The following is a 68,187-nucleotide window of genomic DNA, read 5'->3' as shown; positions in this document are numbered from 1 at the left end:
GTGATGTCAATAAGGACCACAGTGGTGATGTCCATGACGGTGGTGGTGGTGGTGGAGTTGATGTCAAAACTGGTGCAGCAGTGGTGGCAGAGGTGGCAACATAAGTCTGGGTGATGATGGTGGGGGTGTTGGTGATAATGGTGGTTGTTAGCAATATCGTTGGTATCAGTGGCAGGGGGTAGATGGTGGCAGAAAGTGTGATTAATTGATGACAGTGGAGGTGGCTGTAGGGATGATTTGATGCTGGGAGTGGTAGAGACGAAGATGTCAGGGGTGGTGATGGTAGTGCTGGCTTTCATTCAGTCAACAAAAACGGTCTACAATGGCCATTTCTGTATTGATACTGGTGATGGGGCTGGTGGTAATGGCAGTCATGGTGGAGATGAAAACAGGGACAAATTCATTCTGGAAAGACTAGTGTCTACATACTTCCAGTGAGCAAGACCTAAATATAATGTTTTAAAAGAGCGATAGTGGTCATGAACATAGAGATAAAGTAAATGAAGCACCCCGGCTCTATCCAAGCTTTCTAAGACTTGGTCCAGCGCCTCAGGTGAAAGCTTGGACTGGCTATATCCATTCTATGATCTCATCCCACCTCTCCTCCTCTCACTTTTGTTCTAAGCCTCTTTCCTGGAGGTTATTCATTTTCCCTTCTCCAGCAAACCTGAGTGACCCTAAGCCCACTCTTTGTTCCTGGAACCAGGAAAATGGTTCTCTGTCCAGCTAAGGCTTCACAGAGGTGGCATGTGTAAACTCAAGTTCTCTGGGCCCCAGAGTCTATATTTTTGACTCAGAGAGGGATAAAGGAAATGGGTGGAGGCCAGCAGAGCCCAGTCCTGTGCTGAAGCCCAGACCTTTGTCTGGGGGTAAGGGCTCTACCTACTGCAGGGCGAAGGACAGAGCTGGTGGGTGGGGCCTCCACTACCCGGGACTCAACTGCACTGATGTGACTGGGCTTAAAGATGTAACTCTGGCTTCTCAAGGGGGCATAGGAGGAAGAAAGAGAATGAACAGGAATTTAAGGAAAGAAAAAGAGAAGGGCTATAGAACATTGGGGCAGGCAGTGAAATAGGAGGGAATGTAAGGTTTCTTTTTCAACTAGCGATCACCTTAGTGACCATCAACAGACACAATAGTGTTGGCAGAGTATGGCAAAGTGACAAATGGTACTTGTGCGCTGAGTCTTAAGGGTGATGCTTCTCACAAATGTGTTTCCCAGGCCACTGTCCCGTCCCAGCCACAATACACATGTGTGCACAGACACACATGCACACACACACACACTCTACACACCCACACTGCAGCTCCGGGGTATCCCTGGTGGTTTTCTTGTTCAACCTGATTGAGATATAACCAAGTTGGAAATGTCTTTTTTGTCCACCTTTCAGAAGAAGGATGTTCAGGTCCATTTAAACTAAGGGAACTCTCTACTCCTCCTCCCTACTGCACTTGTCACCTCCCCTCCATGCACACACGTACACACTGCAATCCATCACCGAGTTCCACTAGTTTTACACCTACTTAGACCAGGTGCTCAGTTCTGTCCCTGCTGGGGAGGGAATATGGCTTGACCATGCCCACTGACCCTCCTCCCTCTGGGTGGATTCGGGCCAGGATCTGCAGGAACAAAGCTCATGAACTGCGGGACCTGAGCTGCATCCTGGTAGGTGGCAGGGGCTGCCCCAGCCCTGGTGCTCCTGCTACTGTCACCACCAACCCCAATGAGAAGCCTCAGGCCCCAGAAGGTGAAGCTAAAGTCCCCACCCCAAAGGGCAAGGGAACAAGTCTTCCCTAATCCCACTTTCCCACTAACTGCTTAGGTGCCTGGAACCCAAGGGAGAGGGGCCTGTGGCTGTAAAGAATGGCTGGAGTTCCAGGAGGTCAGGAAGGAGAGCACAATAATCACAACAGTACTTACTGAGCAATTGCTGTGTCCCAAGCCCAGCTCAGGTGGTAACGAATCTGCCTGCAATGCAGGAGACCTGGGTTTGATCCCTGGGTCAGGAAGATCCCCTGGAGAAGGGAATGGCTATCCACTCCAGGATTCTGGCCTGGAGAATTCCATGGACAGAGAAGCGTGGTGGGCTGCAGTCCTTGGGGTCACAAAGAGTCAGACTCCACTGAGCGACTGACACTTTCACTTTTCTTTCAAGCCCCATGCTACATCACAGGCTTCCTCTCCCATAATCCTCAAATTCAGAAGACAGATGCCAGCACCACACTTTTTTTTTTTTTTACTGGTGAGAAGCCCAAGGCACTGGACTGCACAGCCAGTGATGGCAAAGTCAGAATGTGAGCGCTGACAGCAAACCCCGTAGCCCATACTGCTAGCCTCGGCCCCGAGTTCACATCTTCACCTGCCCATAGTCTCCCTCGAGGTCTGCCATCTCGCCGGAGGCACACATCTGCCTGGTGTTCTGTCTGGTCCTCTATGCGCAGACCTCCATCTCACAGGCCCCTGGCAACTGAGGACCCACAGGGGGGCCGGGATGTTCCAGTGCTGGACTACCTGGGAGGATGTGCAGAGGCCCCATTCTACCTCCCTCGTCCTGCCCTGCGCAGCACAGGCCTGGTAGGAGCCCAGCAAGTTTGGGGAAGACTAACTGACAGCCATGTCTACTACAACTTGGTTTGAAATAATGCTCAGGCTGCTCTGGACATTCCTTCTCTAGAATGGGTCTGGGGGCGGGGAGTGGGGAAGTGGGGTGGGAGAGGAGAGGAGGCTGGGCTGGGGCTCTGCACAGGTCTGAGGGTAAGGAGCCAAGAGGGGCTACCAGGTCTCTCTGCCTGGTGGAGAAACTGCGACAACCAAGCCTGGGTGGCTGGGATGAGCTGGATGCATGAGTCTGGGAGAGGAGTGGGGAGGAGAGCTGCACAGAAGAAGCCCCCCACTCCATCTGGCCCCTGGAGACCCCTCTCTGGACCAGCCACAGGCAGAGTGATGAGACTGAGGGAGCTGAGACTGGGCAAGGCCAAGGTGGAGACAGGAGTTTCCAGCCGCTGCCAAGGGCTATCTTGCCACATGAGGGCCATCAGCCACGTGGTTGGGTCGGGGGGGGGGGGAGCGGGGGGGCGGCGCGGATTTATTTCTGAGGCTTCCAACAGAAGCACTAGCATCCAAATGGTCCTGCCAGACCCTGCGGCTAAGTAAGCCTATAGTGAGAGAAAGATTAGCAGCAACTGGAAATGAGGGAGGTGGGTCTTGGGAGGCTGTGGGGGGCAGGGGGCAGGGTGGGAGGATAGAGCCAGAGGCAGTAGCTTTTAATCTTGGCTGCACATTAAAGTTACCAGGGAGCTTTTATTAATAACCCGTACCCAGGGCCCACTGATGAAATCAGAATCTCAGGGGGCAGTGCCAGGGCACTAGTATTTTTAAAAAGCTCCTCAGTTAACTCCAGTATGCAGTCAGGAGAACCCCTGCACTCAGAAGACAGTGGATGGAGTGAGCTTAGAGGCTTAATGCCTTCCACACAGGATGGGGGACGGACATTCCCAAGGTCACGCAGTGAAGGGATCATAGCTGGGGAGGACAGGAGTGGCTGCATAGGCCACTATTCTGAACTAAGAACCAGAGCTGTCTCTGCAGCCAAACCCCCCACCATCGGTTCCACCCTGGATACACCAAAGGTTCCAGCTGCCCTCTGCCCACGGGCTCTTAACTGGACTGTCCCAACTCCCCCACTCTCAGAACCCTGCCTCTGAATGACTCTAGAATTAGGCATTTCAAGTTCTTTTCTGAACCAGCACATTAAAGAACAGGGAATATATAAGTGCCCGCATCTCAAAGGCCTGAGCCTCACCTGCAGCGATATGCAAATGGCACCTAAACACCCACAGTGCTGTGCTTAGAAGCTAGGAGCAAATAGAATGCAAATATATGCAATCATTATGCAAACAAGGGCAGTCCCAGATTAATGGCCTTGATCCCTCATCTAAACAGCAGCTGTCTCTTTAGGTACAGGCATGGCTGACACGGAGGGCTGAGCTGTCTCCTGTCAGAGGCATCCTGAGGAAGGGTCAAGACGAAGGATTGTTCTGACACCCACTTGCTGGCGGTCTTCTCTGAGAAATCTGGGAGCCAGTGTCTGTCAGGCAGGAGGCTGTTCCCTGCCAGGGTTCCTTACCCAGGTCCCTGGTGCAATGCCGGTCATTCTCTCTGGGGGAAAGAGTAGTGTTGACAGGGGTGGTGGAGGTGGTGGAGGTGATGGGAGAGATGATGGTGGAAGTGGCAGGGCTGGGGATGGCTGAGCAGATGACACGGGGCGGGGAGGGCGAAGCTCCCAGAACGGTGACGATGACAGAGGTGAAGATGGTGGCCGTGGCGCTGGTGACAGTGAATGCCACGGAGGTGACAGCGAATGCGACGGAGGTGGCGGGGAGTGCGACGGAGGTGATGGTGAGCGTGACGGAGGTGATGGTGAGCGTGACGGAGGTGATGGTGAGCGTGACGGAGGTGGCGACAACGGCGGTAGTGACGGTAACTACGGGGCTGATATAGGATGGGATGCTATGGGTGACACGGGGATGCTAGAGGTAATGCTGACGACGGGTGTGGTAGGAAGGATGGCGACAGGGAGGGGAGACTGATGGAAGTCAGGAGGAGGACAGTGCGATGCTGCTGGCAATGGCAGCTGATGGCCGTGCGTGCAGAGGCCAGGGGGTACAGGTAAGAGCCAGGGGGAGAGGTGGGCGTGGTGAAGGTCACTGTCACGAGCAGCGTGAGGTGAGAGCAATGCCGAAGAGGCACGGAAGTGGCGAGGCGGAAATGGGGAAGATGAGTTCTCAAAACTCTTAAGTTCAGTAGAGGAGGATGTCAGCCTGTCAGAACAAAGGCAGGAGGAAGGAGGGATGGAATCTTTAGAAGACACACAAGGTCTGCTGTGATGGGGAGAGAAGGGGCCAGGCTGCCAAGCACAGACCCAGAAAAAAACTCAGCGACAACTCCTGACCTCTCTCCTCAGCAAAGACACAGCTTCGTGACTCAGGCCCGCTCACTGACAGTAGCAGGCCTGAGGGCTGCAAGCAACCAGTGAGGTGACCCACAGCTGGGCCTCGGTTTCTCCCTCTGTGAAATGGGAGGAAGTGTGAAAACCAATGAATGGGTGAGTTTTTCTCTCTTCCACAAGGACCCTGTGGCTGACCACAAAGTGTGTGCAGCAGAATGAAGCTGCCTTGGTGAGGGGAAGGGAAGCAGTGGGGACTTAGCACACGCAGCTGGGGCTTGGGAGGTTGACAAGTTCTTCTCAGGAGAACTCAGAAACGGCCCAGTGTTACTCCTACCCCAGGGCCCATGCCCCTCCACTTCTCCATCACCCTCCCCTCATTTAGGCCACCACAATGACAGTCACCAGAGCTGTCTGCCCTATTTCCCTCTTGGGAGGCCACACCCTAAACAGGCTGCAGGATAAACTGGTTTAGTCCGTGAACTCTGAAGTCAGACTCCAGGTAACTATTGTGTGGCCCTCTGGACAACACACATAACTTCTTTGCATCTCTGTTTTCTCACCTATAAATTAGCAATAAAAAGACCTACTTTACAGACTGTAACACAAATGACTATAAGTGTGTTTAGTCCAGTAAATGTCAACTCAAAGAACTGGCAGCTATTGGGCAGATACTGCAGGCTTCAGGTTCACCATGACCATTTATGCCCAGCAGTGGCCACAGACTGGAAAAGGTCAATCCTCAGCCCAATTCCCAAGATGGGCAGTACCAAAGAATGTTTAAACCACTGGACAATTGCACTCATCTCCCATGCTAGTAAGGTCATGCTCAAAATCCTGCATGCTGGGCTGCAGCATTACATAAACCGAGAACTTCCAGATGTCCAAGCTGGGTTTAGAAAAGGCAGAGGAACTGAGGTCAAATTGCCAACATTCGCTGGATCATAGGAAAAATGAGAGAATGCCCGAAAAACATCTACCTCTGTTTCACTGACTATGCTAAAGCCTCTGACTGTGTGGATCACAAACTGTGGAAAATTCTTAAAGATATGGGAATACTAGACCACCTTACCTGCCTCCTGAGAAACCTGGATGTGGGTCAAGCAGCAACAGTTAGAACCTTGTATGGAACAACTGACTGGTTCAGGACTGATAAAAGAATACAACTAGGCTGTTTATTGTCACCCTGTTTATTTAACTTATATGCCAAGCACATCATGAGCAATGTCGAGCTGGAAGAGTTACAAGCTAGAATCAACATTACCAGGAGAAATATCAACCTCAGATATGCAGATGATACCACTCTAACGGCAGAAAGCAAAGAGGAACTAAAGAACCTCTTAATGGGGATGGAGGAGGAGAGTGAAAAAACTGGCTTAAAGCTATTAAAAAAAAAAACAAAACACGATCATGGCATCCAGCCTCATTACTTCACAGCACATAGAAGGGGAAAAGGGGGAAGCATATCCTCTTCTTGAGCTCTGAAACCACTGAAGATGGCGACTGCCGCCATGAAATTAGATGATTGCTTCTTGGCAGGAAAGCTATGACAAACTTAGGCAGTGTGTTAAAAAGCAAAGACACCACTTTGCTGATAAAGGTCCATTTAGTCAAGGCTATGGTTTTTCCAGTAGTCACGTATGGTTGTAAGAGGTAGATTATAAAGAAGGCACAGCGCCAAAGAACGGATGATTTTGAACTGTGGTGCTAGAGAAGACTTAAGAGTCCCTTGGTCAGCAAGGAGATCAAACCAGTCACTCTTAAAGGAAATCAACTCTGAATACTCACTGGAAGAACTGATGCTGAAGCTGAAGCTCCAATACTTTCGCCACGTGATTTGAAAAGCTGACTCACTGGAAAAGACCCTGATACTGGGGAAGACTGAGGGCAGGAGGAGAAGGGGCCGACATAGGATGAGATAGTTGGATGGCATTACAATGGACCTGAACTTGGGCCAACTCCAGGAGATGGTGGGGGACAGGGAGGCCTGGCATGCTGCAGTCCATGGGGTCGAGAAGAGTCAGACATGACTTGGTGACTGAACAACAACAATGATCCTTTATTCTTCAACCCAAGAAGCAGTGCCACAGGAGGAAAGGCCTTTTCAAAACTGTCTTCCTACAGCTGCAAGGTATAGGCTCTAGAACCAGCCACCACCTCCTTGCTGTGGAACCTGCACCTGCAGGTTAGTCCTGCAGAGGGTGCACCTCCTCCACAAACCAGGACTCCACTGGAAGGCCAGGCTGCCCCAGGGAGAAGGCACCTTGCCTGCCCATAGAGTCACTCTGCAATCCCTGTGCTCTGGCTGGGGTGGAGGGATGGCAGGGGAAGGATCCTAGCCTTCTGGGCCAGAGACACTCTGGGAGACTGGAAGAGGGTGGGCGAAGGAATCTGGTGTTGGTGCTGGTTCTCAGAGGTCCTGAGCCTTTCACTCTGGCTGCAGATTTGCTGGGAACTGGCAACTAGCTTAGGACAGAAGAGCCATCAGGGTCCCCCTGAAAGCATCTCTTGACAGCTCCAGAGCCCTGTGGGTGGATGCAGTGAGCACCATGGCCTCCTTCACACCCCAGTTCTTGGCTGGGAATCCCCTCCTCCCCACCCCTAGTCCCCCCACACACTGTGGTTCAGAGTGATTTGCTGTGAGTGGTGGTCATTTACGCAGGGTGGCCTGAAGGGAGCAGGGTCTGGATGAGTCACCTCTCAGAATGGTAAAAAGAGCCGCCTGGAAAGGATCCGTTTGCTTCCTCCCCAGACTCACAGGTCTTCGTCTGCACACACCATGCACTCAGACACCCAGGATGCTGCCATTCCCATCAGCAGAGGCTCGGCTCTGAGATGCACCCAGAGCAGGAAGCAGCTGCACCCAGCCATGTCCTCCTGTCCCAGAGCAGCACTGGGGCCAGCACCTGGCACCTGTGATGGTCTGGGCTCCATGTGTTGCCTCTGTTTCCTCTAACCTGTACCTAAACATCACCTGTTTCACAGTGTGAACAGCCATCCAAGGCCCTCTCCTATGTTTTCTACATCCAGCCCAGCAGTGTCCAACAGAAATCCAATGTGACACACAAGTGTATTTTCTAATATTTTAACAGCCACATTAAAAATGTAAAAAAAAAAGTGAAAAGATGTATCTAACCCAATATATCCATAATATTATTATGGACTAGTATAGTACACTCTCAGCACATCTTAACTGGGATGAGCCATATTTCAAGTGCTCAGTAGCCACACGTGGCCCGTGAGTGGAGCATATGGGGGCAGCATGTTTAGTCACTGGCCCCTGTCACCTTCTGGGCTCTAGAAGTGTGCCATCTGGCTTACAGGCTGGGGTGTCCTGGGGATCCTACAACAGCAGGGGCCTAGGGGCCCCAGGAACTGCAAGTTCTCCACCTTTGATCCTCCCATACAGGGGATCCTGGGCACCTCTGGGGAACCTGGAGCGCACTCACCACTAGAAGGGCCTGAAAGGTTGCAGTTGTGAGCCGTGTGCTACGTTGGGATTCATGACCTCCAGAGGAGAGGATTTCGATCCGGGGCCAGAGATGAGGCTTGACTATTCGGAGCTTTTTACGTAGCAAAGTTTTACTAAAGTATGATAGAGATAGAGAAAGCTTCTGACATAGACATCAAAAGAGGGCAAAAAGAATGCCCGCTTGCTAGTTTTTAGCAAGGCTGTTTTCTGTCTGTTTCTGTCCGTTAGTGAGCTACTAATCAGATAAGAGAGACACCTCAAGGCTGAGGGAATTTCACCAGGCCCCTATCCCACAGCATGCACTTTCGAAATAGAATGCCACAAGGTGTGTCATCCCTGGCCATAATACAATTGACATGAATACTGGTTTGTTGAGCCCAAGGTTTGAGGAAAGAAAAAAAGTTAGCCTTAGGTGGAACGATTTTAAGAAAGGCAGACTCCAAAGCAAATACATAGTTTCATTAACATAGCTTAAGAAAAACATTTCCATAAGAAAAACTGCATTGTTTAGCTCAAAGTTTGAGAACAGTTAAGTTCTGGAGGAACCATGTGTCAACAGAGAAGGGAAAAAAGTCTGCCACTTGTAGTTTATTTCCTCCTGTTTCTCCCTACCAAGGCTGTTAGCACCCTCAGGCCCCTGAGTCCCGCTGGGGAGCCCCATGACACAGGAAGCTGCTGTCTGGTGCAGGCCCCACAGAGCACCTGCTTCAAATCCAGTCCTCAAGACACTTGTGGCACCGAGCTGCTTTACCTGGCCTACAGCACCCCCTGAAGTCAGTGGTCCTCTGCCCAGAATGAGGGACCTCTGTGTCACCCACAGGAGAAGTCGCTATTTACAGGGTGAAAAGGAGTGAGTGAGGATACAGATTCAGGAGGCAAAGGTCTGAAGGTGAGATCTGGGGACAGGAGGTGGTAGGTCAAAGGGAAATTAAAATTAGGACAGTGTGTGAGTGTGTGTGTGTGATCATGTGCACTGAGAGAAAGCAGCTGCTGGCCTTGGAGAGATTGCATGTGTGTGTGTATGTGTGATCATGTGCACTGAATGCTGGACAAGTTTCTGAGCCAAGGAAGGAAGGAATGTAGTGAAGTCTGGGTTTGAGGCATGTTAATCTGGAGCCCATACGGAAAGGACTGGGAAGGGAGAGATGAATAAGGAAGTAACTTCTCTGGAGCAAGTAAAAGCATAGACTGTGACTGACTGTGGTTGCTCTAGGGAGTTCAGCCTGGAATGGGGCCCTCCGTGCAGGGGTCTGCAGAGAGCAGTGAGCCGAAGGCTTTGAGAATCCCTCTGCATGTCTCTGGGAGGCTGGGCAGTTCCCAGGGAGGGATCCCAGTGGCTTCTGGAACTGCACCTGTAAACCCCCTGCATCTGGGGTTTACTTCTCACTCCCCCTGGAAAATCCCATGGATGGAGGAGCCTGGTAGGCTGCAGTCCATGGGGTCGCTAAGAGTCGGACACGACTGAGCGATTTCACTTTCACTTTCCACTTTCATGCATTGCAGAAGGAAATGGCAACCCACTCCAGTGTTCTTGCCTGGAGAATCCCAGGGATGGGGGAGCCTGGTGGGCTGCCGTCTATAGGGTCGCAGAGAGTCGGACATGACTGAAGTGACTTAGCAGCAGCAGCAGCCCCTTCTCCATCTGGATTCTAGGGTCTGAGGGCTGAGCTGCAAGCCCTGGGCTAGCTCCTGCAAAGCCAACACATTTCCAGCCCACAGCGAACCTCTGTGTAGCCTTTGTAAGAGTTTTAAAAGGCTGTCCCCTCTGGGCAGATGCATCCTCTTGGCAGATGGTGCCTTTGAGCCAAGCAAGAGGTGCCCAGCGTGGGCTGGATTTCAACCCCCCACTTCTTCCTTGGCAAAGCCCCAGCACCTACACCATATGATCATTCACAGCAGTCCTGCATAATTCCTGGCATTAAGAGAAACTACAAAGGTGACAAGTCAATCTTGAAAACCGCAAGCAGCCAGAGATGAGATCTTCTCCCACCCCACCCCCGCTCCTTCCTCCTCCTCTTCTGGATCAGGGGCTGAGAACTACCAGGGGCCTGGATGAGGGGGAGCATGGGGTGGGGGCAAGCTGGCTGGGCCCAGGGAGTCAGAGAAGCAGGGTCACAGGCCCAGGCACAAGGTCTACTATGTCTTGTCTCCTTGGGAGTCAGACGAAAACAACCCTCGGAGGGAGTCACAACAGAGGCTAGAATTCGTTTTCAAAAAAACTGAGGCCAAAAGAGGTTAAGCGACCTGCTCCAGATGACACAGCTAATAAGAAAGTGGTGGATGGGGACGTTAGGTAGGTAGAACAGGGAAAAGGAGTCCAGAATGGCGGTGGCTAAAAGACAGGAAGGGAAAAGCCCACGAAAATAGAACAAAGGAAGGTCCGAGGACCGGAGAGAGGACCTCAGGTAAAACAAACAACACTCCTGGCTGGCCCAGTTTACATAGGGCAGGCCCAGGGAGAGAACAACATATAAAAAGAGGAGGAGCCAAAGCTAGCTCTCTCTCTCCTTCTCCTGCGCGTTGGGGCGCTCTTCTCTTCACGTCTTTGGATCGACGTGCCCTCACGCCTTGAGGATGGATTTTCCTGCTATCTTCTAAGTAAAATAGAGCTGTAACACTGAGCTGTAACACTGATTTGTCTAAGAGTTATAACATGGTCCGTTCGAGACCTGAGAGCTATAATACGGTCCGTCCAAGACCCAAGAGCTGTGACATGCCGAGGGGGCTTTAATGTCCGTCACTCCAAATCTTTGTTGTGACGAGACAAAGAACCGAGGAGCATTCACTCGTCTGACAGTGAAAGGCAAAGTCACGGGGCAGTGAAGGTACCAGGCAAACCTAGGGTACACCCTGACCCTGATCTTGACCATTCATTTCACCTTTCTGAATATCAGTTTGAAAGTGAAAGTCAAGCCGCTCAGTCGTGTCTGACTCTTTGCGACCCCATGGACTGTAGCCTATCAGGCTCCTCCATCCTTGGGATTTTCCAGGCAGGAGTGCTGGAGTGGATTGCCATTGCCTTCTCCAGGGGATCTTCCTGACCCAGGAATCGAACCTGGGTCTTCCGCATTGCAGGCAGACACTTTACCATCTGAGCCACCCGGGAAGCCCCAATATCAGTTTGCTCATCCATAAAATGGGGATAACAGCTAATGCTCCTCCTAGAATTAAAGTCAACAGTACATGTAAAGTACTTAGTGACAGTTCTAGAAACTGGGACCAAAAGCCTCCATTTCTTGCTCAGAGAGAGGTGTGGACACACCATGGAGCTCCCCAATAGATGCGGAAGCTCAGGATATTAGGAAGTTGTCCAAGTACCAGGCCTGGTGACCCTAGGAAGAAGGCTCAGAGAGGTGTGCCTTGCACAGCTGTAGGAGCCCTGCAGGATCAGGGTAAGCGTGGTCTGCTAGGGGCTCACAGTCCCTCCCCAGGAGCTGCCCTCATCCAAGGCCACATCCCCTGCCCAGGGCAGTGCCATCTAAGAACTGTTCAGTGAGGATCATGGACCGGCTCTCTGGCCTCTTCCAGGGCTGCTCTGCAGGGCCTTGAGTCCAGAAAAAATAAGCTCTTCTTGGACACAGAGTATGGAAAAAGCTGTTAATGGCACACTGATCAACTAGTGTACCCAGAAAAAACAAGATCAACCAGTGTAGATTTGATTCAGAGATGCAGAGAAAGTCTTTGCTCCGGATATCAGATGCTGGGGTTTGATAAGAGGAGGGAAAATGTTACAACATCTAGAGTAGAATTAGCTCAGATATAAGAGGATTTCCCCATGCCATGGAAAAGAACAACCCAGGACCTACCCAGGACAAACCCTAACAATCAGAGTGCAAAGCAGCCAGTTACCCTGGGTTCTACCAAAAAGGCAGGGACAGAAGTCAGGAGGCTAGGGACTTCCCTAGTGGTCCAGTGGTTAAGACTCTGTACTTCTACCTCAAGGGGCACCGGTTTGATCCCTGGTCAGGGAACTAAGATAGTGCAGGCTGCGAGGCAAAGCCACAAAATAAATAAAAAATTTTTAAAAGAACTGCTTGTTTCTGACTGCTTAAAAAACTGCTTGTTTCTATGTGCCAAGATCCGGCACTGTGTACATAGTAAGGGTGGGGGAAATGTGTCTTAGTATGGGGGTTCTAAGGCAGGATTTGTTTTTCCTGGGAAGACCCTAGACTTCTCCTCTTCTCACGTGACTGAACATCTCATCTCAGTCCACCAGGCCAGACAGAGATGGAGAAGCTAATGGATCTCTGGCCAGATTACCAGGTTCGCAGCTGAAGCTATTATTTACTAAGTATATGTCTTTTATTAAATGATGGACAGCTTCTGTCCTTATTCAACCTTTTCAGTGCTTTCAGTTTATTTGGAAGTTTCTGTAGTTTGGGGCATTTGTTTCTGTTATATGGCTTTAGGGCTATTCAAAACCATGGCTCCCCAGAAGAGGAGTTGCCTGCATCCCTTTGGGTTCATTTTTCTCATCAATACCTGTGCCATTAGCAAGGGTAGAGAGGACGATAAGATCTTTGCTAGTTTTCATAATGGTTTTCCTGATGAAAATCTTCTCTGATTTTCATCTCACACATGAGCTTATCTTTGCTGGGGCTACTGGCTCTGAAAAGCACACCACAACCAAATAAATGTTTCCATCACCAACTCCACCTCTGGGCTGTGGAACAATCACATCAACCTGTTCTTTGGGCCTTTATCCTCAAAGGGTGTATCTGTCAGGTGTGTCTGTTCAACAGCACAGTTGCATAGAATAATTTAGGAAAAGTTTAATGGAGGATCTATTTGCAAAGGGAGCAGAGTAAAGCAATAGTAGGTGGTAATGCACCCCAGAGTTGGCAAGAGTGAGAAGCCACCACGGCCCTTGGGCATGAGGGGACTTGGGGGAGGAGTGGTTCCTGGACTTCAGAAAGACAGTTGAAGCTCCACCTCCACCAGCTCCAGCTGTGGCCCCAGCACAGCAGCTGTGGCCCCAGCACAGCAGCCGTGGGCTGTGGTAGAAGAAGGATTCACAACTGGTGGTCTGGCACAAAGGGGCTAAGGGGACAATTCCACCATCTCACTCTGCCCTTGCCCCCAATTCCTGTCAGTGCCCCCACTTGCCAATCCAAATTGAAAACCAACGGCCAAGGAGGACTTTAGAAGCAGGGCAAAAATGGGTCCCAGAGCAAGGAGAAGGGTGGATCTGAAGAGGTGAGTGGAGAATAGAGCTTTTTCCTGTCTGTGCCCAGTTCCTAAGAGAAGCTTCCACTGAGTCCTTTGGCCTGTTCTGTCTCTCATGTCTTTGGTTGACAGTCCTAAAGCCACATCCCTTCCAGGAATCACATCATAAATAAATTTAGTTCAGTTCAGTCACTCAGTCGTGTCCGACTCTTTGCGACCTCATGAATCGCAGCACGCCAGGCCTCCCTGTCCATCACCAACTCCCAGAGTTCACTCAGACTCACATCCATTGAGTCCATGATGCCATCCAGCCATCTAATCCTCGGTCGTCCCCTTCTCCTCCTGCCCCCAATCCCTCCCAGCATCAGAGTCTTTTCCAATGAGGCAACTCTTCGCATGAGGTGGCCAAAGTACTGGAGTTTCAGCTTTAGCAACATTCCTTCCAAAGAAATCCCAGGGCTGATTTCCTTTAGAATGGACTGGTTGGATCTCCTTGCAGTCCAAGGGACTCTCAAGAGTCTTCTCCAACACCACAGTTCAAAAGCATCAATTCTTCGGCGCTCAGCCTTCTTCACAGCCCAACTCACATCCATACATGACCACTGGAAAAACCGTAGCCTTGACTAGACGGACCTTAGTCGACAAAGTAATGTCTCTGCTTTTCAATATGCTATCTAGGTTGATCATAACTTTCCTTCCAAGAAGTAAGCATCTTTTAATTTCATGGCTGCAGTCACCATCTGCAGTGATTTTGGAGCCCAGAAAAATAAAGTCTGACACTGTTTCCACTGTTTCCCCATCTATTTCCCTACTGATGCCAAAAGCACCACCATCACAGCCCCAGTCACGACAACCAAAAATGTCTCCAAGACATTGCCAAATGGCCCCTGGGGGGAACTGCTGCCATTTGGGGAGGGAGACAGAACACCCAGGTAAACTGAATCTCAGCTCCAACAACAAAAATAGTGTGTGTCCGAAAAATTTCCTAGGCAATAAATTTTTTCATTACTTATCTAATATTCAGATTTAACTAGGGGTCCTGTATTTTACCTGAAACTCACCGCCAATTGAGAACTACTGTCTTAAAGGGAAAATGATTTGATAAATCAGATTATAAGAAAGACTTCCACTCATCAAAAGAGACCTTTAAGAGAGTAAACAGGCAAGCTACCCCACGGAGGAAGATCTATACACCACATATGTCAACAAAGGCTCATGTGCAGAATTTATAGATAATGCCCATCAATTAATAAGAAAAAATCAAACAACCCTAAAGAGACACTGACAAGAGACTTGAACAGGACATTCACAAAATCAGATAGCCAAAGGCCAAGGAGCACATGAAAGGCACCCAATCTTATCAGTAATCAGGAAAATACAAATTAAAACTACAATGCACTATCACTACACAGTCCCTAGAATGGCTTAGAAAAATTGATAATACAAGTCTAGGCAAGGAGAGCCACAGGAATTCTTCTAGTGATGAAGGGAGTGTAAACTGAGTCAACCACTTTGACAGCCTCAGTCGGGAAACTGAAAACTTGCATATCCCCTCACCTAACAGTTTCACTCCTAGGAATGTGCCCTAAAGAAACATCTGCATCATAAAGCATAAACAAGCATGCTCAAAACAACGGCGTATTTGAAAGCAGCCCAAAAGTCCACCAACAGTAGGAGGAAAAAATACAACTGTGGAATGGTAATATCACATGGGATACTACCAATAAAAATTAACCACTGGCATGTACAGTAACCTGGACGAATCTCACAAACATAAGGTTGAGGGGAGGAAAAGAGGGAGATTTAAAAGAAGACCTATTGTCAGTCCATCTCTATCAAACTCAGAAACTAACAAAACTAATCTATGGTATTAAAAGTCAAAATGGACACCTACCTTTGGTGAAGATCAACGAGGCAGGATTCAAGACAGTGGCGGAGGTTGGAGAATAGGGGAGCTTCTGCGGGGGGTGGGGGTGGGGGGTGAGAAGGAGGGTTGGGGGTGGGGGGCGGGGGGAGGAGGGGGAGGTTGGTGTGGATGTGCTCCTCCTGACTGGGGTGGTGGTTACATGGATGTGTTCACACTGAGTTATGTCAGTGTTAGACTGTAATTAAAGGTTTAGGAGGGTTTTTTGTTAAGTCGGTTTTGAGTCCAACTTTTTTGGTTGCCTTATTTCTAGTTACCATCTAATTCTTACTAATCAGTGACTTCTCTTTTTCCCCAGCCAGCCAATTTCACCGTATTTTTTAAAGGGATATTTTTTACCTATAGCAGCCTTTTTGACTAAGCTGGTTAATCACCAAGGAAAATTTAAGTGCCTGGAAGAAGTAACCCAGAAATTTATTTCTTAATTTGTAGGGTTCTTATGGGTTGTTGCCTTTTGATATTGTATCTTTCAACTTTTCACTAACTAATCTTCCTATTGTATCTCAGTTACCTCCCTTCTCCCACAAGGATGTGGACTTAACTGAGTGTAAACACCATTACCTGGTATGGTTTATATTGCAGTCTATTTCTAAAACCTAAAACCTTGTGTAAAAACATCACTTCTAATTTCCACCCTAAAAAGGCATTTTCCATCCTTTGTTTCCTCAAATAGTCCAGTCTGTATTAAATTAACAGCTTCTCTAATCTCACTTTGCACTCTCCGGTCTGGTTAGGGGGCCCACAATAGAGAGTGGTCCGCTTTTCATTTCCCTCTCCCATCCATCCTGAATCATAAAAGTATACTTTGCCTCTCACTACCTCACCTACTCATTCCAGAGTTCCTAAAAGGGACGCCAAATAGTTCTAGCAGGCCAATGAATACATAAAGTTTTATTCATCTGGCAATGATTTGTCTTCTAAAGTAACTTCTAAGACTATATTGTGTCACACAATCAGCAGACATTACAAGCAAGTGTGATTTTGAGAATTACATAAGAATGTCATTTTCTCCCATAGACATTTGGTAAGTTTTCACTTCAAGATCATCTACGCCTTCCTCACTCACAGGGCCACTACACTCTTATATGCCTGTCCATGTCCTTTACTCTGGAATTTTGTCCCGGTAAATCAGATAAGCCCTCTTACGCTGTTCATTTGCCACAGAGGGTTTCAAACCTCTTAATTCGTGACCCACCCCGCAGCCCGGGTGGGGAGGCGGGGCGGCGGGGCGTTTCCTCAGGATTTGAGCTCTTGCTGCGGCTCGAGGCTCAGGACTTGCTCCGCACTTCACATGTTCCTGGGCGGCCGGGCACCTCTGGCACGGACACCAATGAAAGGCCGCCTGCGGAGGGAGGCGTGAATGCTGTATCTCCTTTAAATACAGAAAGTGGGCTGCCTGCCGGGGTGTGCGGACTAGAGTGGCGGAGGGAGAGGACGAGGCCGTGGTGCCCAGCGAGAGCTTGGCGCGCGACCAAGCACACAGCGAGCGGACAGGCTGGGCTCAGGCGCGCGCTCAGCTGCCGGGAGCTGAACTCGCGGAACACCTGCCGGGCAGCGCGCAGGCGCGGCTCTAGCCGCAGGGGCGGGGCTGCCAGGCCGCAGCGGGTGGGTTTTCTCTCGGGTTTGGGATGCCCAGAATTAAGGACCATCGCCCCGAAGATCGGAGAAGGCAATGGCACCCCACTCCAGTACTCTTGCCTGGAAAATCCTATGGGCGGAGGAGCCTGGTGGGCTGCAGTCCATGGGGTCGCTAAGAATCGGACACGACTGAGCGACTTCCCTTTCACTTTTCACTTTCATGCATTGGAGAAGGAAATGGCAACCCACTCCACTGTTCTTGCCTTGGAGAATCCCAGGGACGGGACGGGGGAGCCTGGTGGGCTGCTGTCTATGGGGTCACACAGAGTCGGACACGACTGAAGCGACTTAGCAGCAGCAGCAGCAGCAGCAGCCCCGAAGATTATTTATTTAGGACCATGGCGGGCAGTAGGACCCAGGAAGGAACTGTGGTGCTGGAGAAGACGCCTCAGAGTCCACTGGCCAGCAAGGAGATCAAACCAGTCAATCTTAAGGGAAATCAACCCTGAATACTCCTCTTGGAAGGACTGATGCTGAAGCTGAAACTTAAGTATTTTGGTCATCTTATACGAACAGCTGACTCACTGGAAAAGTCCCTGATGCTGCCAAAGATTGAGGGCAGAAGACGAAGGGGGCATCAGAGGATGAGATGGCTGGATGGCATCACCAATGCAATGGACACGAATTTGGGCAAACTCTGGGAGATGGTGAGGGACAGAGAGGCCTGGTGTGCTGAAATCCATGGGGTCACAAAGAGTCAGACACGACTGGGGGACTGAACAACAACAATGGTGGTCAAGCTTTGTTTTAAGTGCTTTACTCAATAATAATAATTAAATAGAATGGATTTCCACTTTCTTTTGCTTATGTGGTGCCAAGCACTTATAGACTGAATAATGCTGAAAGTACTATTCTTATTATATACATAATGTTTATGGGTGAATGATGTGTGCTAGGCACTCTGATGTAACAGTTCAGTTCAGTTCAGTTCAGTTCAGTCACTCAGTAGTGTCCCACTCTGTGACCCCATGGACTGCAGCACGCCAGGCTTCCTTGTCCATCACCAATTCCCAGAGCTTACTCAAACTCATGTCCATCGAGCTGGTGATGCCATCCAACCATTTCATCCTCTGTCGGCCCTTTCTCCTGCCTTCAATCTTTCCCAGCATCAGGGTCTTTTCAAATGAGTCAGTTCTTCGTATCAGGTGGCCAAAATACTAGAGTTTCAGCTTCAGCATCAGCCCTTCCAATGAACACCCAGGACTGATTTCCTTTAGGATGGACTGGTTGGCTCTCCTTGCAGTCCAAGGGACTCTTTAAGAGTCTTCTCCAACACCACAGTTCAAAAGCATCAATTCTTCAGCGCTCAGCTTTCCTTATAGTCCAACTCTCACATCCTGGAAAAACCATAGCTTTGACTAGACGGACCTTTGTCGGCAAAGTAATATCTCTGCTTTTTAATATGCTGTCTAGGTTGGTCATAACTTTCCTTCCAAGGAGCAAGCATCTTTTAATTTCATGGTTGCAGTCATCTTCTGCAGTGATTTTGGAGTCGCCCAAAATAAAGTCTGTCACTGTTTCCATTGTTTCCCCATCTATTTGCCATGAAGTGATGGGACCGGATGCCATGATCTTAGTTTTCTGAATGTTAAGCTTTAAGCCAACTTTTTCACTCTCCTCTTTCACTTTCATCAAGCGGTTCTTTAGTTCTTCTTTGCTTTCTGCCATAAGGGTGGTGTCATCTGCATATCTGAGGTTATTGATATTTCTCCTGGCAATTGTGATTTCAGCCTGTGCTTCATCAGCAAATTTTAGTAAATTACCAAAGAAATAAAAAGATTCACGATCCAGCAATGAACTAGGAGGACCATATCTCTCACCTGGCTTGGCTTTTCCTGCCTTTGTCTATTTGCTGTACTATCAGTCAGGGAGAAACAAAACCAGGAAAAGTCTCCTGATGGCTGTTTCACAGCCCAGAGCCAGAACCCTGGAAACAATCTGCAGTCTGTAGCCTGTGGAGCCCTGTACCAAGGTCATAGATGTGGAGATCTATACCAAGGTCATTTCCAGAACTGACCAAGCCCATTAGCATGAGTTGCCCCTAATCTTAACCAGCCAGCTCCCTGACTCCATAGTAGATAAAAATATCCACCCTATAACACCCTAACCAATGACCTAATGCCACCAATGCAGCAGGAATTTTCTGTTTTGAGGCTATAAAAATTTGCTATTAACCCTTAAAAGGTTCAGTTCTCCCTTGACCCGGCGCGCTCTTCAAATGTCCTCTCTCACTCTAATAAACTCTATTCGTTTCTCATTCTTCCTCGTGTCTGGAAATTCTTTTCCAACCTGCGCTCAGATCACAACATAGCCCTTCCTTTGAATGGCTAGGAAGTGGAATTTCTGGGCTACTGAGACCTCTGGTGGTACAACAAGAGCTACTCATGCTAAACATTTCCCTTCAGCCTGACCAAAGGTCAATCCCTCACACACACACACACACACACACACACACACACACACACACTCCAGGACTCAAACACACAAGAGCATCTGGAAAGAAAAAGACATATCTCAAGGGCACTTGGTCTTCATGGTAGATCCAGAGCAAGAGCAGAAAGACATGGGGCTGATGCCAGAGATGAGAAAGTATCAACTCCAGAGTAAGGCCCCACTGGGAATGGATGTCTGGATAGTGGTCTGGCTGGAGAGGGTGGCATCTAGAAATCTTCATGGAGGGAAGAGAAGAGGAGGTATGGCCCTGGGAGAAGAGTTGGCATCTGCACAGAGGATAAGGCTCAGAGGACACTGTTTCTACCACCACAAACTCTGGGGTCTGAGACTGTGTTAAAAAGGGAGACCAGAGGGGTTCTATGGTCCTTTATCTGTTGGGTCTCCACGTAAGGATTTTGGTTGATTGGTTCTATCATATTTTAATCAGAAACTATGTGAAATGATGGTGTGAACAGCATTTAGCAAGTCACATCCCAGAGCCTGAGAGAGGTTGCCCAAACAAAATGAAGAGGGCATTCACATAGTTAGAGCTTGCACAGGGGAAGGTGCAGAGTCACCAGCAAACATCCCATCCGGTCCTGCCTCAGCCCCTGCTAAAGGAAGGATACCTCCCTGAGTCCTGGCTTCCTGTCCTGCCCCACAGTGATGGCCTGACCACCCAGAGGGACTGTGCTCAGTTCCTTTTGCTGTTTCAGGAAGCAACTGTGAGGGAAACAGTTCCATTTCAATGAATGAAGTTCTTATGATTACAACAGACTCAGGAGGGACCCTTGTCTTCCTGAAGGGCACCAGCTGCACTTGCCCTTCCACCCAGATGTGCAGATGGGAATTTCTCATGTCTTGTTATCTGGCTCACATTTGAACGTTTTAACTGCCAATGTGTCAGACAGACTGTGAGATCTGCGAACCGTTTAATCTAACTATATCAGTTGTCAAAGCAGAGGCTGAAGAGGAAGGAGAAGCTGACCCACCAATCCCCAGAACCCCAAACAAAAACATCTTTAAGGCATTAAAAGCCTGCTCTCCATCAGCCTCCCAGGGAAGGAGTGGTGGCTGGGATCAGAATGCTGTCCCACTCTGTATGTATATCCCCTCTTACAAGGGGCACAAAGCTCTAGAAGAGATTCCCACCTCACCTCCATGAGGCTACTGATGGACCTCCATCCTCCTGAATCTGTGGTCTAAAGGTACCTGATTTAGCAAACACTCCTCCGCTTCTCCCCACAGCTCCTCAACCTTGCCTCTTCCCAGGCTGGCAACCAAGCCTTTGGGTTACAAAGATAGTCTGGCAACCCACAAGGTAGCCTCAGTCCCAAAACACACTTTGTTTTTAGTCTCTGGAGATTTATTTTCTAGCTAACTCAACAACGCATTAAAGTGAAGATGAGTTCAAGTCTATCCAGAACATTCAGGAACTCTGTAACAGGAATTTATGCCACACAGTGTTCCTCCCACATATTTTTAAAAACTCATTCAGCTTTTCAGTGTGTGGAACAGTTTGGAGAGGAAAAAAAACATGCAAAAACAGAGATCTATTAAAGAAACTATTGCAGAAAATAGATTAAAGAGGATAATATTAATAACTTGAAGGTGAGTAATGGTGGCACAGATAGAAACAGATGGATCTAGAAGATATTTAGTGAGTAAAGTCAACAGATCTCTTCAAGAAAATTAGAGATACCAAGGGAACATTTTATGCAAAGATGGGCTCGATAAAGGACAGAAACGGTATGGACCTAACAGAAGCAGAAGTATTAAGAAGAGGTGGCAAGAATACACAGAAGAACTGTACAAAAAAGATCTTCACAACCCAGATAATCACGATGGTGTGATCACTCATCTAGAGCCAGACATCCTGGAATGTGAAGTCACGTGGGCCTTAGAAAGCATCACTACGAACAAAGCTAGTGGAGGTGATGGAATTCCAGTTGAGCTATTTCAAATCCTGAAAGATGATGCTGTGAAAGTGCTGCACTCAATATGCCAGCAAATTTGGAAAAGTCAGCAGTGGCCACAGGACTGGAAAAGGTCAGTTTTCATTCCAATCCCTAAGAAAGGCAATGCCAAAGAATGCTCAAACTACCACACAAATGCATTCATCTCACATGCTGGTAAAGTAACGCTCCAAGCCAGGCTTCAGCAATACCTGAACCATGAACTTCCAGATGTTCAAGCTGGTTTTACAAAAGGCAAAGGAACCAGAGATCCAATTGCCAACATCCGATGGATCATCAAAAAACCAAGAGAGTTCCAGAAAAACATCTATTTCTGCTTTACTGACTATGCCAAAGCCTTTGACTGTGTGGATCACAACAAACTGTGGAAAATTCTTCAAGAAATGGGAATACCAGACCACCTGACCTGCTTCTTGAGAAATCTGTATGCAGGTCAGGAAGCAACAGTTAGAACTGAACATGGAACAACAGACTGGTTCCAAATAGTAAAAGGAGTAAGTCAAGGCTGTATATTGTCACCCTCCTTATTTAACTTAAGGTTAACTTAAAGGTCCATCTAGTCAAGGCTATGGTTTTACCAGTAGTCACGTATGGATGTGAGTTGGACTATAAAGACAGCTGAGAGCAGAAGAATTGACGCTTTTGAATTGTGGTGTTGGAGAAGACTTGAGAGTCCCTTGGACTGCAAGGAGATCCAACCAGTCCATCCTAAAGGAGATCAGTTCTGGGTGTTCATTGGAAGGACTGATGTTGAAGCTGAAACTCCGATACTTTGGCCACCTGATGTGAAGAGCTGACTCACTAGAAAAGACCCCGATGCTGGGAAAGATTGTGGGCAGGAGGAGAAGGGGACGACAGAGGATGAGATGGTTGGATGGCATCACCAACTCAATGGACATGGGTTTAGGTGGACTCCGGGAGTTGGTGGTGGACAGGGAGGCCTGGTGTGCTGCGGTTCATGGGGTCACAAAGAGTCGGACACAACTGAGCGACTGAATTGAATTGAGGGACTGAACTGAACTGAACTGAAAGTCAACAGAGTTTTAGATATCCAAGAAGAGATATCTAATGGGAAGTTTTTATACAATTCAGTAGCTCTCAGGCTCTCCTATGGATCGCAGGTGATTTGGGAAGTCTTATTTTTAAAAATTGGCAACTGAGTTCCCCGAGATACACATCTGGGAGAAAGTGCAAAATGGGAAGAGATGAAGATCCTAGGACCCAGCTTCGAGGAATATCAACATTTTAAGACCTGGAGGTAGAGCAAGCAACAGAGACTGAATAAAGATAAGCAGAAGACCCAAACGAGAGTGAGACTTTTGCTGAGGCTGAGAAACAAGCATTTCTAAAGGGAGGGACGAGTCAACAAGTGTCCAGCGATGCAGAGGTCAAGAAAAACGAAAACTAGGCATTAGTTTTGGTGACACACTGGAAATTGGTGATCTTGGCGAGAGAGGCTGCGAAGCAGAAGTAGAAAACGGACCCCACTCTTTAAAGAAGTCTGATTATAAAGACATTAGCAGAGGAAGAACAGTGCTGGAGAAGTATTATTTTAAGTAGAAGAGAACTTGAGGACGTTTAAATGCCGACAGCAAGGAGCTGGAACAGGCAGAAGAAAAGGTAAAATAATACAGGCTGGGTAGAAAGAAATCCATTGTACCGCTGGACAGATTCTCTTGGACTACTGATCCATCTAACTGAATAGACATCCAGAATTCGGCGATTTGAGTAGCTTCGGGCTTTAGGTCAAAGGTTTTTCTACGCTAAAATCTTCCCTCCTCCGCCTCCTCTCCTCTTTGCCTCGTCCCCTCAGTCTACTCCCCGGCCCCTCCTCCTTGCCTGGTCCCAGCCACGCCTTGCAATGGAAAATACCGCCTTCTCTACGAATTCTTCCGGGTCGCCAGGCAGGGCCACGCCCAGCCTCAATCCGGCCCGCCCCACAGCTGGAGCGCGCTTCCCGGAATAAACGCATGCGCAAAAGGTTATAGCGGCGTCCTAGAAAAGGCACGCTCTAAACCTTGCGCAGGCGCGTTAGGTCGTGGTCGCGATGCGAGTTCTTGTGGGTGAGGGAGGGCCGGAAAGGGGTGGGGGCGAGAGGGAGCAGGTTTATAAAAAGAAGATACAGCCAGAAATTGAGGGCTTAGGAGACCGTTTCTGAGAAAGGGTACCGTCTCGTGCACAGGCTACCTGGCCTTTGCCTCCAAGCCCTAGGGACCGAATCTCCCTAAACCCTGTGTTTCCCCCTGCACGCATTGCGGGGAGGGGGCAAAAAGGAGGGGAAAGGCTGAAGTCAGATGGGAGGGCACCAGAGAAGGGGGCCCGAGGCGAGGACGGAAGGCCGCCCTAGCGGATAAACACCTTGTATTTTCTGATCAGGTGGCGGGACGGGCTTCATTGGGACAGCCCTAACCCAGCTGCTGAAGGCCAGGGGCCACGAAGTGACGTTGATCTCCCGAAAGCCAGGGCCAGATCGGATCACGTGGGTATGGCCATATTCTGGAGGCTTGGAAAGAAGGGTTAGTTGGGTAGCGCGGAGCGAGGCCTCGAGGCCGCTGTGTGCTTTCTCCCACAGGATGATCTCACGACGTCGGGGTTGCCCCGCTGCGATGCTGCAGTCAACCTGGCGGGAGAGAACATCCTCAATCCTCTCCGCAGGTCAGCCGGGCCCTGAAGCCAACATTCTTCAGGGCAGAGGGCCGATTCTGATGGGAACCTGTGAGCTGTGGAGATTGGGGCTGGCAGATGGACAACTCAACCCATATTCCGAACTTCTCGTTCCCTCACCCTCTCCACACTCACTTGCCCTTCCTCCCAGTCAGTGGACCTTACTCCCCATTCAGGATGCCCCCAAGTACCTGTGCCCTTTCCCTCTACAGGAGAGGTGGACCGTTTCTCTAAGCCGCAGTGAGGGCTTTACTAGGCGTGGATATAGATGGGCTCCAGGGAAAGAGGGAAGGAAGGGTATGTGCATGTATTTAGTGGTATTTTAGTCCCCCCTGTGTTTCTCCTATGACTGAGCGTGCATGCACACGTTTCTCCTGCAGGTGGAATGCAGCCTTTCAAAAAGAAGTTCTCAGCAGCCGCGTGGAGACCACCCAAACGCTGGCTAGAGCCATAGCCAAGGCGCCACAACCCCCCCAGGCCTGGGTCTTAGTCACAGGTGTAGGTATGCCCCCCACATCACCAGCTCTTAGACTAGCCAGGGAAAGGAGGGAGCAAGTGAGGGGTAGCTCAGGCTCCAGAGTGCTGGTCTTTTCCAGGCACAGGAACTACCTAGGGCCTCATTCCACGCATATTTCTCCTGACTTTTGTGTACTTTCACTGAGAAATGGGGACCTCAGAGAAAGTGAGAGGAGTGGCACTGCTCCCAGTGCCTGAGAAAGCCCCACCTACTCCCAGGCCCCTTATTTCTCATAGCACAGAGCTTTAGGAACAGAATTGTCAGTTTTTGTATTTTGTCTTTGGGACCAAATTTTACACACACAGACACACACACAGACACACAGACACACACAGACACAGACACACACACACACAGACACACACACACAGACACACACACACAGACACACACACAGACACAGACACACACACACACAGACACACACACACAGACACACACACACAGACACACACACACACACGTTTAGTCGCTTAGTTGTGTCCCACTCTTTGTAACCCCACAGACTAGCCTGCAAGGTTCCTCTATCCATGGGATTCTCCAGGCAAGAATACTGGAGTGGCCATTCCCTTCTCCAGGGCATCTCTTGCATTGCAGACAGATTCTTTACCACTGAGCCACCAGGGTAGATATATATGTCTACACACACACATATACACTATATACACTACACGTACATATACACTAGTCACTATTCTAAGTGCTTTGCACATATTCCATATAATCCTCACAAGAAACCTATGTGATAGATATTATTCCTATTTTAAAGATGTAAAAATTGTGCACAGAGAGGTTATGTAATTTGCCTAAAGTGACAAATAATTTTGGAGCTGAGATTAAAACTCAGGCAGCCTGGCACCAAAGTCTGTTCTTAGCTTCTGCACTCTAGCAGTCTCAGCTTAGTCCTCTAATGAAAGATAAGAATGACTCCAAGGCAGGAACAGGTCAGCTCATGGAGAAGTTGTAGGGGAAAATATCCATGGCTCTGACTACCCATGGAGAGATTCCCAAGGTACCAAGGAGGGTGAGGTAAGGGGAGCCTTGACTGCAAAGGGCCAGATGGGACAAAGGACACCTAGGGCAAACCAGTGCTATTCCTCCGGCAGCTTACTACCAGCCCAGCCTGACTGCGGAGTACGACGAGGACAGCCCAGGAGGGGATTTCGACTTTTTTTCCAACCTCGTGACCAAATGGGAAGCTGCAGCCAGGCTTCCTGGAGATTCTACACGCCAAGTGGTGGTGCGCTCCGGTGAGAACAAGGCATCTGGGTATCAGACAGGGTTGGAATATCTTCTCTGGGCCAGGAGAGGGTGGGGATAAGGGAAGCTGAGCTCACAGGAGATGCCACCACTTCTGGCTGACCTGCAGGTGGGAGGACAGGACAGCCCAAAGAGAGCCACAGCCCTCACCTGCCACAGAGTCAGTATAGGTAAAGAGTGATGAAGGGAAAGCGGAGAGGGACAGTGGGGGTGCCTGGAGGTCGAGGGGCCTCCCTGTACCATCTTTCTTGCCTGCTCTAGGGGTTGTGCTGGGTCGTGGAGGCGGTGCCATTGGTCATATGCTGTTGCCTTTCCGCCTGGGCCTGGGGGGCCCCATTGGCTCAGGTCACCAGTTCTTCCCTTGGATTCACATCAGAGACCTGGCGGGAATCCTGGCCCATGCCCTTGAAACAAGCCATGTGCAGGGCATCCTGAACGGAGTGGCTCCCGCCTCCTCCACTACCAATGCTGAGTTTGCCCGGGCCTTGGGCACAGCCCTGGGCCGCCCAGCCTTCATCCCTCTCCCCAGTGCCATGGTACAAGCTGTCTTTGGACAAGAACGTGCCGTCATGCTACTGAAGGGTCAGAAGGTAGTTCCACGGCGGACACTGGCTGCTGGCTACCAGTATTCTTTCCCAGAGCTGGGGGCTGCCTTGAAGGAAGTCATAGCCTAAACGGGGAGGCTCTGAGGCCTGTTCCTCAGCAGGGGCTTGCTGATGAGAGACTGCATAAGCTCGGGTTCTCCTCTAGAGACTGAAAACCATCTGGTCCTTAAGCCCTCTTTCTTGCTCACTGTCCCATTGCCCCATCTTATAGATATTCCACTATTTCAGGGTTACAGTTGCATCAGGTTGGGACCTTCAACTCCTCAGATAAATATCTCAGTTTGGTCTCTTTGTGTGTCCTGTTCCTGCCCCATTTCTCCTTCTTGGTATTCAGAGAATGTTTTGCAGTTCAGGCAATAAAGACAAATTAATTGACCAGCTTCAGCTCATCTCTTTGTTCTAGATTCTCCTGAAATTTATTTCAAGGAATGTCATCCGAGATGACCCTTTCCTTTACGTGGAGTTTTGAAAATGGTAAGGGGCAACATCTTCCTTCTTGGTCCCTTGACTGCCAAAAGAGCTGGCAACAAATTTGAGGCACAAGGTTCTAACAAAGGTAGAGGCGAGAAGACAAGAGGAACAGTGATCCATTTCCAGTGGGCGGTGTGGTCACCCTGCATACTTACTTGTTCACACAATGCTATTAGGGTACCAGCAGAGAAAGAAAGAGTCTAGGACAGCCTCTGGCCTGTCACTGGACAGCAGTGAATTGATAAACAATCACACACTGGCCTGTTCATCAAGCTGCAGCAGGACAAAGCTGTGCAAAGCTTAGGCCTGTCGGTAGCTAAGGACCTGCCTCTCATCTCAGGCCACTTCAGTCAACCAGAGTCCCTAGCACAAAAGGGCAGATGTTACCTCAAGCCCACTGCACATCCACCAGCATTGAAAGTGAAAGGTACAAGGAACCTATCAAAAACTACAAACTTGAACATTTCGGGGGAAAAAAGTCCCAAGTATTCATCAAGGACCATCTCCCTCTATCAACCCTGATTTCTGCCACAGTTTGACTAGAAGTAATTCCCCTAGCTCCCAATTCAGACCATGTTAACCAATTTCTTTTCTTCTGAAGGGACTGCGGGTTGTCTTTGAATCATTGTCACCGCCTCAACTAGTCTCTCCCCAGTACGACTGCCCCCAGCCCTGCTCAGTGTGTACCTCAGCCATGGGGAGGGGTGGCAACACTGGGACCCAAGGGCCTTCTCCATCATGTACCTCCACATGCTAGTTGCTGGTATGAGGATCTCAGGTGATTTCAGGCAGCAGAAGTCAGAGCCTAAAAAGAGGGCCTTATCCAGGGACTTGCTGCAGGGCTCAGACAGCACTGAACCCAGAGGCACCTGTCCTACTTCTTTATCCGGCCTTGGACTCTAGGAAGTTGCCTGGCTCTGTACTGTTCCTGAGGGAGTGACTGGCCTCAAAGGCAGAAGTAACAGAAGCGTATTTAGGGCTGCACTAAAGGAAGGACTAACTAGTACTCTCTGGATGAACGTGCTGCCTCGGAGGTCGCAGATTCCCTGGCACCGGAGGACTTCAAACAGATACAGGACAATGACACGCAGGAACCAAGGTGGACAAAGTCCTGAGGTGACAGCAGTTGGTCCGACTCTGATTCTTCCATTTTCATTTTCCAGATTAGTTCCTCTAGGTACAACTTCTATAAACCCTTCCCATCCGCATACACGCACACACAGAGCAGAAGTGGGATTCACTTTATGCGACATCTGTTCTGTAGAGAAAATGCTGGGGTCAGGTCACATGATCGTTGTCCTCACAGAACATGGCTTCATCGGTTTGGTGACTGCTCAGCGCCCAAGCAAGTGCGTTAACCAGAGACTGGGACTATCCGACACATTCGTTCATCTGTAAACAAACACCTGGATGCAACAGGAGAGCTGCCGTTGAGAGGAACAAACCCTGAGAGTTCACTGGTAATGCAGTCACCTTGATGACCTGTCCTGTAAATGTGGATTGGGGGGAGGGTTGCCCAAAAGGGACGCAGCCATTACAGGGCACTTTATACTGAGGGTGCAGTGTTAAAATCCAGGGCACAGGCCCTGGGGACAGAGGACCCTCAGCTCTCTGAAAGTGAGGTTCTGGTTAAGAAGCCTGTGCAACCACAGACAGACACACCTGAGTCTTGGTCCAAGTACCTTTCGTCCAAAGGGTTTTCCTCCACGTTCTCATCTCTCCTCCCAACAGGCATTTTTTTCCCCCATCTTGTAGGCAGAAGTAAAGACCAAGATCGGTCAAGGTGACAGGCAGGCACAGCTGAGACCAGAAGCCAAGTCTCCCTCTGCCTTCTCCACCAGCTCGCTGCTGCCCCACTGTGACCCAGACCCCGGAACACTAGCCTTTCCAGGGGCCAGCATTCCCTTTGGTGTGCCCAGGAGCCCAGCCAGGCCTGGGAAGCACCCCTGTCCTCTGGCCTTCAGAGCAGCAGCCACGAGGAGGAAAGGCTTAGCTTCCTGGCCACCTGTTCTCCATTCCCCTCCCACCTACCCTAGCCTCCACCCCCAGTTCGGCATGGAGGAGGCAGTCCCAATCTCCGGAACCCACCCCTTGCAGCAGCCCCCACTCCCTACAGAAACCCTGCGTAAGGCAAGGTTGAGAAGTTAAGGCTGAGAAGAACCTCCTGAGAGCTGGTCGAGGTCCTGACTCAAGATGAGATCAGGTCACGTCATGGACCTGTCCCCAAAGTGCTCCACACCAGAGCATTCCTCACATACGAATGCTCTTCCTCAGAACTTCCCTGACACAAAGCACCAACTCGGGGGGAGACTGGGGCGGGGTGTGAGCAGCAGAGGGAACCTCACAGGATGAGCTGAAGTGGGTGAGACTAGAGCTGAGCGGGGGGGCAGCCACTCAGCCAGGTGAGGCTCAAAAGTTGAGACTAAGCAGGGCCTCAGAGAGCTGGTTGATGTCCCGGCAGTACGGCTCACGCTGCAGGATGAAGTCCACCTTGTGATCCTGGCCCCAAAACACCTCCAGCAGTTGGCGCCGAAGCCGCTCTGTCTCCCGCGTCTTCCGAATGCCACCACTGCCTTTTTCTTCTTCTTTTCTCCCCTGCTGCTGATCACTGTGCTCTGTGACACCTCTGGCAGAATGCTGAGGCTTAGAAGCCCCCGGTGCCCTGCGAAGAAGCAGAGAGAACAGAATCAGCCGATAAGCATCCTCGAGTGAGCCTGAAGTTCTAGAAACTGACCACCGAGTGGCAGTATCAACCCACTTCTGAAGGGAAGATGGCTGGTTCCTTTGGAACCGGATGGCGAATCTAGCTTTAGTCTAATAATTACTCTCTGTCCAGCAGAGGGCGTACTCGATGCAACCAGCTATGAGTAAAAGCAACCATTTACCAAATAACTCCGTCCAACGCACTGACGAGGGTAAACAGGAGGCAGGAGCTTCCTTCCCAGCCAGAAGGGTCTGCGTCAGGATTCCTTGGGCCAGAGCCCAGGCAACCTGAACTACTATAGGATAAAGCTGGCCTGGATTGAGTCATTTCTCACCCGACTCTCCAAGCCTGCTAGGCCCCTGCAGAGCAAGAGCAGGGCTGCCTAGGAGCATGCAGGGCATTACCTGACCGGTTTCTTCAGGAACTCATCCAGGGTGGGGCCATTTCGCCCCAGGGGGTCATCCGGCACCATGAAGAGGTTTCCCACAAAGGTGAAAGGCAGCAGGCTGGATGGGCACAGAGAATGTGTGGTCACAGAGGGCCCCTTGCCCACCGCCCAGACAGCTAAGACCAACACCATCAGAAGCTGCCGGCTACCATCCTTCAAAGCAGTGTCAGCCCCTTCCCAGAGTCCTCACCCGGTGGCAGGGCAGAGCTGGCTTTAGAGAAAGGTCTGAGTCTGTGCCCTGTTCTCAGGGGAGGGCTCCCTCACCGCTCTCTGATGATTGCCATCCACTTCTCAGACTCCTCTGCCAGGTCCCGGAACTGGTCGTTGGAGACAATGATCCCGTCAGTCTCTTCAGCCAGCTTCACCATGAACCTGTCTCGAAAACCACAGCAGCCATATTGGGATTCTCCAAGGTCCCAACCCCAGAGCGCGTTATCGACTCCTGTGACGCATTTCTAGTGATGGAGATCTGGCCCCTCACCTTGAACCAGCCACCAGATGACTGACTGGATACAGGCCGCATGGGTTAGAAAGGAAACAAAGATGAACCCTTTCATGGTCTCCCAAGAGCAACCCCTCCAGTCACCACCACCCTCCACAACACTGTGTCTTGTCAGTATGAGACAGAAAGACCTGGCTCTGGCTCTGGCTTCTTCCCCGATGCCCCTTGAATCAGTCACAGATCCCTCATGCACCTCCCCTGAGGCCTTCCACTCTGCTTCCTTCATTTCCAGTCCTGCCATTACCACCTGCACTACCTGGACAATGCAACTGAGGTACCACTGCATAGCCTCCTGATAAGGGGGTCTCCTGCCCCCAGCCATTTACCACCCTCCAGCCTCTCCTCCCCTGATAGAACATGCTCTTCTTCCCTACACAAAAGTCTTCCAAACTTGCCCTTTATCTACCAAATGTTTCCACATCCCAGGCTGGGCAGCTAAGGCCTAGCAACTAGCTCCAAGCCACTCTTACTGCCTTATCTCTCCCCATCCTCCCTAATGCACTCATAGCTCCTGCCCAAAACCAATGATCAGATTTCACCTTGTTCTTCAAACATGCCCTGCGCTGTCCGGCTTTCATGTTTCTCAAACTGTTCCCTCTATTCCCTCCATCTGGAAGGAAACCAGACCTCACTGATGAGAGGAATCACAAGGGGGGCATCAAAAAAAAGATGCCTGGGCCCCATTTTAATAATTCTGATTCCACAGGACTGGGGTAGAACTCATGAGATAAGTCTTTAACAGGGTTAGAAACCAAGAGATCCAGTGCAGCCGATATCCTTGTCAATCAACAGAAACTCTCAAATCCTTCCTTTCCCACAAGACCCCACCCAGAAGGGAGATCCCTTTCCTCTCAGTTCTGTAGTGTTTGATTTATAGTTTCTTTGGGCTTTTTGAAGTCATGAATGCAGTCTCCCCTGATTCCTGCCTCCTTTGGCAGCCCAGACACCCAGGACCACACAGGCAGTCAGTATCTGAAAAACAGTGTGGTATAGCCTTGGTCGTTCAGTCGTGTCCAACTCTTTGTGACCCCATGGACTGTAGCCTGCTACACTCCTCTGTCAGTGCGATTCTCCCATCAAGAATACTAGAGTGGGTAGCCATTCTCTTCTCCAGGGGATCTTCCTGACCCGGGAATGGAACTCGGGTCTCCTGCACTTCAGGTGGTTCTTTACTGTCTGACTGCCAGGGAAGCCCTAGTGTGGTATAGAGGGGACCATTAACCAGGACTCAGTATGACAGATGCCTGCTTCTGCGCTTCTGTCTGGGAAACAAAGAGATGACATTATAAATATATAGGGTACCATATAATATACAAAAGGTATTTTCAAATTAAAGATAATTGTACTATTATCACATTAGATTGTATGTTGTTCCAACATGCCACTGTAACTAGGCAAAATACAAAATTTATATTGTACCTCTGTCTATCAGGACCTACACAACTGTACAGACACGTGCCTTCAAAATTTATTACAAGTGACAACCTTCAGTTTTAATTGTGTCAACATGGCATGTAAAGAAGGTTCTGTATTTCGGATAACCTGTGAAATCTAGGCATAAAACAGAACTGCATTGGGAGAACATGAATTGTCTTTTTTGTAGAATACCATTTACCTGTTAGGGAGTAAAAGCTAAATATTTGAAAAAACAAAATATATAATCAGTACAGCTTGGGAACTCTTTTTTAATTTAAAACTGAGAATCCTAGAGAATAAAGAACTTATCACTGTAATTTTTTCAAATTGGTTAGTTAGCTTTTAAAATCCACCCATGGGATGTCCCTGGTGGTCCAGTGGTTAAGAATACACCATCTAATGCAGGGAATGAGGGTTCATTCCCTGGTTGGGGGAACTAAGACCCCATATGACACAACAAAGATCCAATGCAGCCAAAGGGAGGGAAAAAAGCCTATTAAAAATAATAATAATAAATAAGATCCACCTGTCTCCCACACTGTGTACACCAGGGAGGAAACGTGTCTTGTGTTCTTCAATTAAACCATCTAGCAGCTTTAAGTTCTCGTTTTTCCTTTGCCACGTCATAGCCTTTGCCAAGAGAACTAACTACTCCGACCCTCTGTCTGTCTCCATTTCTGTACAATGGAGATAATACGCCCTGCCACACTTGATTGAGTCTGTGAAAAACTAAAGAATATCACTGTCTTCCAGCAGAGCACCTTGAGTGAGGCAAGCACATACCTTAGCTTCTTTTGACATTCACAAGGAGGATGAATGAATGGAAGAGGAACTTAAGACAAAGAGGTTAATCCACTAAGAGAATCCACAATGACTATGCAACTTGAGGCTCAAATTCAGACCTTCAAATTCTAAGACCATTGATCTTTCACTTATCTTTTTTTAAATACCATGTTTTGTACAGCCGTATTATGCATGGAATCCATGCTTTATTTATCATTATTTGGATCATTTACTCTGGTTTTCCCAGAAGGTTGGAGAATTGCTCTATGTGTTTGGACATCTAGGTTGTAAGAGGCATTTGTCATCTACCTATTCGTATCACCAGCTTTCCCATGTTTCCACTAAAACAGTGTTTTCTAGATGGTAAGGCACTATTAATATAAATATGAAGCATCCTTTAGTTTGATCAGTGAAAAAGTGAAGGATGAAACAGAGTTGTTCACCCTCCATCTCATCCTGTGTGCAGGGCAGCTTCACCTCCCCAGTCACAGGGGCACACGGAGAAGCGGCCCTTTTCCCACGACTCAAGTCTCAGTGTGAAGGGGCCAGAGCTTCTGTCCCCCCCTCAGTCTCCCACCAGGCTCCCTGAATGTCAAGTCTGTGGACAAGAGAGAAGCAAGTACCTGTCATCATAGGAGGAGATCCTCTTGCCATCTAAGACCCGGGAGGGTGTGAGGGAGAGCAGGCTGAGGGAATACAGCTTGTGCAGGAAGTGACCCTCTAGAGAAACAGGAGCACAATGGGGTTATCCCCGAGGTGAACACAGGGCCCATCCCCAGACACAAGAGACCAGGCCCAACTCACCTCTGACCTTGGAGTCCTTACTGAAACGCCACTGAGGCACAAAGACAGTTATGTCGCGGTGGCCTCGGTCCCAGAAGTACTGCACGGCAATGGCGATGCCCCGGCTGGAGAAGTAGTGCTGGAGGCCGTGCCTGCAGTGGGAAGGGGTCAGCACTCAAGGGCCCTCGAGTGGAGACCTGGAGCCTGGCTGGATTGCCCTCCACTTGGCACACGTCCCCAGGGTGAACACAACTGCCCACCTCTACCTCATCCCCTCCCTGGGACCCTCAGCCCCACCAGGTACTCACACCATGGCCACGTTGCTGCCATCGATGACGATATGGCGGAGGTCTGGCTTGCCCGGCACATTAGCAAGGCACAGGGTGAAAGGGTCTTGGAGAGCTTCCTGGAAACGCTGTGTGCCAGTCACCAAGTTGCCCCCCCGGGTGCCTCGTTTCCATGGAGACCCCCGGCCTCGAGCCACAACCAGCTGCTTGTCTGCTCGGTCTCCCCTGTCCCCTCGGTCCCCACAGTGCCACGGGGGTTCAGGCGCGGGTGGGGGGCTGGGCACTCTTGGAGGTGAGGCTTCCCCATTATGGAGCCGCTGGAGGAGGGAGGCTCCCCGGAGCTGAGATGCCCTCTGATAGGGGCCCTGGGTACCAGGAGGCTGGACCTGGACCCCGAGCCTTCCTCTTTCCTGGGGCACTCCCTCCTTCCCCAGGGCCTTCCCTTTCGGAGGCCCTGCCTGCCCGGCCTCTCCTCCTCCCGACTGTGGCCTGAAGGCCACTTGTCTCTCCCAGGCCTCTTCCCCGGGCCACTCCTTCCACCCCAAATCCATCTCCCTGGCACCACCCTGCTTTGTCCCCTCCTTCTCCACGGCATGTCTCTCTCCCCTTGACTCTTGCCACCCTGTAGGTCCCGTGTCCAGAGACACTCCACCATCACCCAGGGGAGTCCTGACTCCCTGCTGCTGAGCGCCCAGCGGACCTGGGCCCCCCCACCCACAGGACAGGAATGCTTGGGGCCCCTGCCCCCGGGATGCCTCCTGCACCAGGCTCAGCAGCTCCTCCTGGATGGCCTGGGGCAGCTGCAGCAGGGCCTCTGTGTGGGCATCCCCCCGGGCCTGCAGCAGGGCAGAGAACTCTCTCAGCACTCCAGCACACTGAGAGGCTCCAGGGGATGGCCCCAGACGAAAGTCCCAGCTCAGCCGCTCCACCAGCTCCTCCACTCGACTCTGGACCATGACGAAGGCCTCAGTCAGGCCACTGACCATCAGCGAGCCGGGCACTCCAGGCACCAAGTGGGCAGATGTGCTCCAAGTCAGGCAATCAAGGAAGAAGCCCTGGGCTCCCAGAAAGATGCAGTGCAGTTTAGGTGGGTAGTGGATTTCATTCTGTAGCTCCGGGCTACAGAGACCCTTCAGGTACTCCTGGGGGAAAAGGGAGGGAAGGGAGGTAGGAAGAAAAAGGAGATTGCTGGAATCTTAAGTGGTCCCATAGCCTCTTCCGGCCTACTGCTGTCTCCTGAGCTCCAGGATGCCTGGGCAGAGAAATGGAGCCCTATAGATCCTGAAAAAGGTGGGGATTAAAAGAGGATGGAGAAACTCACTTCTTTCCCTTTTCAGTTGACAACCTGTGGCTGAATTTCCATTTAGAACTCGACTCAACTTAAGATATTGTTATAAGTAATTGGTTAAAAGGCTGTCTCTTCTACGCATTTATGTGTGTGTACGTATGTTGCATATTTCCATCATAAGGATCATCAACACTAACTTTTACAGAGCTCATGCATTATGCCTTATGTGCTTTATCTCATTCACAGTAAGTTCAGTGAGGTGGATACTGTTATTATTCATACTTTAAAGATAAGGAAACTGACACTAGGACTACAAGGATAGTAGTCAGTGGTGGTGCCTTACTGGAAGCCCTGACTAACTCTAGAGGAAGCAATGTGGGCTTCCACCACACAGTGAATTCCTTGGTGGGGCCTGCTTGCCCAACCAGATTATCTCTAGTCTCCCCAAGAGTACAAACTGATTTGACCTGAATCACTTATTTCCAAACCCTGGCAGAACCCGGGTCGTTTATGAAACCAAAACTCTGGACAGAGAATGTGCAAGTTCGTCAAAGCTCAGGGCCAGTGAGACAAGCAAGAAGTGAGGATTCTCCCCAGCCCCTCCTCTCTCCTGCCTCCTGGGGGGAGGGAGTCGTCGTTTCTCCGGAAGGGTCAAGGAGAGGCATTCACCTTGGCTCTGCTGGCGTTCTCTTTGGGGCCCTCCAGCTGCAGCCAGATGTGAGGGTTCTCAGGACAGTCCTTCGGAAGGACGCTCATCCCCACCCTGAAGATGCGTTCCACGCGGGGCAGCTGCTCCCGCACCTTGTCCTCGGCCTCCGCAGACACCGCAAAGCGGTCAGGGGACGGGGAGCCGGCCCCCCAGGTAGGCATGGCTGCTTGGCCGCCCGACCCTGGGAAGAGGGAAAGCAGCTCAGAGCCTTGATGTCCCCTCAGCGCAAATCTTGGTCTCCTGGCCTAACCAGCTAGCAACAGGTCGCACCTAGTTATCAAACCTGTAAACAACCCAGGAGGTAACCACCACTTCAGTCCAGTTGGAATAGGGAGGGAATGTCAGATTATCTGGACACGGGAGGCTTCTCCCCGGAGACGAAGTCACGGATAAACAAGGCTGTCTATCTGGGATGGCCGTGTGGCCTTTGGAAAATGACGACCACAGCCCTGAGCAGGAACGGGGAGGAGGATCCAGCTGGGTCTGGAGGCCAGAAGGAGTGGACAGGTGACGACAAAGAGTCCCTCTCCTCCGGGTCTCTGCAACCTCCGGGTCCAAGACGGCCTCTTAGAGATGAATCCTCACCGGGGCTTGAACTGGGTTCTCCTCTGGGGACCCTCGTCGGCCATTTCCAAGGTTCTGGCCACTCCCACCCCTCCCCCTCCCCCTGCCGCCCCCCTCGGTCGCGCCACGCGCCCCACGCTGGGCCGAGGGGCCGAGCCGGGCCCCGCCCACAGCCGCTGGCGGCTGCCGCCCCCCGCCTGCGCTCGGCGCTGCGCCCTCTGGCTCCCGCAGCCCGGGCGCGGGGGAGAGCGCGCCTACCCGCCTCGCCGCCCGCTGCGGCCTCGGTCCCGCCGGCGCCGCTCTTTGCCCGCCGGCCCCAGCTTCGCCCGCGCCCCCGGCCCAGGGAAGAAGGGCGGGGGGCCCGAGTCGGGGCGGGCCTTTCCGATTCCTCACCCAACGGGGACCTCTCTTCCCCACATCACAAACAGTTTTTTGAGTCACTTCCTGGCCGGGGGCGGAGTCAGCTGGGCCCCTCCCGGGGCTGGGCCAGCACCGAGCCCCGAAGCGCGCCCCCGCCCCCGCCAGCCGCCAGCTGCTCCCCGCCCCCGGCCCGAGTCCCGGCCGCGGCCCCGGCCCTGGCCCCAGTCGGGTCCCCGCCCCCGGCCCCGCCCCCGGCCGGCCCGCGCCCGCCCCGCCCACTCGCTCGCTCTGGCTCCAAGCCTGCCGGGTCAGGTCTCCTCGCTCCTCGGAGTTTTCAGGCGCTCGGCGCAGTTGTTGCTCAGGAATGAGGAACCACTTCAGGGAGAGATGGAGGTGAAGAGGGCCTTAAAGGGACTAATTCAGTCCCTTCGGATGATGATATAGAAGACCAAGAAAAGAAAAAGACTGGCCCAGGGTCACAGGATAGTGACACCCTTGACCCAAGCACTTTCCACCAAAACAATTGTGGGGAAAACACAAGAACATTCCCTTTCTTCCAACAGTGGAAAAGATACTGTTAAGTGGGCTGCTGACTTGTGAAGGATTTTTGAAGAGGGGAGGAGTGAAGAGGAAGGGGCTGTCACACATCTGCACACACTCACACACGCATACGTGCACTCAGTCTCACAGAGACACCCAGTGGTCCCAGTTCCAGCCTTCAGTGCTCTCCGGAGGGGCTGCCCTGGGGTTCTGGTTGTAGCCCTCCTGTCTGGCTGTCTCATTTCTCCTCTCCCTCCTAAAGCCCAACTGCTGTCATTTTGTGCCCTGCCAAGGAGGAGGGAACTGCAGTGACAGCAGGAGTGAGAGGCAGGACAGAGTCGTGGGGCATGGAGAGGGATGGAGAGAGAGACGCCAAGACCAGGTGACCAGGAGTCCCGGAGAGAGAGCTGAGAAGCAGGTTGAGGGGTGGTGAGAGCCTGGGGGAGAGGCGGGAAGAACCAAGGAGCAGAAAGAGAAGGTTTGTGGGTCACAGAGCCACTCAGCCATGCTGGGAACAAAGCGACACTGGCCGCCAGGTCCCTCACTCAGCCTGGGGTTGCCTTTGGCCCTCACACTTCTAGCCCTGAGGGCTGGGTGGGCCCAGGAGGGGACAGAGCCAGTCCTCCTGGAAGGCGAGTGCCTGGTGGTCTGTGAGCCCGGCAGAGCTGCTGCAGGAGGGCCAGGGGGAGCAGCCCTGGGAGAGGCGCCCCCTGGAAGAGTGGCATTTGCTGCAGTCCGCAGCCACCACCACGAGCCAGCGGGGGAGATCGGCAATGGCACCAGTGGAGCCATCTACTTCGACCAGGTAATCCCCCTACCCTGCAAAGACCTGGAGTCACTGTCCAAGCCCACGCCGCTGCTAAGGAAGTGGCCCTGCTGTGGGGCCCGCTGCCCGTCTCCTTTCCCTTCACTCCCACCATACCTTCCTTCCCTTTCCCATCATTTCTTTTAAATCTGTCCATTCTTCCTGTTTAGTCTACTTGCCACCCCTTCCTTTCCTTACTCACTGCCCCTTCCCCCAGTGCCGTGGTTTTTCAGAGCCCCAAGCATCCCGGAGCCCCACTCAGTAGGGTCTGCTTCCCACAGGTCCTGGTGAACGAGGGAGGTGGCTTTGACCGCACCTCTGGCTCCTTCGTGGCCCCAGTACGGGGTGTCTACAGCTTCCGGTTCCATGTGGTGAAGGTGTACAACCGCCAAACTGTCCAGGTGACCTGAACCCTAGGCCCTGTCCCATTCCTGGCTCAGGAGGGGGAGGGTGGAGAGGAGCGCAGGGGACCCCCAGTCAGACCTCCATTAACCTACATCCTAGAGGGCCAGAAGCAAGAGGGGGGAGGGCCTGCTTAGCAGAGATTGGGAAGGAGGCACAGAGTCCAGTGCTGGCCACCTCTCAGTCATCCAGGAGGGCGCACTGAGCTCCAGCTTCCAGAGTGTCTCTCTGGGGCTGGAGAAAAGGAGGGAAGTGGGGTTCCTGGGACAAGGGCCAAGGAGAGGTGCTAAGTGGATTCCCCTCCCCAGGTGAGCCTGATGCTGAACACATGGCCTGTTGTCTCGGCCTTTGCCAACGATCCAGATGTGACCCGGGAGGCAGCCACCAGCTCTGTGCTACTGCCCCTAGACCCTGGAGACCGGGTATCTCTGCGGCTGCGTCGAGGGAACCTGCTGGGTGGTTGGAAATATTCAAGCTTCTCTGGCTTCCTCATTTTCCCACTCTGAGGACTCAAGCCTTTCAAGGATAGAAACCTAGCCCCTGACCTTTGCCCTCTGCCCTCTGCCCCAGAAGTATTGTCTTTAAGGCAGGAGAGAGATGCCCTCTGGCTGCATTTTTATTCTACTTGCTTGCATGGGACCCTGTGCCAGACATCCAAGGTGAAGAGTAGAGCTCTGGTGTCTCAGGACCTGCCCTTCTTACTCCACCCCCACAATTGCCCCCCCAGCCTCCCACTGCATCTCCTGCCTGCAGTCCTCAGATCAGGGCAGGGTTTGGCAGGTAGGGAGACCTGTGCTACTTTGCAGACTCTGCTCTTTCTGTTCCCCACCCCCACAACCCTGCTTCCTGCTTGGTGCTATTTGGGAACAGGTGGTTCAGGTGAGCCTGACAGGCCCCTGCATGGGACCAGATGGACCAGCCTCAGCATACCCAGCAGGCTCCTTCCTGTGAGGAGTGCCAGCATCACAGATCTCAGCCATTGCAGTCAGAAGCTGAGCCAGCACTGTGTGGGCCAGGGCAGGAGGAAGGCTCAGCCACTAGCAGAAATGTAGGAAGGGCAGCAGAGCAGCCGAGAGCCCGTGACTGGTGCAACAGGAAGGGGGCATGCACCCAGCCTGAACACAGTACTCACTTTCGTGTACACTGGGGCAGCCAGCAGACAGTGAACCCAGACATTTATTTGTGGCAGATCCCAGATGGACTCTGGCCCTTATCTCTCCACCCAAGACATGGTGTGTGTATGTTTGCTTTGGCTGAGAGCAGGTATACAGGGCTTCTTTTGGCAGCTGGAGATAGAGGTAGGTCACATGCAGGCCATGGTAGGTCTGCAGGCATGGAACACATCAGTGACTGTGGCTGCCTCCTAGAACTGCTCCACCTTTATCGTCTGAAGTTCAGTCACTTCATGCTCTGACCACCACCTCCTTCCTTCCAGCTCTCTCATTGACCTTCACTGTACCTATTTCACACATGCCATAACCTCTCTCTTTTCTCCTGATTTACGGCATCTTATCCTCCTTCTCAGACTTCCTGTTAGCTTGGATTCCATGGTGCATCCCTTCAACCACTCTCCTGCCAGTATTATAAACTTTGTCTCACCTCTCTGTCCCATTGGCCCAGCATGGATGACTCTATCAGTAAAGTAATTAGAGAATGATGGTCAGTGAGATGCTATAGGATCACTAAAGAGAGAAGATCCTGTTACAGCTAGGTTCAGGGATTACAGGATACAAGGAGATATGTTGTAGAGACAATAAATGTAAAATTGTATGTTAGAGTCAAAAAAGGATTTGGTAGTGCTTGAGTTAAATAGGAAATACCAATGTGAATTTGTGGTTTTCAAAAGAAATTACTTTTTCAAACTTTATCACTAAAGTAGCATAAAACAACATCAGGGAAAAATCTGATGTGCATTCTTAGCACCTGGATCTTTGCCTCAAATATTATTCACTTTTAAAGGGATTCAGGCTCCCTCAGAGAATAGTTCTATGCCATGAATGACTCTAGGCCTCAAACATATTGGTGAAGACAAAAAGCAAAGATTTTTTTTTTTTTTAATGTATGGGGTAGATCTATGAAGGCAAAGGAGCAAATTTTAATAGGCTTCCACAAACTGACCTTTGTGGCATTTGTGACAATTTGATAATCAAAAGGAAAATAATATAGTTAATTGGAACAAGGTGAATTTTTAAAATCCACAACTCTGTTGTGATTTTCAAAAAGAAAAAAGCAACTATACAATGTGCAAAGATGTAGTTAATATACTGAGTGAAGAAGTATGACCATAATAGGATATTTTTAGTTAATTTTGATAAGTAGAAGAGTATAAATATAGCAGATATTATATTTATTCATAAGGTACATTTATTTTTCTTATCTGCAAAAGTAGGGATGGGTGGATCAAGAGAGCTCTGAGTAATTCCAGAAAAAAATTGGAACTGCACCAAAAATGAAAGAGATTGATTGGTACCATCTGGCCATATATTACAACTAGGAAGGAAGAAATTCCAGCAGTGTGTTACATGGTGATGAATTAGTCAAACATCCAAAAGATAACTGCTCACTGCTCAAACATGATCCTTCATTTCTTGGGAAAGAAAGCCACTATACTACCCTACTAATTATAATCAGATTACAGTAACAATAAAACCCAAAATAATACTGGCTTAAACGAAATGGTAGATTATTTCCGTCTCACATAGAAGAATCTGCAAATAAAGAGCCCAGGAGTGGATGGCAGTTTTATGAGCATCACAGCCCACTTTCCTTTCTTGCTGTTCTACCACCTTTAGCATATCACCTTCTGACCCAAGATGGCCCCTTGAGCTCCAGCCATTACATCAGCCTTACAGTCCCCAGGAAGGACACACCCATTTCCTTTAAAAGAAGCTTTCTGAGAGGTACATCCAACAATTCTGATTGCATCTCATTGGCTATAATTTTTTCATATGTGTCCACATTGGGTAGGGGTGGAAAGGCTAGAAAATAAGTCCTTATTCCAGGCAGCCATGTCCAGCTAAATGTCAGGAGTTATATAAGAAAGAAGGGGCAAGTGGATATTGGGGAAAACAACCATATTGGGGGAGTTTGTAAAAATGTAAATGAGCTAAATTTGTAAATGATGTCAGTAAAGTTATTGTGTTAGTTTTCTATTGCCCTGTAACAACTACCACAAAGTTTGTTTCTTAACACAACTTTGACTGATTTATTATCTCACAGTGTCTATAGGTCAGAAGTCCAGCAAAGCATGACTGGATTTTCTGCTCAGGGTTTCATTAGGTCATGGAGGCAGGGCTGCCATCTTCATTGAACTGAAAGAATCTATTCCCAAGCTTATTTAGAATTCAGTTCCTCATAGTTGCAGGATTGAGTTTCCTACCCATCAATCTTTGGGCCAACAAGGTCAGGCCAAGTACTTCTCACAGTACTTCTCTGACCTACCCTTAGGTTATGTCTCTGACTTTAAAAATTCTCTAATTTTAATGGTTCATATGATTAGACTGGGCCCACACAGATAATCCAGGAAATCTCTCTATTTTAAGACCTTTAACTTTAATTACACAGAAAATGTCCCTTTACCATTAAACGCAGGAGGTTTGGGTATGGACATCTTTGGGACATCTGCATGTTATAATCATTAAACTTAAAGATGAAATAATTAAAGAGAAAGTATCCAGTTATAACACACTAATTCGTGGGAAAAGTGTGGACTTGAAAAGTTCCAGTGATGTATAACGTAAACACTGGCTCATATTTTCATCATCTTAGAAGGTCAAGTAGTTCCCAGGTCCCAACCAAGAATTCATAATTAATGATAATAATTAATAATTTGGTTAACAATTCAAAACATCATCTCACTGAGATAATATTCTTCTGAGTGAGTGAGTGAGTGAAGTCGCTCAATCATGTCCAACTCTTTGCAACCCCGTGGACTGTAGCCTACCAGGCTTCTCCGTCCATGGGATTCTCCAGGCAAGAATACTGGAGTGGGTTACCATTTCCTTCTCCAGGGGATCTTCCTGACCCAGGGATCGAACCCAGGTCTCCCGTGTTGGAGGCAGATGCTTTAACCTCGGATATCTAAATTCAATCATTGGTCTGAACTGAGATAATGTCCTTCTCTTGGGTTTACAAACCCATTTTTATAATGAGTGTAAGTGTAAAAAAGTTTATAATCCTTATAAGATACATGTGCTTTACCAAAATGTTTGAAACATGTAGAGAAGCTGACATATTATAATGATGATTCTACTGAAATGTGTAGGAAGATTTAAATTTGTGATCAATGTGTAGATAATTTGATTTGCAACATGTGTAGATTTTGACTTGGTTATATAAATAGTGTTTAAATATATCGACGATTTTTGCATAAGTGGTTTTGGGAAGTAAATAAATTAGACAACAGATAAAGCACAGATGGTGGCTAGTGTTCCTCTCCAGACACAAAAATCTCCTAGGACTTTAAGGAACCTAAGAATAGGATCCAACTGTCCACCTTCTCTACACCCACGCCCTGGCAGCTGATTGCTACAAAGAAAAGTCCTGCTGAAGGATATGCTGTGTTTCTAAATCCACGGTCTCTAGCTGCCCTTGGTCCTCTGTCCTCCCAGCAGTTCTTCGGTGGTTTTCTTTGCCAGCTTCTTTTCTCATCCTCCCCAGAATCCAGCTGAAGACTTCTGTTCTCTCCTGAAACCTCTTACTCCTCCAACTCTGCCCCCACCGCCCGCAGTAGACTCTTCACTCTGCTTCACTGAGAAAGCAGAAACCCCGGGAGAGACCCTTCCACCAGCATATCCGGAAACTCACCGTCCTCCTCATTTCTCCTTCCTATCTGGCTCAGTAGAAGTTGTGTCCTTCTCTCTGCCGAGGCGGCTATCTTCATCCACCAGTCGTGGATTCCGTTTCCTGCAAACATAGCCTTTTCTTTTCCTCTCCTCCCTCCTGTAGGTTCGATGTCTCCCTCCCCACACCCTCCTTCTGTTTAGCTGTTAAACAGACTCAAGTCTCTTAAATCTAAAACAGAAAGAGATGGATGTGGAAACAGTGGTACACACACTGAGGGTAGTTACCCTCAGCTTTATATGCTAGTGAGCGTCACCTCTCCTCCCCTTCAGAGCCAGATATCTATGCGCACAGGTTGCTCACCCCTTAAGTCAACTGTGGCCTCTGCTGCTCTGTGTGATCTGCCCTCAGCTAGTCACGCAGGACTCCCGCGTCACTAATGTCACTGTCGTCCAGTCCTCTGTCGCTCAGGCTCTCCCTAACATGTGACCCTGTTGGCCACCTGCTCCTTCTAGGAGCACTCGCTGCCCCCACTTCCCTGACTGTACACGCTCTGGGCTCTCCGTGCAACTCTCTGCTGAGGCCTTTTTCAGGCTCCTGTACCCCGGCCCATCTCCTAAATGTCAGTTTCCCTCGAGGTTCTGTCTTAGAATTCCTCTTGTCCTGACGCACTCTTAAAAGCACGGGTCTCCATCTGTGTGCTGACAACTTCCACATTCTTTAATCTCTGTCCATAACCTCCCTCCTAAATCTCAGGCTTGTACGTTGCCCGAAGTGAAGTGAAGTCGCTCAGTCGTGTCCGACTCTTTGTGACCCCATGGATTGTAGCCTACCAGGCTCCTCTGTCCATGGGATTTTCCAGGCAATAGTACTGGAGTGGATTGCCACGTTGCCTGTCCCACCTCAAAGTAAACCTGCTAAAATTAGGCTTTCATTCCTAAATCTGTTTCCTGCTTTATTCTCTGTGTCTAAAAATAAACCATCTCTGTTGCCCCAAGGAAACACCAGCCACAATCCTGCCTCCCTCTCCCACGACCCCCATCCAGTCACTCACATCCATCAGTTCCATCCATTGTTTCCCACCCATCCTGGCTCAAACTACCGACCGACATTGCAGATAGAGTTCTATGAAAGCGTCCTAACTGGCCCCTTGGCCTTTGGTGAGTCTGTTCTTCACACTGGGGTTGCCATAGTGATATAGTTAAAAGAGCTTCACTACCTTAAAGCCCTTTAGGGGATTGTGGGGGAAGGGAGAGGGTCTAGGATTAAATCCATATTCCTTAATGAGATTTTTTTAGGTCCTTTGCAATCCAGATACTGCAGTCTCCTTTGATTCATTTTTCGCCATTTACAGGAGTGTAGAAACTTACAAAATAGCACCATTTATTAGCTGAGGGAAAATGGCACTCCTTATGTGTTGGGGGACATGTAGCTGGTGTATTAAATTAAGGATATGCAGATTATAATCTGCTAAATGAGGAGGCACAAGCCATCACATGGAATCAGCAGGTAACTCCCTCGGTTGCCCAGCTGGGGAAGTAAAAACCTGCAGTCGTTTTGATTGAAGGTACAGTACAATCCACAAAGGAAGTAAAATTGAAAGACTTATTACTTAGAGATCCCAGAAACCAGGAGCAGGGAAAGGGAGACAGTGAGCAAGGAGAAGGGCAGTGCTCTGACCCAGTTCACATGTGAACAGGCTAGCAAGAGCGTATTACGTACAAGGTGATTGGGGTGCAGGTCACTAACTTTATACAGGTTCAACTCTAAATGGTCGTTTTCAAAGGTGCCCCAGGAAAAGCAAGTGGTAATTTGGGGCCGGAGTCCTAAATTCAAGTCCTTATCCAAATGTCCAAACTCTGGTCATTATACTGTAAAATGCCTAAACAGCAACTCAAAATAGCTTTTTTCTCATTATAGCTCAGAAAGCAAGGGCATGACATTCGAGTTAAAATTGATCAGGGCCAAGAGAATTGTTCTTGGACCCAACTGAGGTAGACCAGCTCTGTTTTAGTTTATAAATTGTCTTAATCTGGACCAGACTGAAGTGGAGAAATCAAACCGAGATGGAGAATATTAATAGAATACATTAACAAAAGATGGACAGGCCATAGATTAGTGGGGAGAAAGTAACTCTAGCAACAAAGTGAATATACTTGTGTGAGAAATAGTAAATACGGTGGTGAAGTGGTGAGCATTGGAGCCTCTCAGTAGCTGGACATGACCTTCAGCAAATTATTCAACCTCCCCTTGCCTTTTATCTTCCTCTACAAAATAGAGGAAACATTGTATCTATCCCACAGGATTGAAAAAGCACAGACCAAGCATCTAATATGTGTACCTTACTGTTACCATAGAAACTAAGAAACAAGTCAAAACTGATACATGTCCCAAGGATTCTTGGACAATCTTTTTAAAGTGCGTAAGATTTTTGTATTGTTTTATTGTAGCCATTTACCTGTTATAATGCTTCTTTCTTTCAGATGTGTTCACGTCTACCCAGAAACACAAGGATATCATAAAGAGTCCCTAGGAAAACACAGAATAGCAAGGCTTAGGGGGTGCCCATCTCACCAGATAGTACTTAAAAAAAAATTTATTGGAGTTTAGTTGATTTACAATGCTATGTTAGTAATTTAAGTACTTTTTAATGTGAGAATGAGATACAGTATAGAATGTTCTCTGTATTTTGTTTATGTCTGGGACTGTCTGATGACTTTGTGATTTCTCTGGTTGAGACTTGGGAAACTCAGCTGCCCGCGCCCAAAATGAGAAAAGGAAACTGTGATGGAATAAAGGAGAGAAGCAGTGACTAGTGGTTTGCAGCGCCCACGGTGCTCAACTGTGGAACCATCTTCTTTATTTGCCCCTCTAAAAATAGGGGGAATCTCAAATCAGATTCTTGTAAATTGTTCAACAGAGAAGAAGAGAAATCTCACCAACAGGAGGCTCATAAGCCAATGCGTGTAAAACAGGAATATTGCTTGCAGTTCTCTTGAGTAGAAAGTAGTGATTTTGCCAAGCCCCTCCTGGATCAGCTTCCTCTTAGGAATTATGAACCTGTCACTTACTGCCCTGTCCTAAGAGCACATGCATTGTTCTCAGTGAAGGGGGGTCAGGGAAGACAGACCTCTCTGGATCACGTGCTCCTGTGCTGTGGGCTCCTACGCCGTGCCCCTTCCCTTACCACTCTGCATTGTATTTGCTTGTTGAAATGCCTCCCTCACCTGGCAGTGGGGCAGAGAGCATGCCACTCCCGCTGCCTCCACCCACTCCGCACTAGGCAGGGCCTGGCACACAACAGATGCTCTATAAACACTAAGCGACCGTGCCCACGTGAGCCGGGGAGCTCTCAGGAGGGAGGGCTCCTTCCGGCCCCTCCATCCCCCGACCAGTGCTGAGCGGACAAGTGAGAAGAGCAGCAAGAAGCAGACACCTGACGTGCGGAAGCTTGGCCAGGGTTAGGAAGGTTTCTGAGCCTGAGGGGCAATAACAGCCAGCGTTCTAGGACAGGAAGAAGAGACATATGAGCTGTGTGATTGCCTTTGTCTGTTGTGGCTGCTATAACAAAACCAACAGAAATTCAGTTTTCACAGCTCTGGAAGCTGGACGTTCAAGATCAAGGGGCTGGCAAATCAGGTGTCTAATAAGAGCCCACTTCCTCACTTGCACATGACCATCTGCTCATTGTATCAAGTGGTGGAGAGAGGAGCTCCAATTTCTCTCTCTTCTTACAAGGACACTAATCTCGTCTTGGGGGCTCCACTCTCATTACTTTATCTAAACCTTATTAGCTCCTCAAAGCCCCACACCTTAATACCATCCCACTAAGGGTTGAGATTTCAACTTATAAATCTGAGGGGATGCAACACGCAGTCTATCCTGGTGATGAAGGCTTCCCCCATACCCTGCACCGCAGGAACCTCTTTGCCTGGATTATTTCCTGAGATCCTTGCACCATCTGAAATTTAGGAATTGTCGGCCTGCACTAGACAGATGGGGAGACCAAGACTTCAGGAGAGGACCACATAGGTGGCAGCCATGGAGTCAGTATTCGAACCTAGTTCTATTGTGTTTCCGACACAACCAAGTTGTTTCAGCATGGATGCCATTCTTACACCAGCCTTCATTCATCTTCATTCCCACCTGCTCAGCTGTGTCCGACTCTTGGTGACCCCATGGACTCCTCTGTCCGTGGAATTTTCCAGGCAAGAACACTGGAGTGGGCTGCCATTTCCTTCTCCAGGGGATCTTCTCCACCCAGGTCTCCTGCATTGCAAGTGGATTCTTTACCATCTGAGCCACCAGAAAGCCCATAATTGAGTTTAAAGTTAAAACAAACTAACAAAAACTTGAACATTAGCTCCATTTTGATCCATTTATTGACAAATCAAATGGAAAAAAAAAAGGTCACAAACAGGTATAGTATTATAAATGTGGTTAACGGGGGAAGGGGTACAGCACTGGGAAGGGAGAATGAGGTCAAGCAGACCATCAGAGGGAGGATGAGGAAGGGAAGGGGAGGGGGGCATGCAGCGGGAGGAGGAAGGGGGAAGAGGTATTTGCTACAAACCCCACGGCTCACCTCTCAGTGTCTCAGCTGTCACCCAGTCGTTCTTTCCTGGACAGAATTAACAGCTAGAAATGGTTTAAGGGCAACACCTAAGTAGTCTGTCTACAAGATTTGGGAGATGGGGAGTTGGATGGAACATGGGTACAGGATTTTAAGAGCTTCTCTCACTTGAACCCCCATCTACGGTGAACAGAGAACTAAGAAGCTTAATCCTGGTCCCAGCTCAGCCACCAACTCTGTGTGACTTTGGGCAAGTCACTTCCCCTTTCTGGGCCTCTTCCTTTGGCTGTAAAACAAGCAAATTGGACTTGATGGCAAGTTCTACTCTGGCTCTAGCGATATCAAGTGTTTTGGCAACATGAGCTAGGCAAAGAGACCGGCTCAGCTTCGGAGAAGTTAAACGACTTGGAGGCTCAGCCAGAGTGACACAGTGCTGGCCTCCACCTCAAACCCTCTCTGTTGGCAGCAGCAGCAATTCAGAGGGTGAGTGAAGGCACACACCTGTGGGAAACGCACTGACTGATCTTTGCAGAGTGGCTGGGGGTGCCAGGGGAAGGCCAGGATTGTCTCTACACAGAAGGCAAATCGAGGGGACTGGGGCGGGATGGGAGAACCCAGACAAAGCAGCCACACTCTGTAGGGTCTGGGGATGCAGCGCACAGGGGCGGTGGGAGGAGGAGGCTGTGGGTTTCAGGGTGGGGCTGGAGTGAAGAGCCACGCCAGCACCACGCTGTGCCAGACTGCTCATTTCAGTGACCCCCCCGCCAACCCGAAACAGAGGCCTGGGCCCCTTGGTCTAGTGAAAGCAGCTCTTCAGGTAGAGATGCCACACTTGGCATCGAGATCCTTGACTCCTGTATGGTCCATGTCCTTAAAGACAGGGTCAGGGAGTGTCTCCATTGGCTGGAGTCAAATGAGGTAGGCTGACTCTCTCCCCCTTGCCCTTCCAGAGCCGACAGGCAGGACGCACCCACCTGGCTGGCCATCCTCCCACCCCAGCTGTAAGCCTCAGGGCCCAGGACTGCCAGTCCTTCCTTGATCGATGGCCAGGCCTAAGAAAGCGGTCCATGAGACCGAGGATGGGTGCCTCTCCCTAGCCTGCATGGATTTGTCTCAGCTGTTACGGCTTCAAGGGCAAAGGTTCCCCAAATGGACAGACGGGGGAGGAGCCCGTATCTGGGGTTTCTGTTTGACAGGGGAATGTGGTTTCAATTCTGAGGTCCAGAGCCACACCATTTCATGGTAAGGACAGCCAGGAGTAAGATTCTGAGCTGTGCGTGTGTACATGTACATTCTCACTCGGGGAGAGACACTGAACTTGGCCTACCTCAGGAAAGGAAGTCTCTGCTCCCCAGGGTAGAATTGCCAGAGGCCAACATCTGACAGCCTTCAGCAGATCCTCCCAGTACCCCATACTGGGGATGTTTCATAGGGACGCTGGTCCCCAGTTCAAGGCAGTTCAGCAAAGCTTTGTGAAGTAACTTCTCTACAAAAGGCACAGTGAAGAGTCCCGGGGGTAGGGGTGGGGAGGCTGTGAGAGCATGCCTGGGGCAGGGGGAGACCTAGCAGCAGCAGCCCAGGACCCTGGGGGGGGCTCCCCCACTGCTCCAGCTCACTGCTCCAAGACCTTGAAGGACAGCGGGGTGACGCTCTTGGCAAAGGGCTTCATCAGACTGCTGGGATAGATGCACCCAAGCTTCTCCGGGGTGGGGAAGCCCCAGACCCTGTAGAGGGACGGGCTTAGCCGGTCCCCGATATAGAAGGGACCCACCCACTTGGCACTACTGCCATTCCTGGGGAGGGACAGCACGAGGACCTGGTCCCCCACGTTCCACTCCTTCTCCTGCCTCTCACGCTTGAAACGCCTATTCTCGGCCTTTTCGCTTGTCTTCTCGGCCAGCCTCCAGTGGAGCTCCAGCAGCTCCCTCGTGAGCTGTAGCAGGAATAAATCCATCTTGAGCCCTTCAATGTTCGCACTGCTCATCTCCCACCAAAGGGGCTCGGTCAGCCTCTCCTCGGCCCCTGTCAGGATACGGAAGGGCGAGGCCTGGCTGGAGGAGGCCCTGAAGGCCAGGTGCAGCAAGGGCAGGGAAGCCGCCCACTTCTTGCCATGCAGGAAGATGAACTCCTTGAGGGCCCTCTTGAATTCCCAGTAGGCCCCGGAGCTCGTCAGGCAGGGGAACTGGAGGTCCCTGCTCGGGGAGGCCACGTGAACTCCCAGGGCCAGCCCACAGCTCACCAGGACGTGGCGGGCAAACTGGGGGCCCTGGGCAGCCTCCAGCCTCACGGGAATGCCCCACCTGGCGAACACATGCTGAAGCAGCAGCTGGGCCACGGCCGTGTGCGTGTAAGGCTTCAGCGGGAACGCCTCCACCCACCTGGTGTTGGGGTCGGCCACGATCAGCACGTGCTTGTGGCCCTCCTCGCTGACGGTGACCGGGCCCACCACCTCGATCTGCAGGTGGGACCAGGGGGCGGTGGACCTGAGGGGCCACAGAGACTCGATGACCTTCACCTCGCTGCCTAGGAGATTCCGGGGGATGCAGAACAAGCAGCTCCTGCAGTAATGTCTCACGTGCTCCTGCATCCCGGGCCACCACCCCAGCAAGCGCAGCCTCCTATAGGTCTCCTCAGGCCTCTGGTGGGCCCCCATGGGGCCATCGTGCACAGCGAAAATCAGGTCCCTCCGGAGCTGCCGTGGGACCACCCAGACCCTGGGCCTCTTGTCCCCCTTGAACACGAGCAGGCCGCTCTCCCTGTCGAGGCTGAGAGAGCTAAAGGCAGAACTGAAGGGTGAGGAGTTGGATACCTTCTGCCCGGCCTGCAGCTTGGCCACGATATCGGCCAGGGTGCCGTCGCTCCGCTGCAACGCCAGCAAGTCGGGCCTCTTGCATACGGTGCGGGGAGTCACTACGGGGGCTGGCACGTCGTTTGGCAAATTCCAACACTGATCGCCCCCCTGGGCACCCTCCTTGGCTAGGGTGTCCACCGTCACAGCAAACAGGGAGCCCCGGTAGGAGGTTCGATAGATGAACGGGAGGGATGAGAGGCCAGAGGTGAGGTCTATGATGTAGGAGAGCAGGCTTGGGTGAGGTAGTGGGGTCCCGTCGGAAGACAGGAAGCCCCGAGCTCTCCAAAGGGGCAGGAGCTCCCAGAGGAGGCTGAAGATCCAGTTGCAGTGCGTGAGGAAAACAATGGGCATGTGGGACTGGCCAAAGCGCTCCAGGCCACAGGCCACGGCCGCCAGGTGGGCATAGGTCGGGGTGTAAGGGGAGCAGGAGAAGGAGAGGGAGACAGGGGCGCTGGTGGGAGACAGCACATAGAGACCGAAGCCAGCACACCACTCATCCTCCCGATAAAAGCAGTACCCCGACATGTGGATGCAGACAAAAGTGGACAGGTCGGAAAAAGGAGGCAGAACCTGGAAAAGCCGAGGCATGCAAGCCGTGGGAGTCAGCAGCCGGTTCTTCCCCAGCAGGCCCTGCAGAAGGGTCAGTTCCAGCGCTCTCTTGCCCTTGTCCTGTACCAGGAGGGCCCATCTGATCAACCACGCTTTGGCAACCCTGCGGCCATCCCACGCCTCAGGGTCCACAGAGGTCCGGGAGGCGTAGAAAAGGTCCAGGACCACGGGGGTGTCCCCAATGTAGCGGGAGAAATGCTTGAGGGCCCAGGCCACGGCGTAGGGGCTGTCTCCCCCTGACTGCGGGCCCTCGCTGTCCTCGTCGGGGAGGAGGGGTTTTGAGGTATAGGCTACAGGGTGCTTCCTCCCCGAGTGCTCCTGGTACACAACGGCCGTCAGGGCCACTTGGCTCACCGTCACCTCCAGGTGGAAGGGCAGCTGGGGGTTGGGGACCGACAGGCAGAGGGCGGATACCAGGGCTCGCTTCAGGGCCAGGAAGGCCTTCTCATGGTCCAGCTCCCACCGCCAGTCCGGCTTCTGCTTGAGCAGGCTGTGCAAGGGTGCCACAAGGGCTTCATAGTCGGGGATGACGTCCCGGTGGGAGTCCGTGAACCCCATAAAGAAGGAGAGGGCGGTGAAATTGCTGGGGATGGTCAGCTGGGCCAGCTGGGCAAGGACCTGCTGGCAGGGAGCCTTTCCATCCCAGGGGATGCCCAGTGAGGGAGAGGCCACCGCCGGCTGGAGATCAATGTCCAGGGCCTCGTCCTGGGGGTCGTGGAGGCTGAGGCACCGGAGGAGTTCCTCTGAGAGGGAAGGGCACTCAGCCCTGAACACGGACATCAGCGAAGAGTCCAGGTCCTCCTCCTCCTCCTCAGCCGGCTTCTGCGTCTCCTGCTCCTCTCTCTGCTCCTCGTCCTGCCTCTCCTCCTCCTCCTGCTCCTCCCTGACTTCTTCCACATTCTGCAGACTCTCCGGGGGGCCAGGGTCCGTGTCGTCCCTCAGCTCAGAGATGCTGGCCGAGCTGGGAGGAAGGGTCTTCCACACCTTCAGGAAGTTGCCAATGTCGGTGTCCAACCTACACCAAAACAGCAGAGCAGAAGGGTCTGATGGAGGAGGTGGGGGACAGCCTGCCTGAGAGGCCACCTGAGGCGAAACCAAATGGCTGAGTGCCCCTGAGACCAGGCCAGCCTCCCACACAGCACGACCTGCCCACAGATACTCCCTCCAGCCCCAGCATCCACTAAACCGCAACATCAGATATTCATCTGGGCTTTGAAGGCTTATTTAATCAAAACCTCATTGACCAAGTGACATTTCCTAGCAGTTTTAAGCCAATGGTTTGATAAGAATTAGATGATCGGTCCTTCCAAACAGACTCTAGGGTGAGCAAGCCAGGGGAGCTCAAGAGAGGGAAGGAGGCCTGATACTGGGCTTAGGAGGCACAGCACACAGACCTCGGCCATAGCACTTTTCTTCAAAATGGGGAAACGGGACTGGAGGACCTGACCCAGGAAGCAGTGCCCTGCCCAGAAGGCGCTAACCACAGTCCCCTGCTGGGCCCAGGGAACCGGGAGGCTCCGAGTGGGTGGAAGCCAGAGGAACTGAGTTACTGCAAATCAGTTCTGCCGGCACCAGCACAGTGACCTGAGGAAAGTACTTGAGTCTCAGATCCCTCATCTGTAAAACAAGGATAGTGGTCACATGTGTCTAACTCAAGCTGTGAGGGTCAAAGGGGGAAAGACACGTGGAAAAAATTCCTCTTGGTATATACTCCAGATACAGCACCCCCTGCATGCAATGAAACAAGAATGAGGTGGTTCACCGCAGCACGGGTGCCCAGAGCATAACATGGAAACTGTCAAACGGCCTCCCATCAACCCCGTAAACCTGTCGGGCGCTCATGCAATGGAATAGGGAAAGGACGTTAAAGCCAGCCACAGGAACTAACATGGCGCGCTCCTGGGAAAAACAATCAAACATGGGGACAGATGCCAGCTGTGGAAGGAAACGTACAGTACTAAAGCATGCGTGCAAGATTGTGAAACTGTAAAACCATACTGTAATTAGTTTATGGATGCGCAGACGTGGGTGGCAGTAAAAAGACCTGGAAAAGTCAAATCACTCTGCTCACTATTAAGCACTGAACAAATGTTGGCTAGCACCAAGGGGAAGCTTCCGGAAAGTCCCAGGAGGAGCTGGGAGGTGGCAGGGGCTTGGGGAGGTCCAGCCCATTACCTGTTTGGCTTCTTCAGAAACTCATCCAGGGTGGGGCCATCACGGCCCAAGGGGTCATCGGGCACCATGAAGAGATTCCCCGCAAAGGTGAAGGGCAGCAGGCTGGGCCCGGGATAGAGGAAGAAAGGTCATTGCGGAGCCCTTGACCCATCCACACCCTGTTGCCGGCTGGAGCAGAGACCAATACATCCTCCCAGCAGGGGCTGGTGAGCACTGCTCCAAGGCCCCTCTCCTTGCCTCCAACCCTCCCCTGCCAGGGGCTGTCTGGCACCCATGGGGGAGGAACAGCCCAATCTCATGGAAGCCGCCTCACCGATCTTTGATCATCAGTTTCTTGGAATTATTCATCAGGACGTGGAGCTGCTCATTGGTGACGATGATGCCATCTGTCTCTTCCGCCAGCTTGACCATGAACCTGCAGGGAGGGGGGGGTCACTATGGACCCAGTACCCAGCCTCTCACCTCCCCAGTCCTCTGAGAAACTGAACTTGTAGCTTCCTGTTGAGAAGTGTAGGACAAAAACACCACCCTTGATAGTCAGGGAGCCAAGGCTTGAGAGCCCATCCTCATGTATGCAGCTAGCTGAAGGAGCATGAGCCCCCGTTAAGGCAACCTGAGATGCACACCCCCCAACTGTCTATGCAAAGACTCCTATTTGACACATAGGCATTCACATACACATGCTGAGACACACACACAGAAACCCATGCCTTTTCCACATCCACATATACCTCTTTATTGCTTCGGTTTCCATACCTGTCGATCAAACATAAGATACCTACCCTTGATTGCTGTGAGAATTAAACTGAATGAGACAATACACTTAAGTGTCTAGCTCAGTGCCTGCTACACAGCAGATATTAATATCCAATACTCCATGATTATTCTTCACCAATTGACAACATTCATGTACATGCCAAGCCACACACCTACCTGAGTAAACAAATCCGTTTTCCAAGGATCACTTCTCCTTGAAAGGGGGCTGTGACCAGGAAAGAAAGCAAAGGCTACCTACTTCTCAGCATTTGCGGCAGTGAGCAATTCCAGCAGCTCCGACCATGCAATTCCACAAGTGCCCAGCAGAGGGCCCTTCCGCAGGCGCTAAGTCGCTTGTCTTGTCCGATACTGTGCAACCCTATGCACTGGGGCCAGCCAGGTTCCTCTGTCCATGGGATCTCCCAGGCAAGAATACTGGGAGTGGATTGCCATGCTCTCCTCCAGGGGATCTTCCCAACCCAGGGATCAAACCCACGTCTCTTAAGTTTCCTGCATTGGCAGGCAGGTTCTTTACCACTAGCGCCACCTGGGAAGCCCCACAGAAAAGCCGTCTTCCCTCAAACCCAGGCCTGAATTAAAAGGCACTAGAATCTGTGTGCAATGCAGGAAACCTGGGTTCGATGTGCACAGGGGATGCTGTGATGCTGCCTCAACCAGCAGTCACGTTGAGTGTGTGCTGAGGATTGACAAATAGGGAGTCATTCAGCCTTTAGCTAGGAGGCAGGGGCAGTCGGGCTCCATTTTCAGACCCAGGGCTCCAGCCACACACACACCTCCTCCCAGAGACAAGGCAGTGGGAGGAAAAGACTGCAGCAATTCCTTGAGAAAACCTGAGCTTCAACCCAAACTGGCACCCAAATCAGCTTCTGGGGGAAGCAGCTTGCTTGAAGCACCAGGAGTCACCAGGATGGGCTACTCCCATCCAAAGACAGTAGAGGGTTTCAGCCCATAGTTGATGGGGGAGGAAAGCCGATTAACTCAGAGAAATGGGATTGCAGAGTCCCAAACTCAGGAACAGTCCCTGGGCTTGAATAGAACCACCTTGGAGCCCTTTCCCCTCTGTGTTCCTACCTCTGCCTACAGAGGGCCAATGCACCGCACTTCCCTCTCTGACAAGACCCTCTGACATGTTCGCCTCCATCTCCCCAGAGCAGATGAAGCAAGACTCTGCCTCACACATCAGTGCAGCCCAAGCCCGGGACCCCACAAGAGAAGGCCTGCAGAGCCACACACCTGTAGTCGTAGGTGGTGATCTTCTTGCCGTTCTCGAGCTGGGAGGGGGTGATTGAAAGCATCTTGAGGGAGTGTAGCTTTGTCAGAAAGTGGCTCTCTAGAAATGAAAGGCAGAAGACAGTGATGGTCAGAGGAAGCGCTAACAGGAAAAGGCTATGATGGGAACAGAAAGACAAGGAAAAGGAAGGCGTGGTGACACTGGAGGGGCTGGGGGGCAAGGCACAGCTCACCTCTCACCCTCCGGTTCTTCTTCAGCTGCCAGGTGGGTATAAACACCGTGACCTCTCGGTGTCCCCGGTTCCAGAAATACTGCACCGCCATGGCAATGCCCCGGCAGGAGAAGAAGTGCTGGAGACCGTGCCTGGAGGTGGTGTTAGGGGTACCAGTGAGGGAGCAATTTTCTGCCCTAGGAGTGGCCCTGCGTCTCCACCCCTCCCTCAGAACCAGCCCAGGACAGCACAGGGCATCAGAAATGCCAGGGCACCAGCATCAGCACCAACCGTGCCTTCTCCCTTCCCTCCCTTGTCAAATAGTGAGCACCTACCGGTCCACTCACCTGCTCTGTGTGTGCGTGCACGCGTGTGTGTGTGTGTAGGGGCCTCCAGGGCAAAAGGAAGACAAGACCCTCTGACATGACCAAGAGCTCAGCTCAGTTTAGGGCTGGAAGCAAACAAACATTTGCTGACCACAACTGGGTGCTGGCAATGTTCTTAGCACAGATTCCACGACCCAGGCAAATGAAGACACCTTGCATGTACAATATACATGTATATATACAGCAGGAAGTGCTGTGCAGGGAGCTGATCGCTACAGGATGGCAGGGTGAGGAAAATCCTCACCAAGACTGGTGCTGGGCCTTAAGGGCTGGGCTGGACATTTGAAAACTGGGGTTTACAGGCCCCCTGCTATGTGAGGCAGGCTGAAAGGCAAAGATTGTGGGCCTGGGCAGATCTGAACCCAAAGGCTGGCGGGACCCCCTACTGGCTCTGGGAGCTTGGGCAAGATCCATCACTTCTCTGAGCCTGTTTATGCCTCTATCAAGGGAGGAGAACAGAAATCCACCGGGGAAGGCTGCTATGGCGATTGCGCGAGCACCGCCCAGCGCGCGGTAGCTGCTCAACATGTGCCTGTCCCTCTCCTTTCCCCCACTTGAACCCCACGGCACCCATATACAGAGATCGAGAAAGGAAGCGCCGGGGACGCCATGCCGGAGCTCCCCGTCAGTCCCTGTCCACTCCAGGCCCGTGGCTACTCACACCATGGCCACGCTGCTGCCATCAATGACCACCCGCCGCAACTCCGGGTTCCCGGGTTCTTCTGACAGGTCCAGCTCGAAGGGTGTATTCAGGGCCTCGTGGTACCTCTGGAAGCTGGTCACTGTGTTGCTTGCCTGTGGGTGGCGAGTCGGCTGCCTTGGGGTCCCCTCCCCAGCCCCCAGGAGCCCCTCCACCTGAGGCTGGCGCTTGCTACTGGGAACCAAGGCGCCACTGCACTGTGGCCCCTGACTTCCAGGCTGCCCCTGGCCCTTCAGGAAGGAAGCACTGCCCCTTGACGGAGGCTGGCCCTCACTCACGAGTTTGCCTGCATCCAGGGTGGACCCCGGACCTGCGGGCACCTTCTGAGCCACTGGCGTTTTTGGAGTTCTGGAAGTCTGGGGGGCGGCAGGGGCTTTGGGAGCTGTAGGTCCGGTTTTAGGGGCAGGCCCAGGCTGGGCTCTGGGTGTCTGGGGACCTGCAGGCGATGTTTTGGCTGCCTGCCTTTTCTGAGCTGCGGGAGTATGGGGAGCTGCGGCCTTTTGTGCTGTGGGCACCACTTGAGCTGCCGGCTTTGTTGGAACTGAAGGCACTTCGGAGGCTGCACGTTCTTCATGGGCTGCCGCCATCATCTGGGTTTCAGGCACTTTGGGGGCTGCAGGCAGCACTGGACTTGTGGGTGGGGTTTGAGCTGTGGGCATTGCGGCAGCCATGGGCACTTTGAGAGTTTCAGGCACTGTCTTTGAGTCAGGTCCCGACGAAGCTGTCAGCCCCCCTTGAGCAGCAGGCACCCCTTGCCCAGTGGGCGGCGCTGCATCGGGCCCCTCTTCTGGCCCCTTACAATCCCACTGCACACTTCCTTGATCCCCCAGCTCACTTCTGGCTTGGAGCTGCGGTGTAGAGGTCAAAGGTGGCCCTATCTGTGGAAGTCCTGGGATAGACTTATCATTTACCCCTGAGCCTCCTGAGACCACCAGTAAACTCACGACTTTTTTGGGGGTCTCTGGCCTTGGGCAGTTCTGTAGGGCTGCCTCTCCTCCTGGCCCACCGTCTGGTGTACAGTCTGGGCTTTCCACACTGGGCAGAGGAACCAGTTCCTTCTGTTTCCATCCCAGATTTAAGGGCAAAGGATTCTGCCCTGGCAGCTTGAACTGAATGGGGCCCAGTGGCCTCTGCCAGAAAGGGAAACTGAAGCATGCCTGGGACAGGAGCCAGGCCAGGTGAAGAGAATGCAGTTCATTGATCCTCCAGAAGGTAGCAGCAATAGCCCCTGGCCACATGGGTGCAAAGGTTGGCCCTGGGGTCCAGGCCTTCCAGGGTGAGCACACACTCAGGGCTGATACTGGAGGCTGGAGCGGGAGCTTGTCTTCCCCCCTCCGGACCTGCCTCGGCTGGGACGAGGCTTGGGTGTGATCCACGGGGTCCTGGCTGCTGCTGGCTTGCACTGACCCTTCCTCGCGAGCATAGTCCATACCACCTTGGTTGCTGGAAGTGACCCTGGAGGAAACCCGAGTTTGTTGGAAAGGTGGGAAGGTGAGTTAGGTCCCAAACTCTTTCCCTGGGGTTGGGGCGCAGAAACAGGAGAGAAACCAAACTGATTCTCCAGAACTTACCGGACCAGCTGGTTTGCTGTCTCCTGCTGGGTGTTTGGGCCTGGGGTACCCGAGATTACAGCCCCTGTGGCTCCCAGGCTGGTTAATCTCTTTGAATTTTCTGGGCTCCCCATCTCCACAAAGGGGCCAGGACCGTCTCCCACGGCCACCATGGTTGGACCTTCCTTTTGCTGGTGGGTGGGACAGATCAGGAGCTCAGGGTCTGAGCGGGAGTCGGAGGTGCCGATGCGGCTGAGCCACTGGATGATGTCCTCCTTGCCAGCGGCATCCCGCACCAGGCTCAGCAGCAGCTCCTGGACCGCCGGGGGCAGCTGCAGCAGGTCCCCGGCATACTGGTCACCACGGATCCAGACCAGGGCCCCAAAGGCCCGCGTCACCTCGGCTTCCCAGATGCCGCGGGGAGTGAGCAAAGGGGCCGGGCCCCAGCGCAGCCGCCCCACCAGCTCCTCCAGCCAGTTCTGGGTCATGATGAAAGACTCGGTCAGCCCGCCCACCATCAGCGAGCCCGGGGGGCCGGGCACCAGGTAGGCCAGGGTGCTCCAGCACAGGCAGTCCAGGAAGAGGCCCTGGGCCCCGAGGAAGGCGCAGTGCAGAGCCGCCGGGTAGCGGACCTCCTTCCATAGCTCCGGGTTGCACAGGCCCTTCAGATACTCCTGCAGCCAGTGGGGAGAACACAAAGGAAGTCAGCTGTTAGGGGCCCGACACTTGAGCTCACTCCCCTCACTAAGCACGTGCGCTCCCCCTGCTCACCATAAGCCAAATGACCCATTCCCCCCACCCAACCCCTGCCCAGGACCCAGCCCTCTCTCCCTGGTCCTGCCTCCTCACACTCTCATCTCTTTCCTGGGAGCTCTGACAGATCGGGGAGAGGAGCACCTGGGCTTGGAGTCAAGGGTTCTGGTTCTAGTTCCAACCTGACTTCAAAACGTTAGGGGTACTGTGAAAAATTTATCCCCTTCTCAGGGGCTGTCTCCTCACCTGTAAAAACTGGATTAAATGAGACACTCCCAAGGGCCAAACCTACCCTGGCATTCTAGAATTGTGAAATAGCTGAGGGGACGGAGAGGGCACATTACTGAGTACCCTCCAAGTTATTAACTCTCCCTGTGCCAAGGTTTCCTCATCTGTAAAACGGGGATAATGGTTTCCCCCTCATTAGGCTCTCATGAAGTTTCAGTGAGTTAATACAAAGGAAGTGCTTAGCTTGAGCCTGGTACAGTCTCTTCCCATTTTTCAGGCTCAGAAAGGCCATATCGCTGACCCAGGGACACACAGTCAGCGGGTGACTGGGTGAAGACCACAGCTGCCATCTGCCTGACTCTGAAACCAGAGCTCTTCCCACCTCCGCGGGTTGACTACACAGTGACTACGGGGTAATCCTGTGAGATTCTGGTTAATCCCCCTGCAGAAGGTCTCTGGCACAACCTGTAACTGTAACCATGGTAACTGTTGCCCAGAGGGGACAGAGGAGAAGATAAGTCCCTGGTCTGGTATCCAAGGGATCCCCACAGATATATACAATGGTTGAGCCGGAAGGGAGGCCTCTGGCTGTCTGGGCACCAGGCCCTCATGTTTCCAGGGCTCACACACTCATTCTTTAGAGGGCGTTGGGATGGAAGAGGTTGGGTTCTTCCACTCTCTGATTGAGTTCCACCAGCATGACCCCATGGGCTCCGAGGAACCATGGGAACTGCCTCTTAATCAGCCGACCCTGATGACTGCATTCATCCTCAAGCACCTCCTCACCCCTGTGTCAGTGATAGTCACCCCTCTTCCTGCCTTCCCCTGACAGATCCATAAGGAACAAAGGCTCCATTTTGGATCTCCAACAGCCATCCCAAAGACCACATGGGGTTCACGGTATTCACACTTATAAGAGTTATTCCACCTGGTCAGATTCACCCTTACCAGGTGGTGGGTGAGCGAGGTTGCTCAGGTCTGAGCTTACCTCTTCCACCTGGCCCAGGTCATGGGAAGACCCCACATGCCATGGATCAGCTAAGCCCATGTGCCACATCTACTGAGCTGGTGGCCTAGAGATCAGGAACCACAACTACTGAAGCTGGCCCACCCAGAGCCCGTGTGAACAAGAGAAGAGAAGCGGCTGCAACGGGAAGCCCACGCACTGCAAACAGAGTTTAGCCCCCACTCGCCGCAACTAGAGAACAGCCTGCTCACAGCACAGCCAGTAAGGAAGGAAATAAAATTTAAATGTATATTGGAAATGAGGTGACTTTCAAAATAATAAACCTGAACTGATATTTATTGAGTACTTGCTAGGTGCCAGGCTCTTTACATACATTAACTTGTCGATTCCTCTCTCAGACCTATATGGAAATTACTATCCTCCCCATTTTAGGTGAGCAAGAAAGGACACATGTCTGAGGTCACACAGACAGAGGCTGGGACACTCGGGCCCTCTCACTCCAAAGTCTAAGGTCTTAACCATGATGCTGTCTATATGAGTGTGTGTTCTCAGTCATTCAGTCGTGTCCAATGCTTTGCCGACCCCACGGACTGTAGCCCATCAGGCTCCTCTGTTCATGGAATTTTCCAGGCAAGAATACTAGAATGGGTTGTGATTTCCTACTCCCGGGAGCTCCCTGACCCAGGGAGAGAACCCAAGTCTCTTGCATCTCTTGCATTGGCAGGCGGATTCTTTACCACGGAGCACTAAGGAAGCCAATGGCAAGTTAGAGAAAAAACGGATAAGGAAAAAGGCGTTTACATCCAGAAAATATCTGGAGAAAATTTCCTGCTTTAAGCCTACCCAGACCTTTACATCCAGAAAAAATCAGGAGCAATTTTCCTGCTTTAAGCCTACCCAGACCTTTTCCTCCAAGAGGAGAAGTAGAGAAGATGCAGGAACGAAGTACACACAGAAAAATCTTGTGTATTTGTTAAAATATATTGCCCTGTGTCCTGTGAGTCATCGGTCAATGTGTAAGTTAAATAAAAATAATACCACCAGACAGCTTACTGCTTACTACTGCTGTATACTTTATCAGTCCTGACTTAGGATTCTTCTTTCTCATAAGTCAGTTACCATTCATTGTCTGCTTTCCAGAAGCACACCAAATTACACTGCAGAATACTCAAAAAGTTTAAAAAAAAAATGGCAGCACCAAAAAACTCCAGAATTAGGACTGAAGGAGAACCCAAAAAACTCCAGAATTAGGAGTGAAGGAGAACATTTTTAAAAAGTGGACTTAGTGGTCTAGTGGCTAAGACTCCATGCTCCAATGCAGGGGGCCCGGGTTCAATTCCTGGTCAGGGAACTAGATCCCACATGCTTCAACTAAGAGTTCATGTACCACAACTAAAGACTGATGATCCCACAAGCTGCAACTAAGAACCAGTGCAGCCAAGTACATAAAAAAAAAAATTAAATAAAAGGTGGAGTAAGATAAAGTTGTTTGAGGAACAGTTAGATCTGGGAGACTACCGACCCCACTACACAAAGGCTGAGCAAGTACCACTCTACCCACTGAAGTTTGTTCTGCAGAAGCTGATCAGTGTATTTGAGAGTGTGGGTACCATACAAAATCATGGAGGAACAGAGGAAGGCCAACAGTGAGGTCTACAGTGAGCACTGAGTGCAGAGAAACTCATTCTTCTCATTCAGAGATTCAGCCATAGTAACCAACAATGGATGAAGACAGATGCCCACACAAAAGGGTCTCTCTGGGGCATCTTAGAAGAGTGGGGGAAACTACAAACTTCCAGAGAGAAAAAAACACTTCACATCAAAGGACCAGGGACCAAGAATAGCTTCAGATGTCCCCAAAGCAAGAAGTCAATAGATTAATGCCTTCTCACTTCTGAAGGAAAATAACCTTCCATGTATAACTCGATACCAGCCAAACTGTCAATCAAGTGACCTTCAGATATGCAATGGAGATACTCAGATATGCAACCCCAAAAATCTACTTCCTCTAAAGCCTTTCTCAGGAAGCTACTGAAGAGCATTTTCCAGCAAATCAAGAAAGGAAAAACCAAGAAAGGAGACCCAACTCAGAAAAAAAGCAAAGACAATCTCCAGAATGATTGTGGAGAGAAATCTCAGAATGTATTTATCCATTCAAGAAATCACTACTGAGCATCTACTATGTATCAGGCATTGTTCTGGGAGGCATAGAGGGCAACTAGCTCAGGCTGAAGAGTGGAATTCCAGAAACAGGAAGGCTGACCTCAGTTATCAGCATGATCTTTAGCACAGCACCATCTTTCTAACTTAATGACGCTACTGACAGATGTGCTCCACCAACCCAAGACAAAGACACAGCGTTCAGGAAACAAGGCATTTAACAAAGAAAAGAGCAAAAGGATGCCAAGAATGACAGCAAACAGGAGTCTCAGGATGATAGCCACACAAGCCTGACCAGACAAAAAGAAGGGTGCCCCCAGGAAAAAATCTGTATCAGGCCACCTTGAATCAAAAGCTTATCCTTGCAGAAAACTGTCGTGAGCAGCTACTGAAAGTTATAAGAATTAGCAATGGGTTCAAAGGAAAACAAACAAACAGGTAAGGTGTGAGCTCTTTACCTCAGAAAAATTGAAAAGTAAGATAGAAAACCCAGTCATAGTACACTTTAATGTTTAGATGTGAGTGATATTTGCATGGGCATAATGTTGTGAATAATAAATACAGATTTAACAGAAAATGAAATATAGTTATATTGGGAAGAAAAAAGGGATAGCAATATAAAGGACCTAAATCCTCACCTATAATGAAAGTGAAAGTCGTTCAGTCGTGTCTGACTCTTCGCGATCCATGGACTATACAGTCCATGGCATTCTCCAGGCCAGAATACTGGAGTGGGTAGCCTTTCCCTTCTCCAGGGGATCTTCCCAACTCAGGGATCGAACCCAGGTCTCCCGCATTGCGGGCAGACGCTTTTTAACCTCTAAGCCACCAGGGAAGGCTTAAGAATCCTGGAATGGGTAGCCTATCCCTTCTCCAGGGGATCTTCCCCACCCAGGAATCGAACCAGGGTCTCTGCATTGCAGGCGGATTCTTTACCAACTGAGCTATCAGGGAAGCCCTCACCTATAATAATAGGAAGTAAAAAGGTATCTAAAATTAATTGAAAGATACAGGATCTACATATTTTTTAGGAATGTGGAGATGTATAAATTCCAGAACAGATATTTTCAACAAGGAAGAGCACAGAAGAGGGAGTTGGCAGGACAAGGCAGGGAATCACTGCATTATACTGTGGATTTTAAAAAAATTACTGGACTTTTAAATTATGTATTACTTTGATAAAGAAAAATTAAGTTCAAAATAAAGGAGGGACTTCCTTGGCAGTTCAGTGGTTAAGAATCCTTGCTTCCATTACAGGAGGCACGGGTTTGATCCCTGGCCAGGGAACTAAGATCCCGCATGCTGCAAAGCCAAAAACTAAATAAAAATAAATGTAAATAAGCATCTTTTTAAAATTGGAGCATAACTGCTTTACAATGTCATTGCTGCTGTACAACAACACGAATCAGCTACACGTATGCAGGGTGGGAGGAATTGAGAGAGTACATTGACATATATACACTATCATGTGTAAAACAGATAGCTAGTGGGAAGTTACTGTCCTGCACAGGGAGCTTAGCTCTGTGCTCTGTGATGACCCAGAAGGGTTGAATGGGAAGGACGTGGGAGGGAAGCTCGAGAGGAAGAGAGATAAATATATGCGCAAGCATCTTTTTTAAAAAATAAATAAAAACAAATAATTAAAGGAGAAGGGTCAGGTGCTCACAACACAATTATGTGTGCTGGTAAGTTGTGGGGAGCCAGCTGTGGGGAGGGCAGTTCTGATCTGTAGCATTTTCCAATTTCCGCGGTGTAACTACTCCCATCCTGGCTGATTTCAAACTACAAATAGGACTCCACTGGCTCAAAAACTTCCAAGACTTTTCAACAATGGGTCAGCAGGAGCCAGTTTCAGTACACCCCTGGCCACTACCAGCTTTCATGGCACTGCTCACAGTCCGTGTGGGGCAGGAGCAGGCCAGCTTATACCTGAGAGCCAAGCCCAGAGTCAGCAGGCCACACCCTGTCCCACGGCTCCCCATCTCAATCTCAGAGCTCCTCCTCACCTCCTTCCATCATCTCCAAAAAGAGTAGAATCGAACTGTCACCTGTCCTCTCAGCACCCAAGCCTCTTTACACCGTTGTCAAGGAGGACAGAAAAGCTGAGCAGGGCTTGTCTCTGAGAGGCTCTGATCATTAACTAAAAACTCTCCTTTCTACTTGCTGATTTCCCCTCAGAAAGGTCACGCCTCCCCAGGGCTTGTTTTTGCTACCTAGGAATACGATTTCCAGCAATGCCTTCATTATTTTTTAAATCCCACCACAAAAAAACTACTTCAAGGTACTTTCGAGTTCTACAGAGATTTCCTAGAAAACCAGTGCATATAATAGAAAAACACACCTGAGCTCTTCTCCAAAGAAGCCCGTACCCTTCTTGACCCCTTCTTCCCTCACAGATAGGACATCCATCACCCCTTCTCCATACCATAAGCTTCAGTCTCACTGAGCTCTCTCTGCCAGCTGGCTGTGTATATCAACTCACTATCAAGGTGCATGGTTCTGTGCCCTTACAGCTGGGGCTGGGGTCAGCCACAGCACCTCTACATGGAAACCCCGAGACTTCCTTCTTCTTGTGTGCTCAGTTATGTCCAACTCTTTGCGACCCCGTGGACTGTAACCCGCCAGGTTCCTCTGTCCATGGAATTTTCCAGGCAAGAATACTTGGGTGGATTGCCATTTCCTCCTCCAGGGGATCTTCCCAACCCAGGGATTGAACCCAGGTCTTCCAAATTCAAGCACATTCTTTACCGCTGAGCCACTAATCAGCTGCTCAAGACATCCTTATACATGGGAAATTTTCCTGCATCAGATCGATGAACCTTAGAAATCATTTCATCCAAGCCTCTCACTTCACAAACAAGGAGACAGACTCAGAGAGGGAAAAGAACACATTCAAAGTTACACAGCTTGTTAACCACAACACTTACTGACATCTCTACCCTATAACTCTCCACACTGGCAAAAGTAAGCATGCATTACTTCAGCTGACTCTTAACAACTCTTCCATGAAGTGGGTATTACTACATTGTTTTCTAGATGAGGAAATAAGCTCAAGAGAAGGTCAGTGATTTGACCCAGGTCAGCCAGTTAGAAGGTAGCAAACCCCAATCTCCAGCTCTTTCCACCACACCCGTCTGTCCCAGCAGTTAACTTGGTGACAGCAAATTGAGCCCAGATCTCCTACTTCTAGAACAAAACCTCACCCTCCCCACGTTCCCTGCCCTCCTGCTCCAAAGCTCTACTCATCTCTTCTTTCTGCTCATTCTTTACAATAAGGGAGGGAGTTACCCAAAACCCCTCATGCTGTTTCCATCTTAAACTGTGCTTTTCTCCAGAAGAAAACAGGTGGGAAAGAGGTGAAAGGATGGGGCGGGATGGGGGGATTGGAGAAAGCCACTGGCTGTACTAGCAGGGCCTGGGGTGTGAGGGAAAGTCAGTGGCCCCAGGGACCCTGAGGCAGCAGTGGGAGGAGGAGTAGCTGGGGCTGGAGAAGCTGATGCAGGATGTAAGCAGGGGCCAGGGGAGCCAGACACCCCCAGTTTCACAAAAGGGTGAGCGGGTGTCTTTCAAATTAACAAAAAGACTAAGACCCCCAAAGAACCCGAAGGCTCCTCAGGCTAACCCGCCCATCCCAGCTGCTGAAAAGTCTGCATCTCCAGGGCTCCTGGAGATCTGCTCTGTGGGCAGGCACCCCTCCCCTCCCCCAGCACCTCTGTCAGAACTGGACAAACTGCTGACGAAGCAGCTCAGCGGAGGGGCTGAGGCAGGAACTTTCTAGCCTGCCTGTCCACTGGCCAGCGTGTTCTGAGCCTCCCCCACCCATGGCCTTGACCAATTAGGATACTGGTAGAGACCTAGCTGGGGAAGGGGAGTGTGTTGGGGTGGGGTGGGGTGCATGGGGGAAAAGGGTGGTCTGGGACTGAGGGAGGCTGTAGTATTCCTACCAGGAAAAGATAAGATAAGGGAATCGGGGAAGAGGGAGACCTTGGCCATGACTGGGGATCAGAGGGAACCTGAGAGGCCCAAGTGGAGGAGAAGCGGGTGAGAGAAGCTAGAGCAAACGCGAGAGAAGCACACGATGACTTGGCCTGCCCAGCATCCAGCCCCACACAGCAGGCCCTTTCATCTGAAGCCCACAGCCCTCCTCCCAGAGGATTCCCACCCATCCCTAAAGCCTGCTACCTTCCAGAGCAGCTGCACCCCTGCCCCTGAGCCCCTGCAAGAGGCTGCCTAGGGCATCAAGAGTGTGGGGCGCTGAGCCCAGAGCCCCTGCCTCCCCCACCTACCCGATCCTAAGTGTTCCAGGAGGCCCCTGATGCTCTCCAGTCCCCAATACCTCATCTGTAAAATGCCAGCATTTCTCTAGTGGAGTCTCTAATGGAACCTCCAGTCCCAGCACTCAGGCTCCGAGGCGCAGCCCAGGATTTAAGGAGACTTACATGAAGGCAGAAAGACCTGGGCCTTCCAGCCTCTGGGTGGAGAACAAAGAGATATGCTGCACAGACTACAGAAATACCAGACTTTAAGTTGCTCCCCCGATGGAGGAATAGGCTGTAAATGCGGGCCCCTGGCCAGGGAAGGCTCTTGGGGGGACACACAACGCAGAGCCTTTCTGAACACACTTGAGGGACTGAAGTGACACGCAAGAGAAGGGTGGGGCAGAAAAGAAAGAAGGAACCAGAGGGAAGGACCCAAAGCTGCAGAAGTGGAGAGGCAGGGAATGGCCCAGTGCCTGCCCGCCACACTGCCCAGTCCAGGTCGGGGGGCCTCTGGGGACCCTTCCCTCCCCGGGTTGTGGGGGGGAGGGGGAGGGAAGGGGGGCGAAGGGCGGGAGAAAGGTCTGGCTGGAAGTGATAAGAGGCCAGACTCTGTTTACCTTGGCTTTGCCCATGTTCTCCCTGGGTCCCTCGAGCTGCAGCCAGAAGTAGGGGGTGTCCGGGCGGCTCTGGAAAGCGTTCAGCTTGACCCTGAAGATGCGCTGCACTTGCTGCCGCTGCCGCTGCACCCGGGGCTTCGACTTGGTCTGCACCATGAACCATTCCTGCGCCGGGGGGTCGCCCCCGGACAGGAGCATGGCTGCCCCGCCCGCCCCTGGAAGAAGGGAGCCGACAGTGTCACCGGCGTCCCCGGGCCGGAGGCGCCTAGGCCACGCCCCCTCCTCCGGGCGGCGCGCCCCTCCCTCGGCCTGGGTCCCCCCCGACACACACCCCCCACCCCCGGCTCGCGCACCCACCCGCCGCGGCTCGGGCGCCTTTCCCCCGGAGCTCCGAGCCTTTCGGCGGCGGCTCCCGCGACAATCTCTTCCTGCCAGGGGTTGCAACGGGGGTGGGACCGATCGGGCTCCCGCCGCCCTTCCCTCCGCCCCCACCCTCCCCCGCTTCCCCGCCGCGCCAGCCCCTCTAGGATGAACTTTAGCTGCGTCTGCCCGGGAGCTTAAAGGGGCGCGGAGGGAGGCGGCGGGGCGGGGGAAGGGGAAGAGGGACGGGCGGGGGCGGGGGTCCTGAAAACCTCTGCCTTCCACTCAAGTCTTGGGCCCAGAGCCAGAATCCGGGGGTCAAAGTTAATTTCCTT

At 51.2% G+C, this 68,187-nt stretch overlaps 4 protein-coding genes and 1 non-coding gene across 9 annotated transcripts; 2 read left to right on the top strand and 3 right to left on the bottom strand.

The window, feature by feature from the left end:
* Positions 1–11,452: 11,452 nt before the first annotated feature.
* Positions 11,453–11,524, bottom strand: TRNAC-GCA. Its single transcript has one exon. It is a non-coding gene; the product is annotated as a tRNA-Cys (tRNA).
* A 12,001-nt stretch (positions 11,525–23,525) lies between these two features.
* On the top strand, positions 23,526–26,977 carry SDR39U1 (short chain dehydrogenase/reductase family 39U member 1). 3 transcript variants are annotated; one of them, XM_040227366.1, is made up of 6 exons: positions 23,526–23,618; positions 23,932–24,038; positions 24,128–24,210; positions 24,600–24,721; positions 25,843–25,986; positions 26,258–26,977. In XM_040227366.1, exons 1-6 carry the CDS (start codon positions 23,603–23,605, stop codon positions 26,668–26,670), a joined length of 885 nt encoding a protein of 294 aa, XP_040083300.1. In that variant the 5' UTR covers positions 23,526–23,602; the 3' UTR covers positions 26,671–26,977. The 3 variants fall into 3 exon arrangements, 2 of the variants coding, with proteins under 2 accessions (XP_040083300.1, XP_040083301.1); XR_005718788.1 differs by lacking the exon at positions 23,526–23,618 and adding an exon at positions 23,629–23,719; XM_040227367.1 differs by lacking the exons at positions 23,526–23,618; positions 23,932–24,038; positions 24,600–24,721 and having other exon boundaries at positions 24,129–24,210.
* Positions 26,978–28,297: 1,320 nt separating this feature from the next.
* On the bottom strand, positions 28,298–36,954 carry KHNYN (KH and NYN domain containing). Its single transcript, XM_040227365.1, has 8 exons — positions 36,815–36,954; positions 35,953–36,173; positions 34,017–35,137; positions 33,730–33,860; positions 33,549–33,645; positions 30,489–30,596; positions 30,181–30,282; positions 28,298–29,734 (listed from the first exon to the last, which is right to left on the bottom strand). The coding sequence occupies exons 2-8, from the start codon at positions 36,151–36,153 to the stop codon at positions 29,482–29,484; spliced, it is 2,013 nt and encodes a 670-aa protein (XP_040083299.1). The 5' UTR covers positions 36,154–36,173; positions 36,815–36,954; the 3' UTR covers positions 28,298–29,481.
* Positions 36,955–37,241: 287 nt separating this feature from the next.
* On the top strand, positions 37,242–46,257 carry CBLN3 (cerebellin 3 precursor). Of its 2 annotated transcripts, XR_005718789.1 has the most exons (4): positions 37,242–38,261; positions 38,543–38,662; positions 38,972–44,605; positions 45,929–46,257. XR_005718789.1 is itself a non-coding variant. In XM_040227368.1 (3 exons), the coding sequence occupies exons 1-3, from the start codon at positions 37,962–37,964 to the stop codon at positions 39,167–39,169; spliced, it is 618 nt and encodes a 205-aa protein (XP_040083302.1). In that variant the 5' UTR covers positions 37,242–37,961; the 3' UTR covers positions 39,170–46,257. The 2 variants fall into 2 exon arrangements, 1 of the variants encoding a protein (XP_040083302.1); XM_040227368.1 differs by having other exon boundaries at positions 38,972–46,257.
* A 1,540-nt stretch (positions 46,258–47,797) lies between these two features.
* On the bottom strand, positions 47,798–67,711 carry NYNRIN (NYN domain and retroviral integrase containing). 2 transcript variants are annotated; one of them, XM_040227364.1, is made up of 9 exons: positions 67,493–67,711; positions 58,530–59,182; positions 57,237–58,413; positions 56,920–57,053; positions 55,894–56,024; positions 55,664–55,760; positions 53,967–54,068; positions 53,654–53,755; positions 47,798–52,493 (listed from the first exon to the last, which is right to left on the bottom strand). In XM_040227364.1, exons 1-9 carry the CDS (start codon positions 67,688–67,690, stop codon positions 49,631–49,633), a joined length of 5,457 nt encoding a protein of 1,818 aa, XP_040083298.1. In that variant the 5' UTR covers positions 67,691–67,711; the 3' UTR covers positions 47,798–49,630. The 2 variants fall into 2 exon arrangements, with proteins under 2 accessions (XP_040083298.1, XP_040083297.1); XM_040227363.1 differs by having other exon boundaries at positions 56,920–58,413.
* Between the last annotated feature and the right edge of the window lie 476 nt (positions 67,712–68,187).

This window comes from Oryx dammah, unplaced genomic scaffold (genome assembly GCF_014754425.2).
Source record: "Oryx dammah isolate SB20612 unplaced genomic scaffold, SCBI_Odam_1.1 HiC_scaffold_26, whole genome shotgun sequence".
NCBI classification, from domain to species: domain Eukaryota; kingdom Metazoa; phylum Chordata; class Mammalia; order Artiodactyla; family Bovidae; genus Oryx; species Oryx dammah.
This window is presented reverse-complemented; position numbering and strand designations above follow the sequence as displayed.

What these genes read in the sequence shown, in the direction of transcription:
- KHNYN (XM_040227365.1), bottom strand. Translation starts at nt 36,153, where the DNA reads ATGCCTACCTGGGGGGCCGGCTCCCCGTCCCCTGACCGCTTTGCGGTG. An exon ending in GGCAGCAACGTGGCCATGGT is followed by an intron (nt 33,861 to 34,016) that starts GTGAGTACCTGG and finishes TTCCCACTGCAG; the next exon opens with GCACGGCCTCCAGCACTACT. An exon ending in ATCTCCTCCTATGATGACAG is followed by an intron (nt 30,597 to 33,548) that starts GTACTTGCTTCT and finishes TTTTCGAGACAG; the next exon opens with GTTCATGGTGAAGCTGGCTG.
- CBLN3 (XM_040227368.1), top strand. Translation starts at nt 37,962, where the DNA reads ATGCTGGGAACAAAGCGACACTGGCCGCCAGGTCCCTCACTCAGCCTG. An exon ending in GAGCCATCTACTTCGACCAG is followed by an intron (nt 38,262 to 38,542) that starts GTAATCCCCCTA and finishes TGCTTCCCACAG; the next exon opens with GTCCTGGTGAACGAGGGAGG. An exon ending in ACAACCGCCAAACTGTCCAG is followed by an intron (nt 38,663 to 38,971) that starts GTGACCTGAACC and finishes TCCCCTCCCCAG; the next exon opens with GTGAGCCTGATGCTGAACAC.
- SDR39U1 (XM_040227366.1), top strand. An exon ending in GGCCAGATCGGATCACGTGG is followed by an intron (nt 24,039 to 24,127) that starts GTATGGCCATAT and finishes TTTCTCCCACAG; the next exon opens with GATGATCTCACGACGTCGGG. An exon ending in GGTCTTAGTCACAGGTGTAG is followed by an intron (nt 24,722 to 25,842) that starts GTATGCCCCCCA and finishes TTCCTCCGGCAG; the next exon opens with CTTACTACCAGCCCAGCCTG.
- NYNRIN (XM_040227363.1), bottom strand. Translation starts at nt 67,690, where the DNA reads ATGCTCCTGTCCGGGGGCGACCCCCCGGCGCAGGAATGGTTCATGGTG. An exon ending in ATCACCACCTACGACTACAG is followed by an intron (nt 54,069 to 55,663) that starts GTGTGTGGCTCT and finishes CCCTCCCTGCAG; the next exon opens with GTTCATGGTCAAGCTGGCGG. An exon ending in AAACTGATGATCAAAGATCG is followed by an intron (nt 53,756 to 53,966) that starts GTGAGGCGGCTT and finishes TCCCGGGCCCAG; the next exon opens with CCTGCTGCCCTTCACCTTTG.